At 35.6% G+C, this 68,082-nt stretch overlaps 5 protein-coding genes across 9 annotated transcripts; 4 read left to right on the top strand and 1 right to left on the bottom strand.

Moving 5' to 3' along the window:
• The first annotated feature begins 7,851 nt into the window (after window positions 1–7,851).
• LOC113736048 (valine--tRNA ligase, chloroplastic/mitochondrial 2) lies at window positions 7,852–31,839 on the top strand. 3 transcript variants are annotated; one of them, XM_072082884.1, is made up of 27 exons: window positions 7,854–8,112; window positions 8,510–8,606; window positions 8,806–8,932; window positions 9,619–9,702; window positions 9,956–10,050; window positions 11,557–11,648; window positions 11,922–11,975; window positions 12,350–12,402; window positions 12,494–12,561; window positions 15,119–15,194; window positions 17,805–17,888; window positions 18,418–18,566; window positions 18,705–18,822; window positions 18,908–19,024; window positions 19,422–19,642; window positions 21,095–21,184; window positions 21,862–21,973; window positions 23,525–23,635; window positions 23,773–23,910; window positions 25,276–25,326; window positions 25,402–25,514; window positions 26,792–26,939; window positions 28,260–28,364; window positions 28,484–28,585; window positions 29,915–29,987; window positions 30,139–30,305; window positions 31,131–31,839. In XM_072082884.1, exons 1-27 carry the CDS (start codon window positions 7,929–7,931, stop codon window positions 31,257–31,259), a joined length of 2,958 nt encoding a protein of 985 aa, XP_071938985.1. In that variant the 5' UTR covers window positions 7,854–7,928; the 3' UTR covers window positions 31,260–31,839. The 3 variants fall into 3 exon arrangements, with proteins under 3 accessions (XP_071938986.1, XP_071938985.1, XP_071938987.1); XM_072082886.1 differs by lacking the exons at window positions 7,854–8,112; window positions 8,510–8,606 and having other exon boundaries at window positions 8,862–8,932; window positions 9,619–9,688; XM_072082885.1 differs by lacking the exons at window positions 29,915–29,987; window positions 30,139–30,305; window positions 31,131–31,839 and having other exon boundaries at window positions 7,852–8,112; window positions 28,260–28,398.
• A 227-nt stretch (window positions 31,840–32,066) lies between these two features.
• On the bottom strand, window positions 32,067–33,821 carry LOC113735194 (guanine nucleotide-binding protein subunit gamma 1-like). Its single transcript, XM_027262173.2, has 4 exons — window positions 33,318–33,821; window positions 33,120–33,172; window positions 32,526–32,570; window positions 32,067–32,431 (listed from the first exon to the last, which is right to left on the bottom strand). The coding sequence occupies exons 1-4, from the start codon at window positions 33,597–33,599 to the stop codon at window positions 32,350–32,352; spliced, it is 462 nt and encodes a 153-aa protein (XP_027117974.1). The 5' UTR covers window positions 33,600–33,821; the 3' UTR covers window positions 32,067–32,349.
• Window positions 33,822–35,786: 1,965 nt separating this feature from the next.
• LOC113735193 (pentatricopeptide repeat-containing protein At3g20730) lies at window positions 35,787–39,915 on the top strand. Of its 3 annotated transcripts, none has more exons than XM_027262172.2 (5): window positions 35,787–36,027; window positions 36,742–37,614; window positions 37,728–38,887; window positions 39,371–39,437; window positions 39,600–39,915. In XM_027262172.2, the coding sequence occupies exons 2-3, from the start codon at window positions 36,804–36,806 to the stop codon at window positions 38,816–38,818; spliced, it is 1,902 nt and encodes a 633-aa protein (XP_027117973.1). In that variant the 5' UTR covers window positions 35,787–36,027; window positions 36,742–36,803; the 3' UTR covers window positions 38,819–38,887; window positions 39,371–39,437; window positions 39,600–39,915. The 3 variants fall into 3 exon arrangements, with proteins under 3 accessions (XP_027117973.1, XP_071938984.1, XP_027117971.1); XM_072082883.1 differs by having other exon boundaries at window positions 37,722–38,887; window positions 39,646–39,915; XM_027262170.2 differs by having other exon boundaries at window positions 37,722–38,887.
• A 2,852-nt stretch (window positions 39,916–42,767) lies between these two features.
• Window positions 42,768–45,336, top strand: LOC113735192 (uncharacterized). The gene is made up of 2 exons (XM_027262169.2): window positions 42,768–43,150; window positions 44,727–45,336. The coding sequence occupies exons 1-2, from the start codon at window positions 42,860–42,862 to the stop codon at window positions 44,994–44,996; spliced, it is 561 nt and encodes a 186-aa protein (XP_027117970.1). The 5' UTR covers window positions 42,768–42,859; the 3' UTR covers window positions 44,997–45,336.
• Window positions 45,337–46,459: 1,123 nt separating this feature from the next.
• On the top strand, window positions 46,460–50,013 carry LOC113735191 (reticulon-like protein B11). The gene is made up of 6 exons (XM_027262167.2): window positions 46,460–46,645; window positions 47,084–47,264; window positions 47,555–47,696; window positions 47,792–47,861; window positions 47,957–48,138; window positions 49,898–50,013. The coding sequence occupies exons 1-5, from the start codon at window positions 46,588–46,590 to the stop codon at window positions 48,124–48,126; spliced, it is 621 nt and encodes a 206-aa protein (XP_027117968.1). The 5' UTR covers window positions 46,460–46,587; the 3' UTR covers window positions 48,127–48,138; window positions 49,898–50,013.
• Window positions 50,014–68,082: the final 18,069 nt, after the last annotated feature.

Below are 68,082 nucleotides of genomic sequence, written 5' to 3'. Positions count from 1 at the left end.
GCTTTATAACAGGCAGTCATTAAATAGTGAAAAAGAAGTCAAAGTTGTCCCTGTTACACCAGGTACCATCGGCGAAAAGCATATAGAATACCATAGCACACAGAGGTGCAGATTTTGAAGCTTACAAAGCATTTGATTGCAGTGAATTGCATGGTTTGAGATGACATGCAAAGAATTGCATGGTTTGAGATGGCATGCAAAGTGGAGCCTCCCTATATTTGAGTATTCACTAAATATGTTAAGAAGCAAACAAAAATCCAATCGCAACTCTCATTTTTACATGAAAACAGTAACTAGACAGGCTGCCGCCTGTAATGGAACAATTTGAAGATAAATCCTTCACGGACTCACCAAACTCTTCATATTTCTAATATTTCATGAGACTACCATATGCTTTTCCTAGATGACTCGCCGAATCTTGTTCCCTATAGCAACAAATCCTACAGAGGACCAGGGTCATCATACATTCTCTACGTATCAAAATCCAATTACACTGGTTACTAAAACAATAGTCAGAACCCTAGCTATCTTAGACGATATTTGGAGTGACAATACCACAAGTTCCAGAAGGAGAATTACGTATGTGCCTTACATACATATGGGAAGAAGTTGTAAGCATAGCTTCAATCCGCTGACGGATCTGAATGACTGGTAAATTTCATTCTTGAACTGGTGCCAAATCCTTAAACTGAAGATTGAGAATTGTGGAAGCAATTATAGAGTCTAGGATGGGAGATTGAGATGCTAGTTTCAAGCCCCCAAACAAAAAAGGATAGGGAACCTCTCACCCATCCATCACGCTCTCACTTCGAGGGCAAAACCTCAGAAAAGGAAACAAGACAACCACATGTATTTGTACATATACATAGAATGCAGATGCAACTAAGCTCTGGTAAGAGGTAGAAAGCTGCATTGCGTTTTGTGTTAAATTACATGTACAATCTTTTTAGTGACTGCAGCTTCAGATAACATCACATCTTTGAATGATCAATAACCAAAAAACACTGAACTCCTTAGAGGAAAATGTACTGAATGGTTGAAGAAATGGAGTTCACGAAGTTAGAACACTTAGGTAGACATTTTTCAAGAATAAAAAGAAACTGATCACTACTATTACTATCATTTGTTAGCATAGTATAAATGTGGATACTCCAGATATTTACTGTTGGTCCCTTTTAGCAACCAAGTAATCTTAACAAGCATCATATGACAGGTACAAAATCTCAGTTAGAAGCTTAGGTTAGATTATTGCTCATAAATTTAGCATTTGCAGACGCTAAAAGAACACTTCCCACGAATGAAACAGATTTTCCAAGTATAGCTGGAAAAGGCATGAGAGAATGAAAATTATTGCATTTACATATAATGGAGGAAAAAAGAAGAAAGCACTCACCAAGTTGGCCCTGCTTTGCAGCAACGTGGAACGGATCATAACCGTTATTTGCACGAATGGAGGCAGTTTCAACATCAATGTATTTCAAGAACTCTCCAACAACAAATGCATGCCCATTCTCAGCAGCCACAAACAAAGCAGTCTCACCTTCCTGATTCTGCTTGGACAGCAAATCCTTAATGACGCTACCATCACACTTCTGAAAAATGTCTCTCACCTTAGTCAAATTCCCAGCTCTTGAAGCAAGATGAAGAGGGGTGTCCCCTCGTTTTCCAGGAGAATCTTTGCTCCGTTTCTTCTCACCACCAAAGCTTAGCTGCCTCTCCATAGCCATCCTGAAACTCTTCTGCTTCTCCATTAATCCCTTAAAGCTCTTCTGCTTCTCCATTGCCACCCCACCCTGAAAACTTTGCTGTTTTTCAATCACCCCATGAAAACTTGGATGCTTCTCAATTCTTGCAGGCCTGAAGCTATTCTGCTTCTCCATGATCATACACAAAATCCAGGAAACCTTACTTGAAAAAAAAAAAACTTGAAAAAGGGAACAAAAAAAGTTCCTTCCCAACAGAATTTCAAAAGTTTTTGGCCATCATCAACTGCAAATTGTAAGAAAATTCTCTAAGAAATCTCAGTCCAACACCTTCCTAGCTCAAATCCAAAATCTCAAACAGCCTCAACTTGAAACTTCACCTCAAATTCGGAAGAGATCAAAGCTCCTTAGAAACTGAACGTTTGCATCAAAAGTTTCATAAAACCTCAGTAACTTCTATTGGAGAAGCTCAAAAAACCTATAAATCTCCTTGATTAGTAACTACCAGCCTCAACAGTCATTAGAAACCTATAAAGATGCCATCTTTTCAACGAGCCTCAGTGAACAAGAAGACCCAGAAATCCAAGCTCGATAAACTTATAGTAAACTTTACCCCAAGAACCAAATTTTATCCAAAGATGCTATCAAAAAACTTACTCCTACCCCAACCCAGAAGATCAAATCAAGAACACCTGAGAAACAAATCCAACCCAGATAGATTCTTTCTTCATAAAGCCCCAAGAAGCAATAATGATGGAGAAATTCGCTTTAAGGTTGGATAGCCCCACACAGGACAAAAACAGAGAGACATCCTCCACATGCGTGTTACAGTGATAGATTACCAAAAGCAAAGATAAGATAAGGAGTGAAATGCTTTGGCCCTCCTCAAGATAATTCAGTACGAAACTTATTTTAACAGTCACTGAAACCAAACTCGACCTAACATTTCATTGAAAATCTACACATTTGCTACCATATATACTTCAAAAAGGCAATACTGCCCAAAAATTCCACTTGGATAGTGTAGGTAGTAATAAAGTAGTTTTTTTTTTTCTTCTAGAAACAAAACATTAAAAAAAAGCTCCTAACAGTTAGTGCAAATAATGGCCGCCATTGATGATTCCATCACAAATGCAACACTAAAAGACATTAGAAATGGGGCTAGCCACCACACCGTGCCGTGAAGCACTACCACATATGGCCATTTTAGTGGTCTAATCGGGACCCCCTTGTGGGACCTGACTTTTTCATGGGAACTTCAATTATTATAAGGAAGGAAAACGTACAATTTCAAGTTGGTCTTGGATGGTCTTTCATTTTCCATCAGGGCAAGTCCAATTTTGTTACGCACTTGCCATTTTATATGGTGTCTATTGCAGCAGGTTTTTTTTCTTGTGGGAAATATATACATTTTGCCCACTTTCTTCAATTTTGTGACATTGGTTGCGTCGAGTTGCCGTCCCAATGCTCGATTCCATTTGTACAGTTAATTTAGAATAAAACGTCTCGTTTTAGCTCACGGAAGTGTGGAAATCAAGTTTCTTCTCACTTTCACTGTGAAGAGCACGAAGATGAGAAATTAAAATATCTTTTTTAAAAGAATATGCCAAAGTTGCCGTTGCAATGCTTGATTCCATTATTATGGTTGATTTAGAACGGAAACGTTTAAAGGGCGTATGAATTATACAAGAAAAGTATATAACTCTCAATGCTCTCAATAAAAGTATAATACAAGCAGACGTATATAATTCTCAATCTCTCTTATTCTAACTTACAAAATTAATAAATTCTTCTTGTTTTCGTTTTGAATAACATGAATAGCAGAATAACATGAAAAGGGTGTGAGTTTACACTAGATCAAATCTTTTAGGGGCTAAATGTGATTGATCTTTTGCCCTTTACTTCTTTTTGAAGAAAATTATGTAATAGCTCTCTTTCAATGATAATTCTCTCCTTGATGTCTTAAAAATGTCAAAAAGTACACCAAGACTCTCTCTCTCTCTCTCATGAAGAATGGTGGAAATGTTTTACCATGCTGTGGTCATTAGATCCATGGGACCAACAACATATCCAAAATGCAAAACACATGGTCAATTGCCCCATTGGGATGCTGCTTCCATCCCAGTTCCTAGCCATATGTTTGTTAGTTTTCCTGTATGATTGACACATACCAAACCTTGATAAACACAATAACAAGATGTCATGCATGGACTCTGGGATTATCCAATGTGTCCAAACCATGGGTCAAATATAGCTGCATAATATCCTAGTGGTGGACTTTTAATCTTGTATTAGTTGACAGGAATATTGTGAACAATGATGGGTCAAAACTGTTGCAAGTTTTTTGTAAATAGCTTCAAGATTTACCTGGGATCACCTGTTGAATCTTGAAACCAGGGTCTTGAATAATTTTAAGGTTGGAACCACAAATATAATAATTTAGTCAAATTACTTTGTAGCAAACTTAGAGCAGCTCATGTAACTTGCTTTAGTCATTGGTTTAGTCATGTTTGACTTTTGATCTTTCGGTAAAGAAGAGAAACCTATTATTATTATTCCAATATATATTCCAAACATTCTTTGTTCAAACCTAATCTAACAGTTTCTCCAGTATTCCAAAGAAAAAAAAAAAAAAAAAGGAAAAACCCTTTAGTTTCTCCAATGTTGGAAGAGTATCAGGAAAAGATGAATCAATTTTTAGCTTACATTAGATACTTAAAATTGCCAAGTACCTCAAAATATTTTGACGTACGTGTTCTACGATATTTATGTTATATCGAGTCTTTTATATTTTACTTATGTGTCGTGTTTGTTTGGATAGAGTAGTATTATTTGAAATAATTACTGTAGCACTTTTTGTGATGTAACGTATGTGAGATAAAAAATTATTGAAAATATAAAAAGGTGAGTTGGGAAATGTGTTTATAATGCAAGCGAAATATTATTTGAGATAATTTTACTGTTCAAACACTCCGATTTCACTGTAGGGATAATTTCACTGTAGTGATTTTTTTTATATTAGCAGTTTTGAATGTATGTCACGTATGCATGCATGATTTGAGTTTCAAGTTAGAATTTATGTTATGTAATATGGTCTAATAAACCTATTTGTGTAAAAAAAAAAAAAAATTACACTGACAGTGGTGTATAAAAAAGTTAAATGATATTCACACTCTTATTTTATCCTTTGGAACTCCACCATGTTAAAAACCTGTGTTGTACCATACCCACACCCCATATTTGACTAGAAAAGATCTCAACTGCACAGCTGAAAATTTGTCCAAAATGCTTTAACAAGATTAGTCCAAAAAGATAAATTTAGTAGCATCCAAAACTAAACAAGGATATAATCCATCCAGATTCAATGAGCCTTCTCTGCCTTGACCCTATGGAAAGCAAGTTTCCTCTGGGGAGCCCAAAAACAAAAGAGTTGAGGGCAATTTTGCCATAGAAAGTACAAAAAATTGCTTTGGAGTATCTTAGACTAATTGAAAAGTGCGAATATCATTTGTTTTAGTTTAATATCACAACAACAAGTAGGTAAACATAATCCAATTGACAACTTTGCTGCCAAACTTCTTAGCTCTAAAGTATGAAGTATTCGAAATGAAAATTAAGGGTGTAATTGTGAAATTAAGGGTGCAAAATAGAATTTGTCCAAATTATTATAGTTTGGATAGCGAAATTAATTCAAATATTATTGTTTTCCTTGCATCACAATCACAATTTTCAGTCAATTTTTTTTTTATTTTTTCCAACTACCTTTTTATCTCACATACTCGTATCACAAGATGTGCGACAATAATTATTCCAAATAATCTCCTATCCAAACACAAACGGCTTTCTTTGGCGCAACGTGTCCAAGACGAATGTTTTGAGATGCAATGCAGCCATAATTTCTAACTTTTATGATTGAAGTGGAAGAGAGAAAATTAAGGGTGTAATGTCATAATTAATCATTAACTTATCCATCAATGGTGCAAATTAAAAACAAAATTAATAAAACTTTAGAAGAAATAAAACCCATTTTCTATTGGCTTTGACGGATATTATTTAGTAGTTGATTTTTGTAGTTTTAGACTTTTAGTAATTCCTACTTCTTGAAGCAAAGCTTAATCATCTTGCATTTGTCAACTTCTTAGACCAGTCACCTTTGTGCTAAACTTTCTCTTGGTTTGGAACGTAGAACTGTCTTAAGTGGGATGATTTTCCTTCTTCATCGATCAAAGGTAAAGAAAGCTGCATCCTCCTCTTCCTCCTCATGTAAAGAAAGAATTGGCCTTAAATAATTTAAATTTCAAGTTTCCAAAACTTTATAAGAATAATAGCACAGTCTACAATTGCTTCTTATATGAGCTTGATTAGTACCTCAAAATCTTCCACTGCTCATGCTAAAAAATTGGCATTCTGTTGAGTTTGTATTTTTTGTTATATCAATAAATTATATGCATGATTGTAAAATCTTAGATGCTCTTAGTTAACTGTAATCTTAGTTAATTAAATCAAGCCTAAGCCCATGGCAATCTGATTAAGTTATTGTAGCATAAGTTCCAACATATCCTGGATCAGTGTCATTGAAGCAAAGCATCTAGGCAAACTAAATCTTTTCGTTATACTTCTGTGCCTTGTTAAGCAACCTTTTGAAGAATTAGGTTCTATTTGATAATTCAATTCAGCACTTAAAGTTAATGGATTCAGATTAGATGCGTTTGATAAACAAAAAATTGAACGTCTGAATTAATTAAGTGACGCCGTCTTTTCTAGACAAGACTTGATCCCCCAAAAAATAAGTGATAAATTATTCATTTATTATTTAACATGTATACGCTCAAATGTATCAGATTTAGTATTTAATGATTTAATAACTTAATGGATTTAGATTTCAAACTTTTTAAATTTCAATTTTATCAAACGCACTCTTAGTAGTATTTCTTGTCATCAAAAGTTCTTGTCGCGTACTATGGTTTTCTTCTCTTGTGGGTACTTGTGGGAGGATCAAGGTGGGGTAGGAAGCAAACGAGTCGAGTTTTGACTTAATCGAATCGAGTCTTGATTTAGATTTATCAAATTCGAACTCGAGTTCGATTTCGACGAGCTGTCAATTTAAAGTTCAAGTTCGAAAAAATAAAAAATAATTATTTTATTTTTAAAAAATAAATAAAATGATTTTTTAATAAATAACAAAATATTAGAAATATATATATTATTTTACTATTAAAATAATATATATATATATATATATATATATATATATATATATATATATATATATATATATATACTCGAACTTGCGAGTCGAAGCTAACGAATTAATGGTTTGTTTGGATTGAGCATTATTTTTTCAATTTTATTTGCTTACGTCATCATTACAATTTTCAATACACCTTTTTATCTTCTCGATTACCTTTTTATCTCACATATATCAAATCATAAAAAGTGCTACGGTAAAAATATTCAAAATAACTTACAATCCAAACAAAAAATATTTTTTAACTCGAGTTCGATTTGGCTAGCTCAAATTCGAGCAATATCGAGTTTGAGTCTTGCTTTGACTCGAGCTGCTCGCAAGCGGTTCAATTCGTTTGCAACCCAAGGGCGGAGGATGGCGCATGGTAGGGCTACAAACGAATTGAATCGAATCGAGTTTTAGTCTAATCAAGTTGAGTTTTGACTTAGTTTTATTAATTCCGAATTCAAATTCGAACTGGATGAGCTGCCAATTTAAAACTGGAACTCGAGTTCGAAAAAATAAAAAATAATTATTTTATTTTTTAAAAAATAAATAAAATAATATTTTTCTTAATAAATAATAAAATATTAGAGATATATATATAATTTTATTATTTATATATATACATATATACACACACTTAAACTTGCGAGCCAATGAGTTTAATATTTTTAAACTTGAACTCGAGTTCGAGTTTAATTTGATTAACTCGAACTTGATCTCGAGACGAGATTTGACTCGAACAACTCGTGAGTTGATTCGTTTGCAGCCTAGGGCAGGGGCACTACTATTCTTGCACATTTTCTTTTTTCATGCATCTAAAACAAAAGTTCAAGATGCATAATGTGGTCATTCTTCCATAACTTTATGGTATGAAGTGTTCAAAAATAAAAGTTAAGGGTGTAACCTGATAATTAATATTTAATGCATGCCCAATTTCATTCTTTTAGTTTTTTCCTTTCTGTTTTTTGGTTGATGTTTCTGGGCAAACCAAAATGGCATTCTATCTCTCGTTATCTTCTTCTTCTTCAGCTGCTGCTACTTCTTGTTGCTGCGCTCCACCATCTTCTCTGTACAGCAGGCTTAACCCTTTATTCTTCCCTCAACGACGCCGTAACTTCACTTCCACACTCTCCGGACTGAGAAGAAGAAGAAGAAGCAAGACTAAGTTCTACACTGGCAAGCGCCCCCCTCCCCCTCCCCCTCTCTCCCTTTTCTTCTTTCAATTATTAAGCAAAAAGAAAGAAATCCCATTGAAAAAATTAGGCAAGTTGCGAGAACAGAACAGCGGCAAAGAGTGTTTGAAATTCCCGGAAGTTTTTACTTTCACTTCAATTTTCTGGAGTTGGGACAGCAAGAATTTTAGTTTCAGTTTTTTATAATTTCTATTTATAAAAGAATTGGGCTAAATTTCACTTTTTGGAAATGGGTTCGGAAAAGATTAGCGCAAGGATTAACTGCTTGAGAATTGAAGAAATAACTGTTGGCTAAAGAATTGACGAGATGGCCTTTTGTTTTTCGTTTCTTTGTTATCCTGTTTGTTAGTTGTCTAAATACGGGTTTGTTTGAAATTCAGTTGCAGCAGCGGTATCAGCAGAGAATGCGGGCGTTTTTACTTCACCAGAGACGGCCAAGTCATTTGATTTTGCTAATGAGGAGCGCATATACAAGTGGTAATGTTTACTTCATTTCTTTGTTTTGATGGCAATTGCTCGCGCTTGCTTGTTTACAGAATAGCTGTTATCTTCCAGCACAAATCCTTGTGTTTATCGGCAAATGAATTTAGTCATCGTACTTTATCTAAAGCCACCTTTTACTAAGCCAAAGGGCTTTGTTTAGAATGCATAACTGAGAATGCATGTTCGATATCAGGTGGGAGTCTCAAGGGTACTTCAAGCCGAGTTTTGATAGGGGTAGTGATCCTTTCGTTGTTCCAATGCCGCCTCCTAATGTTACTGGTTCTTTGCACATGGGGCATGCTATGTTTGTCACTCTTGAGGTATGACAAGATAGTTCACTGAAAGTATTTTAGCCTCTTTTCCTCTTTGTGATTTGCTTACAACTTGAGTTCTTGTTGTTATTTATTATTTATTTATTTTTTTATCAATTTTCGTAAAATCAGTTAAAACTTAGAAGTTTTGATTTAGGATTTGATCAGATGCTTGGTGAGATCTTATTGTGACCTTGAATTATGGATTCTAGGTTTTTTGGTCGGATCAATGTTGATCACTTTCGTGCTTATCTTATCTTGTTTACCATAGGCTATTATTTTAAAATTTCCTTTTCTATTACCTTCTTGGGCCTAAAATATATGCATTGTGTGTGGTAGTGGGAACTCAGTTTTAAACGGTTTCATTGCATGCCTTAGGATTTAAGAAGTAGCAAATTTCTGTTGATCTTGTACATGTGCTTAAACGGTGGGGTGGGATTAGTTAGGGGGGAAAAAGAGGGATGATCAATTTGATTGCTTGCTCCTGGTTACTCGCGTCATTAACTGTGGAAAATGTGACTTGTTTACCTACGTTTATTTTATTGAACAAACACAATTTAGTTTTATCTTCCTTGCTCTTATATGTTTACATCATACTGTCTGGGGGTTATCAGCTCTGGTAGATTTATTTGTGCTCTGTTCCCAATCATGCATCATCATATTTTATATTCCTGTTTAAACCTTTAATTTTTCAGGATATTATGGTAAGATACCATCGCATGAAAGGAAGACCTACACTTTGGCTTCCCGGGACTGATCATGCTGGTATTGCAACTCAGGTCTTTCTCTAGATTTGAAACGTATAATTTGGCATCGGATTTTGTACGTCACCATAGTATATAGTAAAACCATTAGAAACATTATTTTCCCAGAATAATCTCTTTTTCCTTAAACTACTTAAATGTTAATCATTCAGTCTCACTGAGATGAGACTATCAAGCATCCTCTTTCTCGCTTACTTCCACCAATGTACGATGTCAGTCTACAAGTAGGATTAGTGCTTCTCTAAATATATTTTTCTCTTGCTTTCAGTTGGTTGTGGAGAGAATGCTGGCATCTGAAGGAATACAGAGGGTTGATTTGGGTAGAGAAGAGTTTGCAAAGCGAATCTGGGATTGGAAAGAGAAGTACATCTTCTTTCTGTTCTTCCTCCAAAATTTCTAACTTGATATCTCCCACTACATAATTGATTTGATCCTTGCATTTATTTGTTTATTTAAAGGCATCAATTATTTAGCATCTCTTTTAAGGATATTTTAAATGCTTGTGACATACTTTTAGGAGAATGCAGTCTTTTTTACCTTTTCTTCATTGGTTCACTGCAAGGGTGTGCATTCTACTTGATATTTTAAATGCTTGTGGCATAATTTTAGCAGAATTCGGCCTTTTTTACCTTTTCTTTATTGGTTCACTGCAGGGGTGTGCATTCTACTTGTCATATGATAATCTGGGACTTTTCTTTTGTTTTTTGCAGTTAATTTAAATTTTTTGGATGTGAATGAGGTAATGAAATTGGGTTTGCATAAGATAAAATAGTATGGAAATAGATAAGTTCACTACAAAAGTAGCCTCGTTCGTTATCAATATTTCTGTTACCTTGAAAAAGGCTTGTGGAGTTGTAGACAAATAAGGTGTCATCATTAATGGTGATCCTAGTTCTCTTCCCATATGGAAAATGTACTTGCCTCTTGATATTTCCTGATGCCTTTGAGTGCCTTCCAAATAAGCACAGTGAAAGTGTTGTTAACATTTGATCTGGTCCATTTTTGTCTACTTCGAGCTTAAATTCAGCAGGGAAAAAAAAAGATTCGAAAATCGCCCACAGAAGAGCTCTTTTCAAAAGTTCAGACATGACCTATCGTATTTGAACATTTTTTTCAAGGACTTCTTTTACAATCTAAATTTAGAAAAGCCAAGTGTTAGCAAGTTATGCAGACGCATTTTGACTTGCTATAAGGTTGGCAAGATTATTGGTTAAAAAATCTTTTCTTTCCCTATACTGTGCAGGATTTCATTCTCTGTTCAGTTTTGCTTTAAATTTCTCCCCTTGATTCCTTTTTTTTGGTTGTAGACTGGCCAAGATATTTGGTGCTTAGTTGGTGCTTCCTTGTTTGACAACATATACTTCTGACGTTTTTTTTTGGTGTAAATCCACTCATTGACAATTTATGTCTCTTGCAAGTTTTGTGGGGGACATCTTCTCATTGGCTAGAGAATTAAACTAGTTTTTTGGTCTCCTTGCTTTGATAATCTCTCCTTTATTAGGTGAACATTAGACTCCTCTTTTCTGAGGTCAATATCTACTTGATAATCATCATGGATCCCTATGCATAAATCATGACATAAATATCAAGCTGACTCAAATTTCATGCACGATCAGATTAAAATATTTGACAACTAAGGTGAGCATTATCTGACACTGCTTACAAACTGAAGTTGAATTTAATAGCCCATGTTTTATATTGGTCTCCTTTTTTCGATGTCCTGCGTTTGCTGTACTACATTATTGTGAACCTGTGTTAATGTATTCATCAAATTCGGTTTTGGAGCTCTTATGGTATTCACGTGCTTGTGGAGTTATTCTCAAATTCAAGGACTATATTATGCTCTGCTTATTGGTATTCTACTTTTAGGTATGGTGGAACCATTACGAATCAGATTAAGAGACTTGGTGCTTCGTGTGATTGGACTAGGGAACGATTTACCCTGGATGCAGAGCTGAGTCGTAAGACATCTTTCATTACGATAAACTCGAATTGGATATTATTTCTGTTAGGTAGCAGAAAAAAGAACACTGACAATTGGATAAGGTAACACGTAAGGTTTATGGTAAAATTTTATTGTGTTGGCCTCTGAAGCCCTGTCTCCATTCTTTCCTGTCATATGGTTTTACTTTTCTGCTAATGTGTTCATTTCTACTGACCACATGGATATTTTCTTGTACTAATTGAAATATGGCAAAAAGTATCCTAAAGCATTGAAACTCCAATTGTTGCAGGAGCTGTTGTGGAGGCTTTTGTTAGGCTGCATGAAAAAGGCCTAATTTATCAAGGTATGGGTTACCTCTTTTGTTGTGCAAAAATTTACACATTTCTGGCAGACTAGGCAAATAAATTTTAATGAGTAAAATAATCTGAATGTCCAGCAACATAAAATAATTGTGGAATTAGGATGGGTTTAGCTCTTTTTCCATTTTCTGGTTGCTGGGGCAATTTTATTATATCAACCAACAAACCGAGAAATAACATGACATCTCATCCAAACAATTGGGGGTGATAAGACATACAAAATTGGATGTTAGGTTCTTTCTCTTAGTTACCACGACATTGGGAAAGAAGAGATTTGGCCCTGATTAAGCTGGTGACAGTGGATGAATTATCATCTATAAGGGTTATTTCTAAGGATCTAGTGGTGGTTTTGATGCAGGTTCATATTTGGTTAATTGGTCTCCTAATTTGCAGACTGCTGTTTCTGACTTGGTATGCTCAGTTATTTGGTAACCTTTTGCTATCACAGCTGTCTTTTCTGCTTTATTTTTGTCTGTTAGTTCATGTTAATCTTTTTTCGTAGGAAGTTGAATATTCTCAAGAACCTGGTGCTTTATATTACATCAAGTACCGTGTAGCTGGAGGTTCGAGGTATAGATGAACCATTTTTCTGATGAATATTTTGCATACTTTTCATTGCCTGTTGTTAGTTGATTAGTAACTTTTTTGCTTCAAGATATTGAGATGCATTCCTTATGTTGAAAATAGAGAGCATCATCTCCTTGAGCCTGACTCATGCATATCCATATGGAGAAAAAACATAGAGTTCATACCCCTTAGCACTTATCTTAGCTAAGCTTTCAACACAATCAACTAAAATCCATGAAAGGCTTTCCACTGAATATGACACTTTGGTGCTAACTTCTAAACGTGCCTTGCCATTGTCTTCTATTTATCAAGCCTATATGTTTGTGTTAAAAATTATATCTTTGCTTCCCTTGAGAGTTTGTGTTGCTAGATTGCCAAATCCTTTTATTTTCAGAGATGTTATTAAGCACAAGCAATGGTAGAAAGGACTAGTTTCTATAGAAATTCTCAAAAAAAATTGATCACTTGAAGTTTTGCCATGAAGCTGTGATATAACACATACACCACTTATACAAATATATGCTGATTTAACATGACTAATTTTAGAACCAGTTGCAGCTAGAAAAAGGCTACCACATGATCCATCAAACACATGGAGACCTCACTACAACACAACTGATTTCAGTTTACTTTCTCCTACGGAGACAACTGTGTAGATGCTCCAGATAGTGATTCATATCAAATTTATTGTTAGTGATGTTACAGGAGATAGTTTGTGTGCATCAGGTATTGGTGAAGAATTTAGGTAAAGTCATGGATTTTTCTTGTTAAGGTGTTCAAAACCAGTTCCTACTTTCTCACTGGACTCCATGAACTGCCCAACGGAAGACGAAAAAAAAAAAAAAAGAGAGTTTGTCTCTTGAAAATGGCTATAAACCAGTCATTTATATTTTGTTTGATGGGTCAGCATCGACGGATAAGAAGGCAACCATCTGGCTAGTGCCTTGGACATCATTTTGGGTGAGGAGTGCAATGTGATTGGGCAGATACTGTGCACCATTAAGCATGGGAATGGGTAGCAATCCTCTCATGAGTTCTTATGTTTCATGGTCAAACATTTGGAAAAAAAATTGTGCCATTTCAGCTGAAATTTTCAGATAGCAAGGGCCTGATGGAATCATCTTACTGCACATAATGCCTAAAGAAGGTTTTGGCATAATGGCCTTCAATTTTTTTCTGATAGTACCATTTAGACAACATTTGCTAACTACTGAGTGTCATTCTTTTGTATTCTGACTCTTTTTTTAACCTCCCACTTTTTTCCTTAGCAGAATTAACTATAAATATCAGAAAATGGGCTTCAGAAATTAGGGTAAATGTGAAATTAATTACAGCATCGATTTCATTGGTACAGAATAAACATTGTAACAGCCATTTGACTCTCAAATCTGATAAAGTTGATGGCTGAATCATGCCAACCATTAAAATGCATGGCTTGTTAGTCACAAGGAAGAGTCGTAACATTCATTTTGTTGACAGAAGTGTAAAAGCATACATCTCCACAAACCAATGCATAATAGATATCTAATAAAAAATTTACATGTGAGTTTTAGGGGAGAAAACTGTTTAAACATCTTTGGCAATTACCAAGATCATGGAGGAATTACTTAACAAATCCCTTCAGTCCTATATCACCAGTATGGAGCCAACTGAGTCTTGATTAGATTTGAACCTGCTGTAGTATGTCTTTTAGCAATTCTAAACCATAGCATTCGTTTTGGCAGTGGGAGTATCAGGACTGAAAAGGATCCTAGGGATCCATTCATTCAAGTGCCTCATCTTGAATGGTAGAATTATAACTGCAGAAATTCCATTGCTTCAAATATTATATGCAGATTCATGACTGCAGCAGAAATTTGCCTTGTAAAAGACCCCTGAAGTTTTTTGAAGTCTACACAGAATGCAGTGAATATGGGCACATTGAAGACTCAATTTACATGGATAATAGTGTATTAGGACCATCTTCATCTTCATATGATACAACCCGTAACACCAGACCTTGAAAAATTGTATTACCTCTCTTTTGCTCAACTTGTTGGAGACAAATGAACATGATTATCTTTAGACTGAAGTAACTTGTTGCGGAGGTTAATTTGAAGGATACATAGATGTGAAAAGGCCTGGAGAAGATGTAAGCAGATGGAGGAAATATCCCAGGAAAAATGCAGTGAGTACTCTTTGCTGGGTGTGTCTGTTTATCCTTGAACATAAGCTCACAGGCCCTTGCTTGATGCTCTGCTGTTATGCTTCTGTATTCTCATAAATATTTGGAATCTGGAGGCACTTATAACTAGAATGGGGCCAGAAATTTGGACAGAATGAACTGGTCTGTCCCATAAACAGGTCCCTCTTCGAGAACTAAGAACATTTTTTACATGTCCACATTCTAGTGTATGGAAACTTATTTTAAGATGTAAACTGATGAGGCCCTTAACATGCAATTTCTGTCTTCTAAAAGCAAGCTGATTTACCATTTGTTTGTTAACATATTTATTTTTCATAGTGGAAATCTAGGACAAAGTTATCGTCTCTTTTACTTATGCTATTTTTTTGGTTGTAGGGATGATTATTTGACAATTGCAACCACACGTCCAGAGACCTTATTTGGTGATACAGCTGTTGCTGTAAATCCTGAGGTATGTTTCTGCCAGAAATGGCACTATTGTCTATTAGATTAATAGTAATGAATTCTCATAAGCATCATTTTATATTTAATATTAACGACAAGATCTATTATCGCTTTTTGCATGTCCTTCGAAATTTAAAGTTGGTGCGAATTCTCCCAATTTGTGGCCTACCATATGATCTGTTTTATAAATAGGTAGATGCTCTTTACCATTATGGATACCAATGGTATGTCCTATCATTGTGGGTATAATGGTGGATGCTCGGGATCAAGTTACTATTATTTCTTTTTCTGCTTTTGTATTAAGTTTATCAATTTTTTTTTAATAAATGATTGTCCACAAAAGGATTTTTTTTAGTGAACGTATCACAGCTTACTCTTTTCTTGTAAAGACGACGAAAAAACTCTAATTTTTCTCCTATTTATGACGGGACGAAGAATGAAATTAACACTATATTTATTCCTTTTTCTACTTTTTGGGCTTAAGCTCTTATTTGCCCCCTGATTTGCTCTTTCTGTTTAAGTTTTTGCTCATAAATTGAAGAATAGTTCGCTCTTGCATTTTTCATGCATATACTTGAGTTAGCAGTTGCAATAGATTTCAAAGAGATGGAGAGAGAAGTTTTATCTTAATGCATATGCTTGTTGGTCTGATTTCATACAGGATTAGAACTGTAACTTGGTTTTGCCTGACTGTCTTTTATCTTTACATTTCAAATTTAACTAGAGGGAAAGCTAACTTGATTCACCCGAGGTTTGCTTGATGCATAGCTTTTGGCTTGTAAGGTTAAGCTTTGTCAGTTGGGTCATCATTTAATGCCAATTTTCCAGTTCTCTTGTTGCTTATCTGCTGTACATACTCCTTAATCCCAGAGCTGAAGATAATGGTTAAACTTTTTGGCTTGGCAAGATTTTCTGTCGTAATGTGAGCCTTTTTCTACTGGATAATGGATTTAGGTTTTCCTTTGCCGTCTGATTGAGACAAAGTTTTACAAATAGAATTCATCACATTATATTTCAGTGACCAATCAATTGCTGTTTAGCCAGGAATTGTCTTCGGATTTTGCTAGTTTCTTGTCTATTGCCTACTTTTTGTGCATTTTTTCTTAGACATAATCAGTCTTAATTTTCTTCTGCAATAAGACCAAATTCTGATTTAATTGCTTGTGGAAATTAACCACCCCTTCAGTTGTCTTATGATATCCTTTATCCTCAGTTATGTAACTGAAAAACAATTAAGAAGATGGTAAAGAAGCTTTGAGTCTTGACTTTTGAGATGTAAGAGAAGTGTGCAGTCAGCAAGAATTTCACAAAAAGTAGCAAGTGAAAACTTGGATATTCCGAGTTTATTGGTAGGGAAAAACAAATAATTATGTAAAACTTGGACAAAAGAAATAGTCAACCACATGCAGACAATGGTTAAATAGGACTATTTGCAGAAATAATTCTGTTTGTAGAGTATTGCAGTTTAGTGGCTAAATAGGACTATTGGACAGAAATCCATCTGATAGAGTCACAACATTTTATCTTGGTGTATAGTTATTTGTGCTACAAAATGTTTGAACTTCTGATAATTTGGTTAATCTGAAAAGGAAATGCTATGTTCTGGCTTTGGATTTCCTTTTTCCACTATTGCAACTTAATCAGTCACTTGCTGTTTGCAAAATTAAGCAGAATGCAAAGATGAAAGAACTGAGCTTTATTGTGTCAAATTGATATTTACAGAATTCTATGCTGTATAAACCAATTTACTTCCGTTCTGCTTAATTTATTTATATCTGACGCCCATGCCTTGTGAATGACGTAAAATATAACTATAGTGTCCACTAATGGGAAGTATTAAGTTGCATGCAAAATTCTGGATATTAATGGATGTTAGTTGGATTTGTATATTTCTCTCCTTTTTGAATTTCCAACTTTTGGAAATTGATTTTATAATACTACAAATGCATTTTCCATTGGTGTTGCCAGTAAGAAAACATAGTTGATCTGTGCATTGGAAATTCTGCACTCCAATCAGATGTTTTATCCACTTGATCACCCCCTTCCAGATGGTGTTGGGGTGAAATGTGAACTTGACTCCATTATTTCATGTTAACTTACAAAGGAGAAGTACATTGAGGCAATATTTGACTTTCACTCTTATAAAGGTACTATAATGTCTTAGGGATATCCAAAGTTTGGATGTGGATGGTGAAGTATTTTTTGTGGGATCTCTGCTGAACAAAATTTGGAAAATAGGTTGATATAAAATGAGATGGAGGGATCAGGGACACTGAAGTTTGAGTGTTGTCTCATTTTAACAGCTTCAAATTGCAGTCAAAAGTTAATTTTCTGCAGAAGGTAAATCTGGAAGCCTACTGCCTGGACCTAGAATTTTTTTTTCATTTTTTTTATTTGAGTGGCCACCCATACCATGTTTTAGGATTAATCAACTTGTGTTCGAGTGAAGTAGAAGACTCTTGTCAGCTACTTCTTGGAGCGCTATTGCATCACCTCTCAGAGGCACCAATGAACTGAATGTATTTTTATTGCAGTTCCCTAGATTGTTGCTAGATGTCTTTTCCTGTGCAAAACAGAGTGCATCATATGTACACTGTTTCTTTTTCATCGTTTGCAGGATGAACGTTATTCTAAGTACATCGGCAAGATGGCTATTGTTCCATTGACGTTTGGACGGCATGTTCCCATCATCTCGGACAAGGTAGGGTGTAATTTCATTTTTTACTATTCTTATTGAATCAAGTTTCCGTGAGATCTAAAGGTGATAGAAAAGCTACTCATATGCTGATTTTGATGGTAAAAGCCTAAATGATGGCTAGAACTGTATCTTTATGGCTGGAATCTCAATAATCTTCACAGCATACTCAGAAAAAATCTGTTTACCTATTTACTTTTCAGCAATCTGAAATTACTTAACATGAGAGATGAGCTTCTTCCCTTATAAGTTGCCTTCTTTTGTCTTTTTTTATAGTCTTGGAATTCCTTTTCTTTCCATTTTGACTCTATTACGTGTTTCTTAACGTGTATGTTGTGTTTTAAATGCTCTATGCCTAGAGAAGTAGATGCATCTGTAAGCTATGTGGCTTTTTGCATATTCTTATTTGGATGAGAACTCTATGAACTTATTTTTCTTTCACGTCTACTTCCAAGGGTTGTCCCTAAAGCCGTTTATGTATGCTTCACATCAATATCATGATCTCTGAATGTAATGGGTTTTTAAAATTCGGCAGTATGTGGATAAAGACTTTGGAACTGGTGTGTTGAAGATAAGCCCTGGGCATGATCACAACGACTACCTTCTTGCTCGAAAACTTGGTCTTCCCATACTTAATGTGATGAACAAGGACGCAACACTGAATGAAGTTGCTGGGCTGTATTGGTGCGTAGCAAGATGCACTTTTGGAACATCAAAGAATTATTTTTTATCTATTATATTCTCTTTTGTTAACATCAGATACTTGTCGTACTGAATAATTTTGTGATTTGTTAATATCTTGGATTGCGCTTCTTCTTTCAGCGGTCTCGATCGGTTTGAGGCACGAAAGAAACTATGGTCAGATCTTGAGGAGACAGGCTTGGCTGTTAAAAAGGAGGCCTACAATCTGCGAGTTCCTAGATCCCAACGTGGTGGAGAAGTATGATTTTTCTTTCTTCACATAAGTTGTGAACTGCTTAAAGGTGATTGCTTATTGGGTTCTGGCGTTATATTGTGATAAGCAGATAGTTGAGCCTCTCATAAGTAAGCAGTGGTTTGTAACAATGGAGCCCTTAGCTGAGAAGGCTCTCAAAGCGGTTGAAAAAGGAGAATTGACTATTATGCCTGAGAGATTTGAGAAGGTGCATATGTTTGTAAAATTCTGTGTCTCTGTTTCTTGCAACATGTTCTTGGTGGCTACTTAGGAACCTTCTTTAAATCTTTGTAACTACTAACTCTCCCATAAGCCACGTATGGTCATTCCAATACATCAGAAAAAAGCTAATGTGTTCCAAGTTTTGAAAAGCTTTTATAGTGGTGGTTGCTCAACTGTCTTTGTTGTCTCTTTTCAAAGGAAAAGATTTCTCTGGCACATGGAACTATTTTTTTGCCTTTTTATATAAAGTGAGATAGAATAGGCATATATTCAGTTCAATTTTACTTTCATGAAGCCTGTTTTGTTATTTATCTCTTGGTTCTGTAGTGTACTATATAACTCTAGATTTTACAGCTTACACGTGTGCTACTTACTGACTCTAGATATACAAGCATTGGCTGTCAAATATCAAGGATTGGTGTATAAGTCGACAACTCTGGTGGGGACACCGAATCCCCGTCTGGTACATAGTTGGTAAGGATTCTGAAGAGGAATATATAGTTGCTAGGAATGGAGCAGAAGCCCTTGAAAAAGCTCAAGAGAAGTATGGAAAACATGTTGAAATATATCAGGATCCCGATGTTCTTGACACTTGGTTTTCGAGGTTAGTAGAATTTTTTTTTTGAGAATACTCTTAAAAGCCTTGCACCTATACCATCCTTGCAATGTGATTTTGTCAAATGGATCCCATTTATGTTGTAATCCCTTTTCCAGTTTCAAACCATACTTTGTTTGAAAAAATATTCAGTACTAGTGTATATATGCTATATTTCTTTTCCATAGGGAACTAAGTAAGTTAATAATTTTAGTCCTGTTTTGGACCAGTATCTGTTTTGAATTGTATTAATCGACACTAGATATAATAGGCTTGTTTTCAACAACTTATATAAGCGATAAGCAAATCATTTCAAATGAAATACAGTTGATTTTGAAAAATTGTAGAGACAACATGCTTTTGTTTTTCATGTTGGAAAAGCTAATCACTGTTTCTAACAGCATCTCACGGGCTTTCAAAAATAGCAATTTTCCATTGTAATTGTGTGCTTATAGATTCTTATGAGCTGTCGAGAGTAAGCCCAATGGCTGGAAAAGTCTGCTTGACCATATAATGTTAAATGGGGTATTCAATTTGAGTTGGACTATTTGATTACTTGCTCATAGATTTTGCAATGCAGTTAGCTCAGTCTGAAAAGTAGTTTGCTTTTCCTGGGAAATCTTCTCTAAGAAGATACTTTTGACTCTGTTAGGATCTGACTTTTTTTGTTGAAATTATTAAATATTATTTTGAATTGTAGATACGTTTCTCTGATAGTTATCTTAGAAGTGTATTACTCAATTTGCTTTTACATGAGAATTCTTTGGATTCTTTTTGGGGGCCTTTTGTTACCTAAAGAAAAGGATCATATTAGGTAATGTAAAGGCTAATACACATTAGGGTTCACATGGTCGTTAAGCATACTTAGTCATTAAACTTCTTTCAGTTCTTTAAACTCTGATTTTAGTTAGTCTAAGGTGCAAATTTTCTGGTTGCATTTTTTTTTCCAAGTTGCTGGTCATCTTCTAAATTCTTGACAAGCATGAAGTACTGATATTCTTCTTGAAAGAAAAGGTGCTTTATGTTGGGATTTAGAGAAATATATTAACAAAGAGTAATAGCAGAGATTGAAACAACCAGGTCAATCTGATGTTTAAATTGAATTGAAACAACCAGGTCAATTCATTTTAAAAACTCTGTTACTTGCCTGGTATATCTGATGCTTGACAAAGTGTCATCCTGTGAAACTCTTGCCAAAAGCTACCCTTGATTCATGAAAATAAATAAAAAAGAAAAATCTAAAAGATGCAAAACTAGACTACTGACTGAGCATTCTTAGTTGTAGATGTTGGTTCTGGTACTTTATTCTCTTCTTTTAATGTCTATCTGCTGAAACAATGAGAGCTAAGTCAATATTGCAGCTTGGATTTGGTTTCTGGAATTCTGAATGGTAATTATAAATCAGACACACTTCTGATGTATGATCTAGTTGAAACTTAACTATTTTATCTTTTCTTCTAGTGGGCTATGGCCATTCAGTACTCTTGGTTGGCCAGATGTGTCGGCGGAAGATTTCAAGCGGTTCTATCCTACATCAATTCTTGAAACTGGGTATGGACATCTTTTATGTCATTGGATTAGTACTATATTTGGGAATAATGAAAATGTTATTAATTGCACAGTTGCTTCTAATTGTACGTCATTTTGCTGAAACAAATTGTTTGTTAAAACATGAAAATTGCTGAAAAGAAAAGGGTTACCATCTCCAAAATACTATTGAACATATGGTAAAGATCATAACATCATGTCATTTTGATTTCAGCAAATAAATTCAGTTGCCAATTTGTTTTGGTTAATGAAAAATGATTTTGGCCTTTTGGAGGTAAAATCTATTCTTCTGTATTTCTTTAGTTATCTTGTTTGTGTTTATATGGTGATGAGGCCAGCAAGGTGCTAAAGGGTCTTTGTCTGTTTTTATTTTTTCCAGCCGGATGTTATTTCTACTATTTCAGTCTAACTGCACCATGGCATGCCAGCACTTGTTTTTATCTTCAGTTAACATGAAATTATAATGGCATACACAATTACTTCACGAAGGAATGTCTTTCTCAGTTGTGTCCTCGACTCCTTAAGTCTTCTCTAATTTGAAAAAGTTTCTTGCCGTGGATGAGCTGTTATTACCCTTTCTAGCCTTGCCCATATACAAATGTATCATACACTGTATGTGTAACACAATTCCTTTTAACTTATGCTCCTTTTGGAACATTGACCCATGTTCTGTTGAACAGGCACGACATATTGTTTTTCTGGGTTGCCAGAATGGTGATGATGGGAATTGAGTTTACTGGGACTGTTCCATTTACAAATGTGTATCTGCATGGACTTATCCGTGACTCTCAAGTTAAGTGTGGTTGTTTTCACTTGCCACATTACCACTTGTTTCTCCAGTTTTCTATGTGTTTTTTTTCCTGGTACAGTACCTGTCTCTCCATTAATTCAGCCACTGAGCATTACTTTTCTTGTCATGTACACTAGAAATGGGTGCTTATTTAATTCTCCTTCAATCTATCAATGCTTCAATTGTTGGTGCGATGAATTGTCATTAACCTTTTGTTTCACAGTTAAATCCTCGTAGTGTAACTATTCTTACTAACCAGAATGAATATTTTCATTGTGTCAACTTGGAGAAGTGTACTTCGTAACTTGATTGTTCGAATTTACATAATTATACGATATTGGCCAACATTTGAGCTTTCAACTTTAAATGTTCTCAGAAGCACTTCACTAGTTTAGTAGACTATGTCTATTTGTCAACTACCTTCCGAAAATGGGCATCTTGTGCGATATGTAATTGAAAGACAAAAGCATAAATATGTTATAGGAGATTAATTGGTGATTGAGTCCAGAAATTTTTGTTCAACTATAAATTAAGTTTTATCTCCTTTACTGGTAAAGTTGTTCAACAAACAATTGAAGGAGGTCTTCAATACTGGATAGAGCGCAATGAGAAGGCATGAATGATGTACTACAGAGAAAAAGTGATTTTTGGACCTATGTAGTGCTTCAAGTTAAAGATTTCATGCCAAAAATTGTAGTATGTGAGAATAGAATGATGGATTTCTTTATTATTAATTCCAGACAAAAAAAGTAGTAGTACAATGCTTTGGCTATGTCGTTCTTTTAGGTTATTCTTCCCCATAGTGTAGATTTTAGAGTTTTAGTTGATCATCAATTCCTCACTGTATCGAAAGGACCTACTTTCTTTACCCTTCCCACTGCTTTTACCCAAAAAGGAATAGTTATTAGTTGTCAGATTGTAATGTTTGTGTTCCATATTTCTGTCGATGAATTTTCTTTTGAAGATATAAAAATTTCCTTTTGCACATCCAAATGTTTCTGTCTGCAAAGGAGGCAATTTTTGTTTTGCTTTTAGTTCTAAATTGCTAACCTTTTGTGCATCTTTGACAAAAATTCTTCTTTAAATAAGAGTACATGCTGCTATAGTTCTCACACTGATCCAGACATCATGTATGCTTTAGAATGTAGGTTAAGATTTATTGTTTACTTGCATTTTTCCTTTAATATTGTAAAATTTGCAAACTGTTGACTAGTTATCTGTGGTTTTCACTTCAATCATTGTGTGATGTGAAGTGGCACATAATTAATCATGCAGGTCACTTGAGGTACATTTGTCAAAATGTATTGACAATCTTAAAAGAAATTGAAGTATATTATCTGCTTGATCTGTTAGGAGAATAGCTTTTCTAGTTGGACCTCTGTAATGATCCTTTAGAGTGACCATTAATTGTTGGCTTGCTGTTTCCTGTGCCGCAGTCTTTTAAATGCACTCTTGGCCTCATCCTTTCTTTCAGAGCTTAAGGTTAACAAATTCCCATGTCCTTTAACTAGTTGCTATTGCTGTAGTAAACCTTTTTAATCAACATGTTTCAGGGTCGAAAAATGTCAAAAACATTGGGGAATGTTATTGATCCACTGGATACAATTCAAGAATATGGGACTGATGCCTTACGCTTCACTCTAGCATTAGGAACTCCTGGTCAGGTTTGTTTCTTTTGAGAAGTTTGTAACTTTAGCAGTTTGTTTATTTATTTGCATGCTTTCTAAGAAAATTGCAAAACTGCTTTCAGGGTTGGCTATTTTGAAAAACTCTTAAAATTTTTGTGCCTGCTTTATTACAGGATCTAAATTTATCAGTTGAGAGGTTGGCCTCTAACAAGGCATTCACTAACAAATTGTGGAATGCTGGCAAGTTTATACTGCAAAATTTGCCAAGCAAAAGCGATTTATCTTCTTGGGAAGCGTTGTCAATTTATAAGGTTTGTATTCACTAATATGGCATGGTTACTATGTTTTTTACTTATGAAAGGTTACCTGCTACAGAATAGGGGAATTAGATGTGAGCCAATGAAAGAGTAACATAGCTATTGGCTTTTAAGTTGATGAATTGAGAATTCATATTTGCGGGTCTGAGTACTTGTTCCTGTATCCTCTTCAATTTTTATTGTAAGCAATTGTAACCCGTATGTTTTTGCTTATACATGTTTTTCTTTGGGGATCAGTACTTCATGGAATAAACATAAAAGTCATTTCAACATTTTTAGAAGCTGAGGTTCCAAGTAGACAAGGATGATTAATTGTTTAATCAGATGGGAGGCTGTGGTTGACTGCATAGGGTGTGTATTGCACAAAAAAGGTTGACAACCTAGCTATGTTTAATCAGACTGTATAGATCAGTTCAACAGGAAAGAGGTGTAAGGTCTTGTCTGGGTTTGTGCACAAAAGGTGTGTGTCAAGTTCCTTAAAGCCAGAGTTGTTAGATTGGTCCCATCATTTTTCACTCTCTGAAACTTACTGTTTGAATCTGAATGGACCTGACTGATTAAATTGGGAACCAAAAAGCAAACCTATTTGTTTGCTGGTGTTGTGCCTGAACGTTCCCAAGCGTAAGGGTAAGGTTCCTTGAGCCAAGTTCTTGATTGTTCACGTGATAGAATGCGTTTTTTGTTTGGGTGAGATTTTTAGGGATTATGAAGTAGATGAAAGATTGGGTAATTATCAATCCTTAAGCTGGAGGTATTTTGAATTATCTTATAATGAAACAGGGACAATTTGCATCTGGATCTTTGAGATACTTGCATTCCGAGTTAAAGTCTTCCCTGCTGCTTGATAATCTATATTGGATGTGGTGAGGCTGGAGATAAAGTAGATAACCCTCTGGAGTTTACTGTTGCATGATCAGTGCTCATTTCGAGGCTTTGATTTGTGAAGTGATTGAAAAAAACTGTTGTTACTTTAAAATATAGGGGATCTCATGCATTAGCCTCGATGATTGTTGGAGAGCTGTTTCCTATTCATCACTGCCATATATTTTCATAGGTGGCATTGTGTGCACTAGTGATACATTAACAAGACACTGCTTAGCACTGTACATTTCTATTCAGGAAATCAGCAAGTTGGGAAGGGCTTTTTTTCCCCCCTTTTTTGGATAATTAATTCAGTAGCATTTACTACGACTCTATAGAAGAGGGCTTTCGTAATATGTGAACATCTCTCTCTCTCTCTTATTTGCTTTTTTTTTTTTAATTTAAAAGGGTTCAACAGTGGCTCTCCACCTAACCCCGGCACTTTGACATCTCTCCTTGTATGTACATATTGCTTAAAAGTGTTCATTCCTTTCTCAGTTTGATATGGTGGAGTCTCTGCTCAAACTACCTTTGGCAGAACGTTGGGTGGTAAGAAACATCTAATACTTGTCATTAAGTCCCAAACCATTACCTCAGTGTCTTAGTGATTTCTTCAATATTCAGGTATCCAAACTTCACATTCTCATTGACACAGTTACATCAAGTTATGACAAATATTTCTTTGGAGATGTTGGAAGAGAACTATATGATTTCTTTTGGGCTGATTTTGCTGATTGGTATGTTTATGTTTTTTCTATTCACAATTTATAGAATCTTTAGAGGGGATATTATTTTAACAAAGAGTACATTCTACATGAAGTTTACTGCAAACTTTTCTTCCTGGTGCCGTTAGAATTTAGAAGTTCTGGACATGCACAGGCTTTTTTGTTCATTAATGAAAAAAATTTAATATTCTTCTTTTTGTTTTCCCTTTGTCAGTGGCATATTAGTGTAAATCAGGAGGTTTGGCAATTAAATGCATATGTTGAATTTGCAGGAAGCATTCTTATGCTCCCATGGGCTAGGATCTGTATGAGTTTAAGCATTTAACAAAGTGATTATTGCATCTTTATATACCTCATATGCGTATGTCTGTGCATATACTATGTTTCAGTGTTCTTTTGCTGTTCTTACTAAACACAACTAATCTTTTCTATTTATAGGTACTTGAATACTTATCCATTCAAGTCTTACATAGATCCTTTTGGTTATCTATTTTTTAGCTGCAAACCCCTATGTAAATATTAAAACTCCAAAAATAACTAAAAAGCTGCACCATAGGTGAATGGCAAATGATTTTTCACATGAGTTGGGGGAGGAGGAAATAGTGTTCTTAGAACATCATCTTGAATGTGAAAATAAAATTTCTTTAAGGAATATATGGCATTGTTTAAGAACATTTTTACTATACAAAGATATTTCCTTATTTGATTCTCCATAAGATTATCATGCCTAGGCTATATAGACTAGTCACTGTAGATCTTGTTGTTTCACAAACTTTTCATCATTTGGGTACAGTTATCTTAGCTATAGTAAGTGTGCTTAATCATTAAGAAGGCAAATAGTTGAAGTTAACTAGAAGGGTGAATGTAAGCTACATGCTTGTGTGGCATAGACGTCATACCTAGGTTTAGAATTGTCCTTTGAAAATTTCAATTTGTTTTTGGCTTCTAATTGGTAGGCTAGATGTTTACCTTGATTAAGATCTGTATTCTACTCCTACTATTTGAGAAAAGAAAAGAAAATATTATAATTTCCTTAGTAAAACTTTGACTTATCTTCTCATAAATAAAAAAATATTAACTTTGTGATATATTCTGAGTGCATTACTTATGATAGAGATGGAAATTGAAGAATTAGATATGGATCTGGTCTTCTGGAAATGATATCTATTTGTTGCTGGCATTTGATTTCTCAAACCTTCAGCCGTTACATTTTTATAAAACTACTCTAGAGGAGCTTATACTAAATCTAATTCAGATGTTTCCTATTTGCTTCTCATGTTCCCTTTCAGGTACATTGAAGCCAGTAAAGCTCGCCTTTATCACTCTGAAAGTCAGTCACGTGCTTCTGTAGCACAGTCTGTTCTCTTATATGTTTTTGGAAACATTTTAAAGATGTTACATCCTTTTATGCCATTTGTCACAGAAGAGCTTTGGCAGGTAAGCAGCTCTCTCTCTCCCTCTCTCTCTCTCTCTCTCTGCGATGTGCTGTTTTCTGGGTGGCTTATCTATGCATATATATACACAACTAGAGAAGTCAATATAATCTTTTTGTCATCAACTGCTTCTTTAAGAAGCCATGCAAATTATTTATACAATATATGGTTGGAAATTATATGGGAATTATTTAAAATATATTGCTTCCTTTTACATGCATGAGAAAGATAATAAATGGAATTCAGGAAAAATTAAGATGCCTATGTTTATTGCTTGTGAATATATTTGGTGACCTTTAGGGCTTCAGAAAACAAATCAAGCATTTTAGAGATTTTCCTGTACATGATTTCCAAGTGAAATAATTTCTAATAATAAATAGACGAGTTGGGTACCTTCTTTTTTGATGTCAAAGACCAGGAGTTAGATTTTGCCATTCCTCGAGGCTCGGGGTACTCCTATGTACTCTTAAACTCCTGAAATTAGGAGTTATAGGATAAATGAGCTTTCCCCTTTGCGTATCAACATGGTTTAGAATTTAGGGGTGTGGTGTGGACTGCCTTGCCACTAAATGAATGTCTGTATTGTCTTTACATTAGAGAAAGAATGGATAGTGGTAATGAACATATCTTCAAATTGGGTAATTGATCCTACTTTTTTGTCCTCCTCTTTTTTTAATAGGTGGAATGTAGTATATAGAAAATCTGATTGTTTATCATCATGAAATTTGATTGACCAATGCACACTGGTTGCTTATTATTCATAATTGTAATTGTGCAAGAGGTTTACCTCAACTAGCATCAAAAGCAGTCACCTTGCCAATGTAGGCACTTGTATTTTTACCTCTTCACTAGTAGGCACTTGTATTACTTATGATACCTCTTCACCTTGCCAAAGTAGGACTCAATGTGATCTGGTTAACTAGGCACTTGTATTTTTACCTCTTCTCCAGTGTAACGTAAATTTAGCTCAAATTCTGTTTAAATGTTTACAGATGCAAAATCAGACAATCTTCGAAGTGGTTTCAGAGTGTGGATGTTAATATTACCTTCATCCAAATAACAATTGAAGATAATTTTGACAGAATCCATAAAAGAAGTAAATCCTAGTCTAACTCTTTAGTAGGTGCTTCAGTAAACGATGCTATTCATCACAAATTGAGTCCCAATTTTTTACGTTGAACTTCTGACCTTATCAGATTCTGTTTCTAGATAGTTTGATAATCAGTCTGACGCCTGTGTAAAATGATATACATATTAATAATTAATTTATGTAAATGCCTACCTTCAAGAGCTTTGACTCTTCCATTTTTTTATTCATTGACAGGCACTACCTTCCCGGGAAGAAGCTCTCATGGCATCTGCTTGGCCATTGACTTCACTTCCAAGGCATGTTGAGTCAATCAAGCAATTTGAAAATTTACAGGCTCTGGTAAGCTTCTTCTGAACTTTACTCCATGTCACAGGTGCATCCATCTCTCCAGCTCCAGACTTGTTGTCTAGAATGTATGGCTTTTCCAGGGTCATTGACCTTTTAAAATTTTCATGCAGACAAGATCAATCAGAAATATTCGGGCTGAATACTCTGTTGAGCCCGCAAAGCGAATATCTGCATCCATTGTTGCAAGTTCAGAAGTAATTGAATATATATCAGTAAGTTTTTATCTCATTTATGTCAGTCTACTTGGTGAAAATTTTCTTATGCCTTGAATTTCACTGTTAATAGGTTTCACTTCATTGCTTAATGAAGATCGTTTTAGGTATGGCTGTGATAATGTGCTCAATCATGTTAACAACCTGAGAATCTCTACAGGTGATATGCATCGGGTGCCGCCATATGACTACCAATATTTTGTAGTTGTATGTTTTTGCAATTAAACGTGGCCTTCTGAAATATGGATGTAAATGTTCATTCATAAGGCACCGGTGTGCATCGGGGCTCCGTATATAGTGCCTGTAGCCAAAAGGAAAGACTGCCACTAGATGAAGATAATTGTATATGCTTTTATGTATGTTTCCTCTGCACGGATAGATGTACAAGAAAGTCTTCCATTGGAAGCAGAAGACTAAGAAAGTCTTCCATTAGATGTTTCCTCTGTATGTTTCCTCAAATTCTATTTAGCCTCCTGCATCAATTATTGTTTCTCTCCTGAGGATAATGTGGAAGACAGAAAGCAGAAGCTAAAACACATCATCTCACTCACTATTACACATCCTTCGACAGTAAAGAAGTTAATTTTTTGAAATTAACTGCATATCTTTGTTTTAGCAACACTGAAACAGATATTGAAGTCTGAATGACTCTAGTTGGTTCCCGCTGATTAATAGTCTTTTGAGTGTGCTATTTGTTTTTTTCAGTTTAATACAAATAATAGGAGCGTGCATATAGGGGGTATGAGTCCTAAGGTTTGACGGTAAAATGAGAGTAAATTGTAGGTATTTGGCCAAGTTTTGAGCACCGAAAACATACAGAAAAATATAAAGAGCAAAGAGAAGAGGGCCCAAGTCTTGTTTTTTAGTCTAAATTCAATGGATTATTGTTTTTTAGTCTTTAAGGAAATTAAAAGGCGCATCTAAAGAACAGATAGATTATCATAGGCTCAGGGTTTTCCATAATCGGCTTTTCTATGACTTGACCTTGTAATGCCTAACGTTGTGCAATAGTATCTCTTTTAGCAACATTGGTGTTATACCCATGCATGGAAATTTGCCATTTACAACCTGTTGTATAGTTACCCAGTAAACTGAGACGTCCTTTGTGGTAAATTGTGCACATCAATATTCGTTTCAATTTGGACCTTTAAGTAGAAGCAACGGTTGCTGAGATTCTTATGACTTTTCAGTCTGGTTTTTAGAAAGCACCGTGGGCAAGTAGTTTTGTGGTGCGGACAGTAATTTTTCTTGTCTAACGGAAGTGTGTCAAAATTCATTTTTCAGAGTTGCTCTGATCATATCTTACTCTTTTCTTTTTGCATGATGCAGAGAGAAAAAGAAGTTCTAGCTCTTCTTTGCAGGTTGGACCTGCAAAACATGATCTTTACGGATTCTGCTCCAGGTACAATTCCCGTGAGATTTATGATTGGTGGAAATTGAGATAAAATAAATTTTCGTGTTGTTAGCTGTACATTTTTTCTTTTGGGTCGTGTTCTTTTTCGTCATATTTGTTGGGATCTGCATGTGGCCTATTTGACGTGGTTGATGTTTAGGGAATGCCAATCAATCTGTACATATAGTTGCCAGTGAGGGTCTGGAGGCAAACCTTCCACTTGCTGACATGGTGGATATATCTTCTGAAGTTGAGCGCCTTTCCAAGCGCCTTGTTAAAATGCAAGCTGAATATGATGGACTAATGGCTCGTCTAAGTTCACCCAGTGTGAGTACTTTGTTTCATATTGACTAGTAACCTATTCCTAGTTCTTAATTTCCAAATGAAACATTTTGACTTCTTTTATCTGATTGTGTCCCAAAAATGTGGAAAAACTAAATGAAGTAAAAAAGAGGATGGAGTTCCAGTTTAATACGAATGGGATGATTTTCTAGCAGTAAGAATTTGGAGCTAAATTGCTCTCTCTTCTTCTGCTTCGTCTTCTTTGTGGTGTCTTTTTTAGTTCAGATTTGTGTTTTTTAAACTAGTAATGCTCGAGTGGGGGCTGACAGCCTAAGCTATATCAGCATCTAATGAAAGTAGATACTAATAAGAATCTTTGACAATGGAGTTTTCATGGAACCCATTGTTCATTACCTTTTAGGTTCCTGTCATATATAGAGATGTTGCTTCATCTGTTTTTCTGATTGCATAATTATGTAACAAGCTGATTCTGGTGACTGTAGTGGCGAAGCTTTAAGTTTTTTATTCAACATAAATACATGACGGTAAAAGCCCATGTTTTTAACCAGTTAAAGCACAACTAAAGATTTTACCGTTTATCCATCTTCTCACTTGTCCCTATTGTGTGGGATGCGTTGAATGTTTGTTGTGATATAGACGGACTTCTGTGCACTGAGCATGAGAAGAGGAAACTTTGTTGCATGATGATTAGTTGACAGTCTTAAACTATGGGTAAATGTTCTCGTGACGTGTATGTCATATTATCAATGCTAAGCTTTGATGATTAAATGCATAACATGGCCAATAGTTAGCTTTAATTTTTAATTTTTGCGTTTCATGCTCTCATGCATTTTTATTTGCTGTATACAGTTCGTAGAGAAAGCTCCAGAGCACATTGTTCGTGGGGTTCAAGAAAAAGCAAGGGAAGCTGAAGAGAAGTTAATGCTAACTAGAAATCAGCTAGCTTTTCTTGAATCCTCGGTCTTGGTTTCAAAATGATTCTTTTGCATTTAGAGGATGATACGTTTAGATACAGTCGGAAGATCCAATCATGTTCTCTTCTCTCTAGCAGTGCTGGATGCATGCATTTTGATCCCATGTCCTACATTTTGAAGGCGTTTGAGTTCCCTACTTGGCTTCAAGACTTGCTATAGTCTGACAGTTTTTCCCATGGGATTTCCAATTACTGCAAGACTCTGTTTGGGCAGGAGAGTCAAGCATCTTGTCAGAAAAAACATCTAGTGTTGGTTGCGATTCTGCGCTGCATGGCCACCAAGAGGAAAGAAACCGCAGAGCCATGACTGTATAGCCATTTTTTCTCTGGAAGTGCTACGCAGATAGAACTTTACCTCTAGGTTTTGTAGCTAGATGGATCTCCATATGTTATAGCATTCACAGAGTTTCCTTCCCCCAGCAACCACTACCTAGAGATAAAAGCAGAGACAGACCACTTTTTTCCCCCCTTTTTCCTTTATAATTTGTGGGGGCAAGGACTTTCTCAAGATATTCTGTTCATTTTTCTTATCAGGAAATATTTGAGTTAGGCAATAGCAAATCTTTCTTTTGTTGTGGCTGCTTATCATTTTTGTCCTTTTTAAGTATCTGCTTGTGCTTGTACATTTTCCAGCAGGGGACAAAATTGCCTGTGAATTGGGGTAAAACTATTCTTCACTGCACTCATTCTAAGTCTTAGTTAGGCAGTTTATTGCTCCTCCTGTTCCTCAATCACTGCAATCTGAACGCAGAAGACAAATTATCTGAATTTCCTTTTCTTTCAAAATTTCATGTAAAAAAAAAAAAAAAAAGTCAGGAAGCAAATGACTTGCAACTGTATTAATGTGTCCATATCTTCATGAACAGTTTTCATTATCTAAAATTGCTTCATTTCACGCTCAATCAAAACTAAACAATGCAGTGCCAGTCAACATAGGCTAGATAGCATATGCCTTCACATTAGTATTACAACATATGAAAATTTCTAGCACCAAAAAATTGCCCAAATGGCAGCACTAGAGCTGTAGAAGCTCTTTTCCTTCCACACCCCCACCCCTGTACTGTATATTTCGTCAAGAAGTTATAGAGCCTGCTCTCAAATCCACTTTTTGCGATTTCTCGAGCCATGGCCTCCTTGAAACCATCTATCCCAGCCAGTCTCCACAGGGCCTTTAGTCCTGTAAAATTGCAGATCAATGCAAAATTCACTCTTGGCGACTGATAAGTAAACACTACTGAAATCTGAAATGTAACAGTGATGAAAGCCCTTACTGAGGAAGTAGAGCATCTGGAACAGACTCAATGCTGGTGATAAGCCTGCAAAAGGATATAACAATGGACTAATGAAAAGTTTTCTTTCGCATTTTCATTTTATGCTTGAAACAAAAGTAGTGATTTGTAAGCTTCAAGACAAAAACAGTTTGATAAAATGATCGTTCAGAAAAATTAGTTTTGAAGACAATAGCCAAATTTGGCTGGCTGCAGTGATCAGCTTTTGGTTACTTTTAATTACAGCATTTTAAGATCAATCCCAATCGTGAAAGTTACATCATACGTGCAAGATGGAGTTGTATTAACAAAAGATAGACTGCTAATATGGTCAGCCATTTTGCCAAATAGGTGAAAAATCCAAAGCAAAATTTTTTTGTCCAAATGTCAAATCCTGGAAACAAGCAAGAGCCCATCTTGGAAAAAGTTACAGTACTAGTACTACACTAGATAATGCAAGTCCTTTTAAACACTAGATAGGTATATTAGTACATCCCCAAACAGGCATAGGCAATCAAGTGGTGAAGGCAACTGAAGGATAATCAAGAAAAACAGGTAAAAGAAAGCCCCTTTTGACTTCTGATTTCTAAAACTTACTCTTTGCAAACGACAGAGGATTGACCTAGTGTATCGAGCTGGTCTAGTTCTTCCTGGATGAAAAAGTGAAAGCTTATTCAGAATTTAGGTAAACAGACACAAACAAATTCAAGAAATCTGCAATTAAAAAAAAAATGGTTATTTGGATAAATGGATCCAAAAATCTGTCAACAAAAAATGCAAAAACAGAAGAGGGACCTGGATGATTTGGATTTGCTGATCAAGATAGCCTATGGCAGCTGTCATTCTGTGCTTTCCCATGAAACCCGGATGAGTGCCTCCCACTCCTCCTATCCCAGAAAGAGGTCTTGGCTCATGCCTAGTTTCTCCTCCTCGTAGTGATGATGATGATGATGATGAGACTACTACCGCCGGCAATGGTGATGATGAGGAGGAGGAGGAGGATGTTGTTGTGGGGTTCCGTGCGTTTTGCTCATTATTATTATTATTTGCTTCTGAAGCTGAGACCATGTCCATCATGAGCAAGCAGATGCAGACGGCAGAGAGACGGAGGAGGAGGAAAATGGGAAAAGGAATGATGAAAGTTGGAAGGAGGACAAGAAATGGCAGCAGTCAAGGGACCGGATAGAATGGGTCAGAGGAGGATGCCTCCCTGCAGTCAGAGTGGACCAAGATGGACATGACAAATGATTAAAGTGACTGGTGACTGGTCACGTCAGGCCCTATCTATCTTCTATATCTTCTACTGTATCTAAAGCAGATCAGATATCAGAAGGAAGGAAGGATGGTATCCGCAGGTTGCAGTGGCATTCACCTGTTCATTCATCATTACCACTACTAGTAATACACTTATTTTTAAGTGTGGTGGTAATGTGAATACTGAAAAAACGTGAATGGAGTACAACAACTTTTTCGATACTGAATCAGCTTTGTTTGTTTGGATTGCAGTTTTTTGTAAAAAAATTATGTTATTTTTCGTGGTCAGATTTTTCTATTATCTTTTTTTTTTACATACATCAAATCGTTACAGTATTTTTTTCATGAAAAATAAAAAAAAATACAATTCAAACACAAAAATTTTTTGGAGTTTTTCCGTAAAAAATGTATTGTAGTGATTTGATATAATATGTAAAATAAAAATATAATTAAAAACGTGTTCATATAAAAAGGGCATTGTAGAGATTTTTTGATTAAAAAATATCCCTTTTCAAATAAGACGATTTTATGACGTGAGATATTAATAAAAATATGTTAACGGTCTAAACAACAAAATGTCTGCATTTTCATTTTCTTACAGCCTTGAAAGCCATAACCATTTACTATTACCTGATTCCTGTTCTTTCTTTCTTTCTTTATTGCTGTATTAGTTTGTAAAATCTACTTAAGAGTTACAAGTTTTGTTCATCTTAGGAAGGGAGAAGGTAAATAAGAGAGAATGTTTCAAAAATGGTTTTTTTTTTTATCTTTTCTTGTACATGTCTTAATTATTAATTATCAAATGTGTAAGCAATTTAGAAGGTCAAAGTTTGTAGCCCCCAATTGGTAAGGTAAGATAAGGTAATTGGGTGGTGGATGGGCAGTTGGAGAATGAAGATTGGGCTAAAGGTCAAAGACAGCTAGCCTTGTCTCTCCTTGTCCATCCCATCATACCGTACTATTACTAATTGACAATAATAGCATATATTAATTTGTCGCCTCTCATTCTCATGTCCAAGATGATGAAAACAAAATGGAATGGGATAATTTTAAAAACCTTTTCACTTGACTCTTTCAAAGTTTTAAAAATTACACATATACTTATTACCTTTCTCGTTACTTAAAAGAACAATTAATACTACTCTTAAGCATTTTAATGAAATTTTCTTGTTTGGTATATATGTGAATACTAAAAATGAAATTTTTCGCTGACAAAACTGTAGAACTGTTACTGTTGCCCTGTAATTTCAATTTGTAATCAGATGATGAGTTAGTGATTTTATATTTTTTGATGAATTGACTTCATCTGTGGTCCAATGTTTTTTTTGCTGATCTTTGTTTTCTATTTTCTTTTGGTATCAAAATGAACAATAAATAAAAAAAGAAATGGCCCAAATTCACTATCAAAACTATATTAGAAAAATTTTACAAACTCTAAAAGGATTATTTCAACACTTTCTTCTCCATCGTATAAACCCAAATCTATAATAAAACATTATCAAAAGTATTCTATCATAGTGTCAAAATTATTATTATTATAGTTGTTTTCTAAATAATAAATATAGACATGAAAATTTTGACACATTTGCCTTACAATTGTTCTAGATAGTCTTACAATTGTGTAGAGAAGTAAATTAAAACAGTTTGTCGACTGTTTTGACTGCGCACTTTTATCTCCAATATTTTGATTTTGAATTATTATATTTTCTTAATTTTTAAATAGTGATATTAAGGATTTTAGCATGAATCGAGATACAAATTAGAATGAAAATAGTAGTAGTATTAAATAGACAATAATAATTCTAATTAAAACTTTTTACTTTTAACTATTTAAGTACATGTTCTCAATATAACTACCTCTAAATATTATAATTACCAATATAAAATTATTTTATGAAAAACATTTAGAAGATTAAAGTTTGTTTTAGTAATAAAAATTTTATTTAAAACATATGACTATAAATATTTATGTATTTTTTGATTGCATGCACAACTCAAATTTGTAAATCGGGCGAAGCCCGTGAATTGAGAGCCCAATACCATATCGAAAAAGGGTCCGGTCGTGGATCACAAATTTTAGAGTCCCCATATCTGCCCGTGTCAGAGGAAGTTTTGTTTTGTAGAAGCCAGCCATTGATGCAATTTCAGTTACAGAACACAAGCCAAAAAAAAAAAAAACTCCAGTAAATTTCACTTCACTAGAATACTACTATCTTGCTGCAGTTTGCAATCTGCAATCTGCTGTTGAAAGGTACCCAAAAATTCTTCGTGTATTTAGTTAGACTCTACTGATATCATTTTTGCTACATTTTTTTGTTAGTATGTCATTCCGTTTCTAAGTGGGATTCATGGTTTGTGCTTTGTTATCTTGTTGGATTGAAAAAGATAGACGCTTTCTTTTTTTGGGGGTTCTTTTTTGGTTAGTTTTTTTTTTAGTTAGTGTATTGCACAAATCAGGGTTGTTTCCTAGGGGGTTTCATGGTTTTTGCTTCGTTATCTTGTTGGGTTGGATTTAAAAAAGATGGAAGCTTTTAATTTTTTTTTTGCTAGTTTCTTTTTTTTTTTTAATTAGTGTATTGCATAAATCATGGTTCGTTAATTAATTTTCTAAGAAAATATGAAAATGGTTCTTATCCATCTGTTGGCTGTCCCATTCTGCTAAATTGAATTGTTCAAGGTTTGCTGTTTTGTCGAGGGTCATTGCTGCAATCTCAATATAACTCATGTATTTTTCTTTTTTCTGTCTTTATTAAGTCCGTGCTAAAGAGAGTATTGTTTTTCTGTAAGAATAGACCTATAAAGAGTTCCCTGGGCACAGATCTTTTTGGTTGAAGATGTCTGCAAATTTTTTGAAATGTTGTTGGGCAAATGAGGCTGCTCATGTTTTATTCAAATCTGATTAGTTTTTTGTTCCGTGGATTATTTCTGGAAATGGGTCTGACCTGCATTTGTTTGTAATTAACAGCTATCAAGTTCTGTGTGATGGTACAATCCCAAGTTCCTAGAAGGCTAGAATGATGCCATTTCATGAACTCTTTCCAGTTTTTGATCATTGGTACCAATCTGAAGGAAGGAACAAGATTTCTTTTGCGGTTCCTAACTGGTCATGCCAACACATTCCCAATCTACCAATCAAGGTTGATGCCTCAATATGCATCTCTACGTTCAACTGCGACGTCACCATGCGACGCAGGAAAGTTACGAGAAGCTTTGGCATTCTTTTCTTCTGGACCAGGGCCTCCAGATTATTCTTTTTACTTAAAACTTCTGCAACTGTGCATTGGCACGAATGCCGAAAGACAAGGTCATTCAACTCATGGACACCTAATAATAAATGGCTTTCGTTCCAACGTCCATTTAAATACAAAGTTGATCATATTTTATTCGAAATTAGGTGACATGATAAATGCTCGTAAGGTATCTGATAACATGCTTGAAAGGAGTGTGGTTTCTTGGACTGCCTTGATCTCGGGTTTCTCTCAAAATGGAGAATTAGAAGAAGCTCTCAAGGTGTTCTCTGAAATGCACAAGGATGGTGTTAGATCCAATCAGTACACTTATGGGAGTGCCCTACGGGCTTGCACCGGTCTAGTGTGTTTGGACAGAGGAAAGCAGATTCAAGCGTGTGCCCAGAAGAGTAGGTTTGTGGAGAATTTGTTTGTTCAAAGTGCACTGGTTGACTTGTATTCAAAATGTGGGAGAATGGAGGATGCTTTTTCGGTTTTCAGTTCGATGATGGAGAGGGATTTGGTATCTTGGAATGCGATTATTGGTGGTTTTGTTATTCAAGGATTCCATGACAATGCATTCTATATGTTTCATCTAATGCTAAGGGAAGGTATGCCCAAAGAGATGAACTTTGTGCTAATATTCAAGTTTTGGTCCTCTCCTTTTTATTTTTTTTTTGGTTGAATTATTTCTTTCTATCATACTTACACTAAACAGCAATAGGTTTGCTGCCGGATTACTTCACCTTTGGAAATGTTTTGAGAGCCTGTGTTGGCAGTGTTGGACTTGGAAAAGTTGGTCTAGTACATGGTTTCATCGTTAAACTAGGTTTTGCATCACATAGTAGTTTGACTGGTTCTTTGATTGATGCCTATGTAAAATGTGGTAGTGTCGACAATGCAAGACATCTGTACAAAAATATGCAGAATAAGGACATTATATCATGCACCGCATTGATCACAGGATATGCCCACAATGGTAAAAATATCAATGAGGCTGTGCAACTCTTCAATGAAGTACGTCTGATGCATGTAGCAGTTGATAATATCGTGCTCTGTTCTTTGCTCAGTACATGTGCAAATACAGCTTCTTTGCTCGTGGGGAAACAAATACATTGTCTTGCATTAAAGTATCCAACTCATAAGGATGTGGCCATGGGTAATGCTTTGATTGACATGTACTCTAAATCAGGAGAGATAGGAGATGCAAAGCATATTTTTGATGAAATGGAGGAGAAAAATATTATTACTTGGACAACTCTCATTACTGGCTTTGGAAGGAATGGCTATGGAAATGAGGCTGTTTCACTTTACAAGAAGTTGGAAGATGAAGGATTGAAGCCCAATTATGTGACATTACTGTCTCTTCTTTCAGCGTGTAGCCATTCTGGTTTGACCGGTGAAGGATGGACGTGTTTCAACAAAATGGTGAGCAACTATAATATTTCTCCAACAGCTGCGCACTATTCTTGTCTTGTAGACCTCTTTGCACGCAGAGGATATTTGGAGGAAGCCTATACTCTGATGCAAAACATGAATATTGAGCAGAATGCGACTCTATGGAGTACGATTCTTGGTGGATGTTACATTCATGGAAATACTTATCTTGGTGAAGTAGCTGCCAAACATTTAGTGAAAGTTGAACCCGAGAACTCGGCCAACTATGTGGTTATTGCAGGAATGTATGCTGCTGCAGGCTTATGGGACAGTTCAAGGATGAGCTGGAAATCCATGGAACAAAGAAGCTTATTAAAAGCTCCAGGTTGCAGTTGTTTTGAGTCCGCTAGCAATACAGTTGCGCTTCCTTCACCATGATGACATAACAGTGGCTGTTCCTATTGTGATCTGAGAGTAATATCCCTTGGTTCCTAACTTGAGTAGCAGGTAGCAGGCCCATTTTGCTTTCAGATTCGCTGTTCTTGGACTTAGCTGTTTTGTTCATTTTTGGCTGTTGTTATTGCTTTTGAAATGAATTACTATTGGATTGTTGATTGAGGTGAATAGTCATGCTCACTTCCAGTTATGCCTAATGTTATGGTGGGGGTTAATTTTGTTTACGCTCTTCCTGGCCTTGTTGATTTCTCCCCGTTAAGTTTACCATCTCATTAATACTGTTCTTTCTGGTTTCTTAATGGCTGTAAACTATCAGTATCATCTTCTTCTGCATCCTGATAAACCTTTCCATGGAAATAGAGCTGAAGTTTTACTTGAAGGAGTCCTAGAGCAGCTCAGACGAAAAGCATAAATGGGATTTGGCTTTTGTTTTTAAATTGATTTTTTTTTTCAATTTTTTTTAGCTCTCAGGTGAACTGGACATAACCATGCAAAGCTTGTTAATTTAGTTTACTCCTAATTATTCAATTGCAGGTGCTCAAATCATATTCAAGCTGATGCCATTAAAGAAACTGTTCGTTCACACTCAGTTGGGAGTTTGGTAAGCATCCTACAATCCTTGCTTTCGTGGTATATGCACATCTTTAGGTCTTACTTGTGTCAGCATGAAAGCATTTTGCCGGTGTTTAGAAAGTACTACCATATACTGCATGCATGTTTGGACGTAAGAGCCTTCACATATAGTAAATCAAACGTTTTACAGGAAAGTTACTTCATTCAAAGCTGTTTCTGATTGATGCTTCATTCAGAGCTGTATCCCCAAGGGTTGGACTGCTGATGACTGTTGCTGCTCAAGACTGCAGTCTTATCTTCTTAAGAGCTCTTCAATAGTTCTCATGCATAAGTTTTACATTTCTAGTTCCTCAGAATAGTAGCAACACGAGCTATACTATGAGAAATGTAGTAATTATTCTGTGGTTCAAAATGCAGCAAATTGTCACCATGCCAAATGAGTCTGATATAGGAGAGTTTACTCAGTTGCATCAAAGTTATCCTGAATAAGAGAACTATTGCACGAATTGTGTCGACTGTCATATTGGATATGAAGTTTTTAATATGCAGGGAAACAAACTCTATGGAGTACCTAGGGTGGCTTCTGAATCAACTACCAATATGCTTTTCTTTTTTTTTTGGGTTTTCTGGGTTTTTTTTTAAAAAAAATGGAAATTATATTTCATTTTCAGTTTAATTGTAAAACGCAAACTTATAAATATTAGACTTAATTTTGTTCAAGACTTATCCTCTAAAAAAGATTTAGACTTATAAAGGTCATTTCGAACTTTAGAAAAATTAACAATTAATTTGAGGATTAATTTTTGTGTTTTACATGAGATTCTTTTTTAAGTATTTAACCATGATTTGTCATTTGTTAACTTTGGAATTTAGTTAATTTTTGTGTTTTACATGAGATTCTTTTTTAAGTATTTAACAATGATTTGTCATTTGTTAACTTTGGAATTTGGTTATCTTTTCTTAATTTGTTGGGCAAAGTGAAATAACTAGTACATTTATGGTCATTTTTCTATATAAAAAATTAATATATATATTTATGATGTCACCTGATTTTTAACATGGATCCAATCCAGTTGAACTCATTGGCCTTTGACTTTTGAGTTTTATCGAATCATTCCTCGATTTGAATTTTAAAACATAACTTTCTCAAATCTTAGGTTTTGATTAAGATTTCATCCGATTATGTCGCAAAAAAAGGTTGGTTTTGGATATAATTGCTGTTCTAAAATCAATTTATAAAAATAAGAAAGTAAATTTAGAACCAGAAAAAAATAAAGGCAAGGAATTTAGATTAGAAGCACGGCTGATAATATGTTAAAATTAGGGTTGCAAATGAATTGACTCGCTCGCAAGCAGCTCGAGTTCGAGCTCAAAAAGAGAAATTGAATTATTTAATCTAGAAGAGTATTCTATTAGAAGAATTTTGTTAAAGTTAAATTCATTTTTGATTGTGAATTTCATTTTGTGTATGCGTGCCCTCTCCCAAAAAAAAAAAATACTCTATCCACGGATCGGGAGCAATGAAAAAAGTAGACTCAGTATTTCTTGGAATACTTATTATAGTGTTACTACTAATTGTAATAATCCATTCACATACGCTTTTATCCGACTAAAAGTAAAGAAACATAATTGAGGCAAGGATACAATTGCTGCTCTAAAATCAATTTATAAAAATAAGAAAAAAATTTAGAACTAGGGAAAATAGAGGCAAGGAATTTAGATTAGAAGCACGGCTAATAATATGTTAAAAGTAGGATTGCAAACGAATTGAGTTGCTTGTAAGCAGCTCGAGTTCGAGCTCAGAAAGAGTAATTAAATTATTTAATTTAGAAGAGTATCCTATCAGAAGAATTTTGTTGAAGTTAAATTCATTTTTGATTGTGAATTTCATTTTGTGTATGCGTGCCTTCCCCCCAAAAAAAATATAGTATTCTATCCACGGATCGGGAATAATAAAAAAAGCAGACTCAGTATTTCTTGGAATACTTATTGTAATGTTACTACTAATTGTAATAATCCACCCACATATGTTTTTATCCTACCAAAAGTAAAGAAATAGAACTTAACCCCCTTTTGATTTGGGAATGAACTAATGCCTCGCCCCCTTTCATAGTTTATAGAAAGGAGGAGATGGATTTATTGCTGTATTTATTGGATCCGTCGGGACTGGCCGGGCTCGAACTTGTAGCTTCCGTCTTGACAGGGCGGTGCTCTAACCAATTGAATTACAATGCCAGTGAAAGGGATCTTGCAGAGATTTTTATTCTTTTTATCTCCACATCGAATCTTTATGAAAGATAGGGGGTTATACCCTCTCGTGATAAATTGAATTGGTGAATTGGGCGAATTATTGGGTCGAGATGGATTTGAATCAGCGTAGACATATTGCCAACGAATTTACAGTCTGTCCGCATTAACCGCTCGAGCATCGACCTATGAAGAATCACTTTTAGATTTATTGATAATCCATAATTAAATTTCTTTCAGTACTCTACCTTCAGGGGAAGTCGAATCCCCGCTGCCTCATTGAAAGAGAGATGTCCTGAACCACTAGATGATGGGGGTCTACTTATCCAACCGCCATCATACTATGATCATAGAATGAACAGTTTTTTGAAATTGTCAATATAATGTAATGATTTCATTGGATCTTTCTGCTTTTTTTAGGTGTAGAGAATTTTGCGATTTGTCATTCATGAATAGTTCATTTTAATCGCCATTCTCCACTCTATATATATAAATAAATATAGTTATAGAAATCTATATTATTTAGTCTAATATAAAAAGAAAATCAAAAAGTAGAAAATACATTCAAAAAATTTTCTAATGCATTCAAAACAAAAACATAAAAATGAAATGAATAGAGGCAGATCAAAATACAAGAAATCCTCAGAAAAAATTTGATTAAAACAAAAAATAGATAAATATCAAAATTTAGAGACTGACCCCCTTAATTTACTTTTTCAATCAATCAGGAATGATCAACATCGAACTCGAGTCGAATTTGAGCAGATCAAATCGAATTCGAATTTGAATTCAAAGATACTCAACTTATTAGCTCGCGAGTCGCTTGTTTATATATATATATATATCCTTAACATTTTATTATTTGTTAAACAATTATTATTATATTTATTTTTAAAAAATAAATAATTTTTTTTTTATGTTTTTAAAGTCAAGCTTGATCTTTACATTTTGAACTCGTCGAGATCAAGTTTGAATTCGAGTTTTATAAAACTATATAAATTGAGATTCGATTCGATTCGATTCGTTTGTACCTCTAATTAAAACTATACTTTTTAAGGGTTCGACCGGTTCCGGTTCCAAAATTTAAGAAACCGGAAGCGTGGGCCGAGGAATAGATTGATCAATCGAAATCAGACCGAACCGGAAACCCCCCAATTTTGCTGGGCTTTGAGCTTTTGCAGAGAACAAGAGATTGGAGACGTAATGTCGTCAGGAGGAGGAAGAGGAAGTAGGGCGATGGTGCCAGTTGCCGCTGGCGACTTGCAAGTGGTAGCGACGTCCGAGAAGCCGCCTCGTCCTCCGTCTTCGTCGTCACTTTCTTCGTCGTCACTTTCTTCGTCATCCAATGCACTGGTAGAGTACACTCCGCCAGCTCCTAACCCCGAGGAGGAGGATCTCGAGGTCAAGCTCCGCCGTATCATCGACTGCGTCCCCGTTCGTGTTAGTAACACCTCCGGTAGCTCTGCCGGTTCTGGCTCCGGTGACTTCCACCAGGTAATTATTAGTTCTTTCTTCTGCCTGAAGTCCTAAACCCTAGATTCTATCAATTTTCCGTTATACAGTCCTAACCTGACCCTATCACTAATCCAACTTAGGTTCTTTGTCATTGGAGTTTGGCTCGGCTGTGTAATTAGATGTTTGCAGATTGTACTAAGTCCAGCCAAAGTATAGTAACTAAGAATGGTTCCGCAATGCTGATGTAAAATTGACGATGATATGTTTTCGAAAAAATGTAGCTTTTAATAATCTGTGAATTGAGAAGATATCAGAAGATTTTGAGGGGCACTTCGACAGAAGTCCTAAATTTCGTAGAATCCAGCAAATTATTTCATGATTAGCTCACATCAGCTGACAAACTAACTGTGTCTTAATGGCTGACAACAGCTTTTATTACATGATTGAGAACAGCTGAGTCGATGCTAACAGATTATGATTTCCTCTATGGTGCCTTTTCACTGAACTGATGCTGGAGTCCCTTGTTTGAATGAATATTTACAGTGGGTATTACATTTACTGATTATTGTTGTGCTAATTGTGTTTACTGGGTCAGTACTCAATATAGTGGCGTAGTGAAGAAATTGTTTGATTGGCTTAATCACCTGTAAGTAAAGGAATTTCTTTTGCCACTGCAATGAAAGCCTTCAGACGTTGAGAATCTATAGCTTCAGTACTGGTGATTTGGTTTCCAGCTGCTGGGCACAAGAATGAGACAAAAATTAAAAAAAAAAAAGAAAAAGAGACTACATAGGCTGTTGGTGCACCCGATGTACATGTTGACATCTAAAATATGGAATATTAGCCTTTTCTCTTTGTATATTCACCAAGTTTTAAACTCTACTGAACCTCAATTCCAAGCACCTCTCAATCTAAACAATCCGAGCCCTGTTGAGCGTCTACCAGAAAACCTGAATGCATGGAATTACCCATTTCAAGATTTTGAGGAATTCAAGGAAGACTATTGAGAAGCCAGAGCTATTAGTGACCGGAAAACTATTGACTTTTTCGGTTCGAGTATAAAGTACTGACAAGTGAGAAACAAATGGCATTAGTTTAGTTCATTTTTCTATGATCTGAATCCTTATCTTTTATTGGTTTCAGTAATTGTTAAACTAGTGAACTTCTAGTGTGTTCCAGTTCAAGAACTGATCATCATTTTATCGCTTTGGGGCAACGGGTGGCTTGGGCTGGAGCTGGGTGCTGGGTTTTGCGATTTTTATCTGGGGAACAAGCAGTTAGTTGGACCAACCGAACTTGATAACAAGAGACCTGTGTTTAGCCTCCTTTGTGGGTGAAGGGGAACTTTGCTTGACATAAGCACCTACTGAAGGCATAAGGTGGCCATAGGTAGTTACTGTATTTTACCAGATTTATTTTTTGGGTAAGATGGGCACTTGCGAGTCTTTTCCCTTTTCATGGGCAGTAGTGTTGCGTGTGTTTTGTCTTTTCAATGTTTATCTGTCTAGTCCAGAAAGTTGCCTAACATTTGATGGTATGGTATTTGTTTAACTCAATTACCATCTGTTAATTGTGATGAAGATCTTAACTCTTCCATGCATTTTCTGGGAGACAGTATCGGCAAATGAGACGCAAAGAGCAAGATCGACTTGCGAGGATGGATGTGGACTACCAAAAAAGAAAAGAAATAGCAGAATTTAATATGAGGAGGGAAGAAAGATTAAAAGCTGCGGAGGAGCGCACAGCAAAGAAGCGAATGAAACGCCAGAAGAAAAAACTGAGAAAGAAAGAGAAGAAGACCAAAGTAAGTGATGGGGGAGAAGAACATAAGAAGGACGAATCCTCAGATGATGATGCAGATTCAAACGATGAAGTTGACATGTAATTAACATTTGATTCACAGCGGTGCTTCCATATTTTTTGGGGGCGGGGGGGTGTTGTTTGGGCCTGCGGAGGCATGGGTGAAAAATGAGCTCTTTAGCCTGGAGAAAGCAAGGGACGCTTCATTATTGGGGGTTATGACATGTGTGATGCTAGAAAAATTTTGTGAACTAACCCTTGAGAAAGAGCACTGTCCACAGAGAATTTCTAACTACAGTAGAAACTTCTGTCACCAGGTGAAGTTCTGCGGAATGAAAGAAACCAGGAGTGAACTGCGTTGTAGCGAAGTGTATCTTGAAAATATGACTTACATCCTGTGCATAACCAAATTAATTTGTGTGCTACGGCTGAGATCTTGACTTGCCTTTTAATTTTGTTTTTTTTTTCATCCCAAGTTTTTGGTACCTCTTGCCATGCATTCCAATTGTCTGGTTCTTTCACTGGTTTTTTGAAGAAACCTGTATGCTAGTGGTAGTGCTGGTTTGGCAAGTAGTAGTATTCTTTAAGGAGCCTATTCACAGCTGCTCATTGCCTGAAAGCCAAAATGATACTGCTGAACTTTTTGGCAAAAAGTCCCCTTGGTCTACAGTCCACTTAACGTAAAAGAGAAGGGTTCCACTCATCATTTTTTCTTGTTGAGAACGATTTCATGCTTTGTACTCTTTCCATCTGTGATTTTCTTGTTCCAAGAGAACCAAGCAGCCATAACCATAAGGCTAAAGATTTGCGTTCAAGTGTAGCTCTCAAATTAAGCCGTTACTACTATGTTGTCCAAAATCGAATTACATTATGATATTTGTTTTTTGGGTCCATCTTTTAATTATGTGCATCACTACATATTTGCTTTTAAAATTTACTTCATGTATAAAGAAAATAAAACAACGTAGCTGAATTATATCACAATTTGATGATTATTAGTATATTACATCAGAAACTAAGAAAAGTATATAATGGGAGTATCAGTCGGAACTAGTCGCTAGCTTTTACTGCAAGGTGAGGTAACTCGCTGGCATCCTTGTTAGTTTTTACTGCAAGGTTTCAGATTCGACTCTCGTGAGGTAACTCGTTGACATCCTTGGACGGGGCTTTGTTAGTCTTAAGGAATTAGTCTGGTCAAATAAAGGTTGGGATACTCTTAAGTGAAAAAATATATATATAATCGAAGTGGAAATATATAATTCTTTTGAGTAATGCATTTTTTTTTTTTTTTTTGCTTGCAGAGAACCATAATTTCATTACTCGTTAATCATTCCAACATTCAGTTAGGAAAATATATTGAAAGTTGAATATGTATAATAAATCCTCAATGCATATATATATATATATATATATATATATATATATATATAGATTAAAGAAAAATTTGTACTTAATTAATCCAATCAATTGGAAAAGTAGTTATAAACAAAGCAAAAAAAGGTTAAAAAGTGGCATTGCATGGTAGGTACAAAGTTACAGCTCACCAGCCTCCACCAATTGTGCAGAATTACTACCCCTTCGCCCAATTCCGACCCCACCTTCAAAAATTCATCCTCCCAATCCAAATAATAATTTTTCCAAAAATTAATCATCGGAAAACCCTAAACCGGCCCGCCATGGGAGACTCTCATCGGCATTCTTCTTCAGTCCATCAAGCTCTCGGCGGTGGTTCTGGTACTATACATTTCCTTCCTCTCTTTCTTTCCTGTTATTCATATAAACATGCACCAATGCAATTTTCCCGTACGCTATGTTATTCATATTTATCAAGACTATAGGAATCCGGTGCGATTCATTTGGTTAAATGGTGTTCAGATTGGAATATATGTATTGGTGGGGAAGACTTGTTTTTACTGCGTAGTATGCTGACTTTTTTTAAAATCTTTTTTTTTTTAATCGGCTGTGCCAGTTTCTAATTGATTCTCATTTTCATTGACTTAGATGGTGAAATTTTTGCTGTTTGGTTGAGTATTTTTTAAATGGTGAAATGTTTGTTTTGCTTTTTTCATTTGCTATTAGTTTCGTATAGGCTGTGTAGTTGTTTGGAGTTGGTTTCAATATATTTTGATTGTTTTCTTTTTTGGCCTTTGGTTTCTGCTATTGTGGGTACAGTTGCTGATGTGTTGTTGTGGAGAAGATGGGGTACAAGTGTTGCCGTGCTTGTGGGTTCAACCACTCTTTGGTTCCTTTTCGAACGGGCGGGTTATAATCTTTTAACCTTCATTTCCAATGTCATCTTGCTTCTCGTTGTAATACTCTTCTTCTGGGCTAAATCTGCATCGCTTCTTAATAGGTAACTCATGCGTATTTCGATTCATAATTGTTGGTCTCGATTTTCAGTCATGCTTCGAAGCATTTGTTTGGTAAAGTGTTGAACTAGTGGTATTAATAATTACTTAGCGTAATCACTGAAAACTGCATAATGTCCAGCTGGGTATATAGGGGAAAGAAATGGTTGAATGGAGTAGGAGGCATTTCAGTAGCCTGGAGTCTGAAAATGGTTGATCTTTTACTTTAAGAGTTATAAAATGATGTGCTTTTCCTTTTCGATGTGTTTGAATGACGAAATTGATGCAATTTTAGACCTCTACCTCCTCTTCCTGATCTGGTGGTTTCGGAGGAAACTGTGACCAAGGCTGCTGATGTTACGAGAGGGTGGATTAACAATGTGCTGTTGATTGCATGTGACATTGCTATTGGTGGGAACTTGAAGCTCTTTGTTCAGGTGTGTTTTATTGTTCTTGTGATGCTTTTTGCATATTTCAAATCTAATTGGTAAAACGAATTGTGTGATGTTTAAGTTTGGGTGGCTTTGGTCAGGTTGCTGCAGGATTGTGGCTGGTGTCATACATCGGCAGCTTTTTCAACTTTCTCTCTTTGCTATACATTGGTGAGATATTTTGCTGCTTGATTCTTTGGAGTCAGATTTTACAAACCTTTCTGACATATGATTAACTTGGACTTCCTTCTTTTCTTTTGAATCAGGGGTTCTTCTTAGTCTCTCGCTACCTTTTCTGTATGACAAGTACCAAGATCAAATCGATATCAAGTTGGTGGTGGCTTATGATTCTGTTCAGGTGCAGTACAGAAAGCTTGATCATAAATTGTTGAGAAAGATTCCAGGCATGCTGAACAAGGAAAAGAAGACACAATAGAATAGACTTGGTGTAAGTTCTTATATTTCTCACATAATATAGAGCAAAAGTTGGTGTCTTGTGTAACTTCCTTTTTAAATTTCTTCAGAATTCAAATAAATAGCAGTGTACTCTTGATTTTCACTTATAGAGTCATGCCTATTTGTTTGCAATTTTGGGTATTTGTGGCTACTTTTAATATTCTGTGCCTTCTTTTCTATCTGACTCACACTCAAAATCTGATGGTCAGTCTTATGTGCTGCAGAATCTCCTACATCTTTACCACATATATTGTACGCCGGGTTTTGTAGATGCATGTGGACATTTGTACAAGCATATGCAGTTTTATGTTTTGTTCAAGGAATATATATTTATGTGCTTAAAGGTGCTATCATAGTTGAGGGCTTTTTGAAGCCAAAGGTTTTTAATTGCTTATGATATCTTGAGAAATAAGTTTTCACCCTTTTTTGAAGCCATTGTAGGTTGGCTAATGGTAGTGCTTATTTTGACAGAACTTTTATAATTTGCTATATTTGGAAAAAGGACACACACACGCACACACATATATATATTTAGCAAAACCCATACATGGGGACTTTTTACATCTATTGACATGTTGCCTGTAACATTTAATAGGCATCATGTCTTGAGAAGCCAACTATTCATTTAACCAGTTTTTCCTCATTCTAGCAGATGAAGTTGGTGGCTATTCTGGGATAATGATTTCCTAGATGCAAATGTTGTTTTACTCTTACTTGGTTAGTCTTTTTTTTTTTTCTCCAATTTTTTTTATTTTTCTTAGTCTAAAACCTAAGTAAGCAAAGTATGGGCATTGCATTTCAACTAGGAAACTGATGATTTAACCAACTCTGTTAAGCTTGGTTTTTGTCTTATCCCTGAGCTGCCAATTTCATCTAGAGTGTTGAAGAAGTCAATTACTTAATTTGGTTCTTATTCAGAGGATGCAAGATTCTTACTCTGCACAGAATCTTTTTGTCTTTCAACAATTTTAGTTTCAAGGGTCTTTTCATTAGTTTTGCTGCTGTCTTGATCATCATGTAAGGACTTAGACATGGAGAATGGTATGCACCTGGTGCTAAACAAGTTTTTTGAATTTGCTTGTGCTTGATGTATTTGTAGATATACTAGTCATAGGGTTTGGAAGGGGCATCTTTGTCCAATTGGTGGCAAAAAGTTGATCGAAGTCATGCATTTTATACTCGAGTATTTCTTTTGATATCAATGTAGATCACAAATCATGTCCTGACTGGTTCAACATGCTGTTTGTTTGTCTAGAGTGTTTTCTTTTTCTGTCCTCTCTTTCTCTAGATTAGGAACTCTATGGGAAATATGACCTTGTTTATATGATCTTGCAACTGAATATACCTCTAAGAGGCTCACTTCAAGTTCAAAACCAGGAAGTTGAAGGTTCTTTTTACTGGAACAATGTGAGTCAGTAAGATAATGGTGTGATTTGTCAACTTTAGTTCGTGATTTCCAGTTATTGACAGGGTTCAGTTTACGCAATGGTTTATGTAGCTTTATTTATGCTTATGTAGCTTCGCTTCATTGATGCATAAATAGAGCTTATATGGAGACTTTTTTTGCATTCTAAACTGAGGATTAGAGTTGTTGAGGTAGTTACTGCACAACATTCCTGTTCTTCCGATTGTTATTTGGTGCCTTTGTTGACAATGTGCAAAAGCTTGTGATTTTGATGCAAAGTTTCACGCTGAAAGTGTTTGGAGTTGTTCCCGCAGAGGCACTTCTGATTATTTCAAATTAATTGCAGGGCCATTTTGCTGGGCACTTATAGCGTGGGTGTTTACTTGCCGTTAGGGGTATTAACATGAAGACTGGATAGACCAATATTGTCTTAAGCGGCTCCTGATAAAGCTAATCTTGTATCGGACGTCCGACACTGCCAACGGCTAGTTGACTGTTCAGCTACTTTCTATCCGTTGGAAGCATTAATGAGGCACTTTCTTGGTCCTATATAAATAGTGGTTGGTCAGACACTTCAAACAACTTTGGCACACTGAAGATACAAAAGATCTAGAGAGATTTTAGTGAGAAAATACTCCAAAAAGAATATTTGTAGTCTTAGTGGTGTGAGGTTCATTGTAAGCGTTTCATTTGTGAGTGAATCTTTCATGAGTGTAGCTCTGTGAGGGTTGTCCTGAGGGATAGTAAAACGTCCTGGCTTGACCGAGTGCTGCTTGGGCCAAGGAGGAGGTGAACCTTCCTTTGTACACAAGAGTGATTGTAATTCATCAACTTGAAGTAGCTTGTTTCAATTAATCTACAAGCTCAAGAGGAGTTGGGTAGTTAATTGATTTGCAATCCTTTCCTTTTATTTACTTACTGTTACATTTGTGATCTTTCCATTGTTTATGTTTGTCTCATTGGTTGTTTTCGGGCCTAACAATTGGTATCAGAGCTTGGTCTCCTAGAGATTAAACTCAAGCGGCTTGGAGTAAAGATGACAACCAGTCATGCTATGTTTGTTGAGGGGCAATCTGTTATTAGGCCTCCCATGTTTAGTGGCTCCAATTATGTTAGCTGGAAAGAAAGGATGATTATTTTTTGGCAATCTATTGATATTGAGTTATGGTTTATTGTGAGTGAAGGACCGCATGAACCTAACTTTCTTGATGCAGATACAGGTTTGCTTCGGCCAAAAACGAGAGCTGAAATGAATGCTCAAGATAGGACTAATCTCACATTGAATGCCAAAGCCATGAATGTTCTTTATAGTGCCTTAGATTCAAATGAATCAATTAGAGTAAAAGGCTGTAAATCGGCCAAAGAAATGTGGGATAAGTTAAGAGAAATCCATGAGGGTGGTGACAACGTGAGAGAACAGAAAAAGGCTATCTTGGTCACAAAGTATGAATTATTTAAAATTGAACCTCTTGAGAATATTGACAAAATGTATTGCAGGTTCAATGACTTGATCAAAGATCTCGAGGTGTTGGGCAAAGAGTACACCTTGGGAGAGAAGAACAGGAAAATTCTCAATGCATTGGGCAAAGAATGGGAAAATAAAGTGACTGCAATAGAGGAGGCTAAGGATTTAAATTCTGTGCCTATTGAATCTCTCATTAACTCACTAACTTCTTATGAGTTGAAGTTGAAAACTAAAGTGCAGGAGGAAGAGGACGCTAGAGCAAAGAGAAACATAGCTCTAAAGGCAGCTCAAAGTGAAGATGATCCAGCTCTGTTGGATGATGAAGACTCGGATTGTGATGACAACGATCTTGCTCTCATCACAAAAAGGTTCAAGAGAATCTTGAATAAAAGGAAGTTTAGAAGGGGAGGACCTAGCAATCAATTCCAGAATCAGTCTTCAAACGCAAGGCACAAAGGAAAACAAGAATTCAACAAGAAACAATTGGACAAATGCTACGAATGTGGACAGCCTGGACACTATGCAAGTGACTGTCCAGTGATGAAGAAGAAAGAAGGAAGAAAACCAAGATTAAACAAATTTCAATTCACTTGGAATGAATGCAACTCCGATGGTGAAATTGAAGAGAAAGAAGAGCCTGCTCAATTGGCTTTTATGGCCATTGGAGATGATGAGGTAACATCTTCTAGCTCTCAATTTGAAAGTGATGATGAAAATGATGATGATCTTGAATCTTTCATTATAAAATTGCATGATAGTTTGAAAGAATCTTATGTTAGAAACAAGGAGTTAAAACAGAAAATTAGTTTTTTGCTTCGAGATAATGCAAATCTTTTTCAACAAAACAAAAAGTTGAAAACTGAAAATGATTACTTCAGAAAAAATGAGACTGCTTTACACTTGGATCTTGATAGAAAAACAAGTTTTTGTGAAATGTTCAAAAGGGAACAAGATGATTTGAAAAGAAGAATGGATGATTTAAATGAATTGCTTCAACATAAAAAACAGGACTGTTTTCAAAGTAATAAATCAAAACCTCATTTTAAGATAAATTCTGCTGCAAATGAGTTTGTTATCCATAGGAGAAGACAAGTAAGATTTATTAAACCTGTTCATATAAATAATTCCCTAATTATGTGTAATTTTTGTTGTCAAAAAGGTCACATGAAAAGTGATTGCTATGTGAGAAATAATATAAAAAAAGGCATGAAATACATGTGGATAGTTAGACATGATGCTAACTTTAACAAGTAGGAGATTTTGTTAATCATTGCAGTGATTCTTGTTCACAATATTCTTCTTTTGATATTTCTGATATTTTGATTTGAGTTTTCGCTGATATTTTTGAATACTACTGAATCTATATGATGTCAAAAAGGGAGAGAAAAGAACTATTCTGATCTAACGATGATTTGCTAATTTCTCTGTGATAAGTTGGTATGTTGGTATTGCTGAATTCTGCTATCATTTCTCTGTTTTTGTTTGAAATATTGGATTTTCTGTTATTGTTGTTGGATTATGGTGCTGGTTATTACTCTCATCTTATGATGACAAAAAGGGGGAGAGATGGATGCAATGTGTAAGGGGGAGTTATTATGAGATTATGAGTTTGGCTCTTAAAAGTTTTGGTTGCAATGATTGAGGGGGAGCTTATACTTATTTTTGTTTCTTTCCATCCATTGTTTTGTCATCATCAAAAAGGGGAAGATTGTTGATCTTGATCCCTATCTTTTGATGTTTACAAAACAAATGGATGATACTAATATTTCTTCAAGATATATTTTCAGTTATGAAATTATTTGATTCCATGAACAAGTGCAATTGGAAGAAGACAAAGTATGCTGAAGCTGTCGGACGCTCAAAAAGACTGCATCGGACGTCCGACAACCATTGAGTATCTTCGGACGCAGAAAACCAGCCTATCGGACGTCCTAAGGAATTGAAGAAAAATTTCCAGTTCTACATCATACCTTCGGACGCAGAAAACCAGCCTATCGGACGTCCGAAAGAATTGAAGAAAAAGTCTTAAACTCTCTGCCTGCTGTCGGACGCATAAAACAGAGCTATCGGACGTCCGACACTGCCAACGGCTAGTTGACTGTTCAGCTACTTTCTATCCGTTGGAAGCATTAATGAGGCACTTTCTTGGTCCTATATAAATAGTGGTTGGTCAGACACTTCAAACAACTTTGGCACACTGAAGATACAAAAGATCTAGAGAGATTTTAGTGAGAAAATACTCCAAAAAGAATATTTGTAGTCTTAGTGGTGTGAGGTTCATTGTAAGCGTTTCATTTGTGAGTGAATCTTTCATGAGTGTAGCTCTGTGAGGGTTGTCCTGAGGGATAGTAAAACGTCCTGGCTTGACCGAGTGCTGCTTGGGCCAAGGAGGAGGTGAACCTTCCTTTGTACACAAGAGTGATTGTAATTCATCAACTTGAAGTAGCTTGTTTCAATTAATCTACAAGCTCAAGAGGAGTTGGGTAGTTAATTGATTTGCAATCCTTTCCTTTTATTTACTTACTGTTACATTTGTGATCTTTCCATTGTTTATGTTTGTCTCATTGGTTGTTTTCGGGCCTAACAATTGGTATCAGAGCTTGGTCTCCTAGAGATTAAGCTCAAGCGGCTTGGAGTAAAGATGACAACCAGTCATGCTATGTTTGTTGAGGGGCAATCTGTTATTAGGCCTCCCATGTTTAGTGGCTCCAATTATGTTAGCTGGAAAGAAAGGATGATTATTTTTTTGCAATCTATTGATATTGAGTTATGGTTTATTGTGAGTGAAGGACCGCATGAAGCTAACTTTCTTGATGCAGATACAGGTTTGCTTCGGCCAAAAACGAGAGCTGAAATGAATGCTCAAGATAGGACTAATCTCACATTGAATGCCAAAGCCATGAATGTTCTTTATAGTGCCTTAGATTCAAATGAATCAATTAGAGTAAAAGGCTGTAAATCGGCCAAAGAAATGTGGGATAAGTTAAGAGAAATCCATGAGGGTGGTGACAACGTGAGAGAACAGAAAAAGGCTATCTTGGTCACAAAGTATGAATTATTTAAAATTGAACCTCTTGAGAATATTGACAAAATGTATTGCAGGTTCAATGACTTGATCAAAGATCTCGAGGTGTTGGGCAAAGAGTACACCTTGGGAGAGAAGAACAGGAAAATTCTCAATGCATTGGGCAAAGAATGGGAAAATAAAGTGACTGCAATAGAGGAGGCTAAGGATTTAAATTCTGTGCCTATTGAATCTCTCATTAACTCACTAACTTCTTATGAGTTGAAGTTGAAAACTAAAGTGCAGGAGGAAGAGGACGCTAGAGCAAAGAGAAACATAGCTCTAAAGGCAGCTCAAAGTGAAGATGATCCAGCTCTGTTGGATGATGAAGACTCGGATTGTGATGACAACGATCTTGCTCTCATCACAAAAAGGTTCAAGAGAATCTTGAATAAAAGGAAGTTTAGAAGGGGAGGACCTAGCAATCAATTCCAGAATCAGTCTTCAAACGCAAGGCACAAAGGAAAACAAGAATTCAACAAGAAACAATTGGACAAATGCTACGAATGTGGACAGCCTGGACACTATGCAAGTGACTGTCCAGTGATGAAGAAGAAAGAAGGAAGAAAACCAAGATTAAACAAATTTCAATTCACTTGGAATGAATGCAACTCCGATGGTGAAATTGAAGAGAAAGAAGAGCCTGCTCAATTGGCTTTTATGGCCATTGGAGATGATGAGGTAACATCTTCTAGCTCTCAATTTGAAAGTGATGATGAAAATGATGATGATCTTGAATCTTTCATTATAAAATTGCATGATAGTTTGAAAGAATCTTATGTTAGAAACAAGGAGTTAAAACAGAAAATTAGTTTTTTGCTTCGAGATAATGCAAATCTTTTTCAACAAAACAAAAAGTTGAAAACTGAAAATGATTACTTCAGAAAAAATGAGACTGCTTTACACTTGGATCTTGATAGAAAAACAAGTTTTTGTGAAATGTTCAAAAGGGAACAAGATGATTTGAAAAGAAGAATGGATGATTTAAATGAATTGCTTCAACATAAAAAACAGGACTGTTTTCAAAGTAATAAATCAAAACCTCATTTTAAGATAAATTCTGCTGCAAATGAGTTTGTTATCCATAGGAGAAGACAAGTAAGATTTATTAAACCTGTTCATATAAATAATTCCCTAATTATGTGTAATTTTTGTTGTCAAAAAGGTCACATGAAAAGTGATTGCTATGTGAGAAATAATATAAAAAAAGGCATGAAATACATGTGGATAGTTAGACATGATGCTAATTTTAACAAGTAGGAGATTTTGTTAATCATTGCAGTGATTCTTGTTCACAATATTCTTCTTTTGATATTTCTGATATTTTGATTTGAGTTTTCGCTGATATTTTTGAATACTACTGAATCTATATGATGTCAAAAAGGGAGAGAAAAGAACTATTCTGATCTAACGATGATTTGCTAATTTCTCTGTGATAAGTTGGTATGTTGGTATTGCTGAATTCTGCTATCATTTCTCTGTTTTTGTTTGAAATATTGGATTTTCTGTTATTGTTGTTGGATTATGGTTGCTGGTTATTACTCTCATCTTATGATGACAAAAAGGGGGAGAGATGGATGCAATGTGTAAGGGGGAGTTATTATGAGATTATGAGTTTGGCTCTTAAAAGTTTTGGTTGCAATGATTGAGGGGGAGCTTATACTTATTTTTGTTTCTTTCCATCCATTGTTTTGTCATCATCAAAAAGGGGAAGATTGTTGATCTTGATCCCTATCTTTTGATGTTTACAAAACAAATGGATGATACTAATATTTCTTCAAGATATATTTTCAGTTATGAAATTATTTGATTCCATGAACAAGTGCAATTGGAAGAAGACAAAGTATGCTGAAGCTGTCGGACGCTCAAAAAGACTGCATCGGACGTCCGACAACCATTGAGTATCTTCGGACGCAGAAAACCAGCCTATCGGACGTCCTAAGGAATTGAAGAAAAATTTCCAGTTCTACATCATACCTTCGGACGCAGAAAACCAGCCTATCGGACGTCCGAAAGAATTGAAGAAAAAGTCTTAAACTCTCTGCCTGCTGTCGGACGCATAAAACAGAGCTATCGGACGTCCGACACTGCCAACGGCTAGTTGACTGTTCAGCTACTTTCTATCCGTTGGAAGCATTAATGAGGCACTTTCTTGGTCCTATATAAATAGTGGTTGGTCAGACACTTCAAACAACTTTGGCACACTGAAGATACAAAAGATCTAGAGAGATTTTAGTGAGAAAATACTCCAAAAAGAATATTTGTAGTCTTAGTGGTGTGAGGTTCATTGTAAGCGTTTCATTTGTGAGTGAATCTTTCATGAGTGTAGCTCTGTGAGGGTTGTCCTGAGGGATAGTAAAACGTCCTGGCTTGACCGAGTGCTGCTTGGGCCAAGGAGGAGGTGAACCTTCCTTTGTACACAAGAGTGATTGTAATTCATCAACTTGAAGTAGCTTGTTTCAATTAATCTACAAGCTCAAGAGGAGTTGGGTAGTTAATTGATTTGCAATCCTTTCCTTTTATTTACTTACTGTTACATTTGTGATCTTTCCATTGTTTATGTTTGTCTCATTGGTTGTTTTCGGGCCTAACAATTGGTATCAGAGCTTGGTCTCCTAGAGATTAAACTCAAGCGGCTTGGAGTAAAGATGACAACCAGTCATGCTATGTTTGTTGAGGGGCAATCTGTTATTAGGCCTCCCATGTTTAGTGGCTCCAATTATGTTAGCTGGAAAGAAAGGATGATTATTTTTTGGCAATCTATTGATATTGAGTTATGGTTTATTGTGAGTGAAGGACCGCATGAACCTAACTTTCTTGATGCAGATACAGGTTTGCTTCGGCCAAAAACGAGAGCTGAAATGAATGCTCAAGATAGGACTAATCTCACATTGAATGCCAAAGCCATGAATGTTCTTTATAGTGCCTTAGATTCAAATGAATCAATTAGAGTAAAAGGCTGTAAATCGGCCAAAGAAATGTGGGATAAGTTAAGAGAAATCCATGAGGGTGGTGACAACGTGAGAGAACAGAAAAAGGCTATCTTGGTCACAAAGTATGAATTATTTAAAATTGAACCTCTTGAGAATATTGACAAAATGTATTGCAGGTTCAATGACTTGATCAAAGATCTCGAGGTGTTGGGCAAAGAGTACACCTTGGGAGAGAAGAACAGGAAAATTCTCAATGCATTGGGCAAAGAATGGGAAAATAAAGTGACTGCAATAGAGGAGGCTAAGGATTTAAATTCTGTGCCTATTGAATCTCTCATTAACTCACTAACTTCTTATGAGTTGAAGTTGAAAACTAAAGTGCAGGAGGAAGAGGACGCTAGAGCAAAGAGAAACATAGCTCTAAAGGCAGCTCAAAGTGAAGATGATCCAGCTCTGTTGGATGATGAAGACTCGGATTGTGATGACAACGATCTTGCTCTCATCACAAAAAGGTTCAAGAGAATCTTGAATAAAAGGAAGTTTAGAAGGGGAGGACCTAGCAATCAATTCCAGAATCAGTCTTCAAACGCAAGGCACAAAGGAAAACAAGAATTCAACAAGAAACAATTGGACAAATGCTACGAATGTGGACAGCCTGGACACTATGCAAGTGACTGTCCAGTGATGAAGAAGAAAGAAGGAAGAAAACCAAGATTAAACAAATTTCAATTCACTTGGAATGAATGCAACTCCGATGGTGAAATTGAAGAGAAAGAAGAGCCTGCTCAATTGGCTTTTATGGCCATTGGAGATGATGAGGTAACATCTTCTAGCTCTCAATTTGAAAGTGATGATGAAAATGATGATGATCTTGAATCTTTCATTATAAAATTGCATGATAGTTTGAAAGAATCTTATGTTAGAAACAAGGAGTTAAAACAGAAAATTAGTTTTTTGCTTCGAGATAATGCAAATCTTTTTCAACAAAACAAAAAGTTGAAAACTGAAAATGATTACTTCAGAAAAAATGAGACTGCTTTACACTTGGATCTTGATAGAAAAACAAGTTTTTGTGAAATGTTCAAAAGGGAACAAGATGATTTGAAAAGAAGAATGGATGATTTAAATGAATTGCTTCAACATAAAAAACAGGACTGTTTTCAAAGTAATAAATCAAAACCTCATTTTAAGATAAATTCTGCTGCAAATGAGTTTGTTATCCATAGGACAAGACAAGTAAGATTTATTAAACCTGTTCATATAAATAATTCCCTAATTATGTGTAATTTTTGTTGTCAAAAAGGTCACATGAAAAGTGATTGCTATGTGAGAAATAATATAAAAAAAGGCATGAAATACATGTGGATAGTTAGACATGATGCTAACTTTAACAAGTAGGAGATTTTGTTAATCATTGCAGTGATTCTTGTTCACAATATTCTTCTTTTGATATTTCTGATATTTTGATTTGAGTTTTCGCTGATATTTTTGAATACTACTGAATCTATATGATGTCAAAAAGGGAGAGAAAAGAACTATTCTGATCTAACGATGATTTGCTAATTTCTCTGTGATAAGTTGGTATGTTGGTATTGCTGAATTCTGCTATCATTTCTCTGTTTTTGTTTGAAATATTGGATTTTCTGTTATTGTTGTTGGATTATGGTGCTGGTTATTACTCTCATCTTATGATGACAAAAAGGGGGAGAGATGGATGCAATGTGTAAGGGGGAGTTATTATGAGATTATGAGTTTGGCTCTTAAAAGTTTTGGTTGCAATGATTGAGGGGGAGCTTATACTTATTTTTGTTTCTTTCCATCCATTGTTTTGTCATCATCAAAAAGGGGAAGATTGTTGATCTTGATCCCTATCTTTTGATGTTTACAAAACAAATGGATGATACTAATATTTCTTCAAGATATATTTTCAGTTATGAAATTATTTGATTCCATGAACAAGTGCAATTGGAAGAAGACAAAGTATGCTGAAGCTGTCGGACGCTCAAAAAGACTGCATCGGACGTCCGACAACCATTGAGTATCTTCGGACGCAGAAAACCAGCCTATCGGACGTCCTAAGGAATTGAAGAAAAATTTCCAGTTCTACATCATACCTTCGGACGCAGAAAACCAGCCTATCGGACGTCCGAAAGAATTGAAGAAAAAGTCTTAAACTCTCTGCCTGCTGTCGGACGCATAAAACAGAGCTATCGGACGTCCGACACTGCCAACGGCTAGTTGACTGTTCAGCTACTTTCAATCCGTTGGAAGCATTAATGAGGCAATTTCTTGGTCCTATATAAATAGTGGTTGGTCAGACACTTCAAACAATTTTGGCACACTGAAGATACAAAAGATCTAGAGAGATTTTAGTGATAAAATACTCCAAAAAGAATATTTGTAGTCTTAGTGGTGTGAGGTTCATTGTAAGCGTTTCATTTGTGAGTGAATCTTTCATGAGTGTAGCTCTGTGAGGGTTGTCCTGAGGGATAGTAAAACGTCCTGGCTTGACCGAGTGCTGCTTGGGCCAAGGAGGAGGTGAACCTTCCTCTGTACACAAGAGTGATTGTAATTCATCAACTTGAAGTAGCTTGTTTCAATTAATCTACAAGCTCAAGAGGAGTTGGGTAGTTAATTGATTTGCAATCCTTTCCTTTTATTTACTTACTGTTACATTTGTGATCTTTCCATTGTTTATGTTTGTCTCATTGGTTGTTTTCGGGCCTAACAATTGGTATCAGGGCTTGGTCTCCTAGAGATTAAGCTCAAGCGGCTTGGAGTAAAGATGACAACCAGTCATGCTATGTTTGTTGAGGGGCAATCTGTTATTAGGCCTCCCATGTTTAGTGGCTCCAATTATGTTAGCTGGAAAGAAAGGATGATTATTTTTTGGCAATCTATTGATATTGAGTTATGGTTTATTGTGAGTGAAGGACCGCATGAACCTAACTTTCTTGATGCAGATACAGGTTTGCTTCGGCCAAAAACGAGAGCTGAAATGAATGCTCAAGATAGGACTAATCTCACATTGAATGCCAAAGCCATGAATGTTCTTTATAGTGCCTTAGATTCAAATGAATCAATTAGAGTAAAAGGCTGTAAATCGGCCAAAGAAATGTGGGATAAGTTAAGAGAAATCCATGAGGGTGGTGACAACGTGAGAGAACAGAAAAAGGCTATCTTGGTCACAAAGTATGAATTATTTAAAATTGAACCTCTTGAGAATATTGACAAAATGTATTGCAGGTTCAATGACTTGATCAAAGATCTCGAGGTGTTGGGCAAAGAGTACACCTTGGGAGAGAAGAACAGGAAAATTCTCAATGCATTGGGCAAAGAATGGGAAAATAAAGTGACTGCAATAGAGGAGGCTAAGGATTTAAATTCTGTGCCTATTGAATCTCTCATTAACTCACTAACTTCTTATGAGTTGAAGTTGAAAACTAAAGTGCAGGAGGAAGAGGACGCTAGAGCAAAGAGAAACATAGCTCTAAAGGCAGCTCAAAGTGAAGATGATCCAGCTCTGTTGGATGATGAAGACTCGGATTGTGATGACAACGATCTTGCTCTCATCACAAAAAGGTTCAAGAGAATCTTGAATAAAAGGAAGTTTAGAAGGGGAGGACCTAGCAATCAATTCCAGAATCAGTCTTCAAACGCAAGGCACAAAGGAAAACAAGAATTCAACAAGAAACAATTGGACAAATGCTACGAATGTGGACAGCCTGGACACTATGCAAGTGACTGTCCAGTGATGAAGAAGAAAGAAGGAAGAAAACCAAGATTAAACAAATTTCAATTCACTTGGAATGAATGCAACTCCGATGGTGAAATTGAAGAGAAAGAAGAGCCTGCTCAATTGGCTTTTATGGCCATTGGAGATGATGAGGTAACATCTTCTAGCTCTCAATTTGAAAGTGATGATGAAAATGATGATGATCTTGAATCTTTCATTATAAAATTGCATGATAGTTTGAAAGAATCTTATGTTAGAAACAAGGAGTTAAAACAGAAAATTAGTTTTTTGCTTCGAGATAATGCAAATCTTTTTCAACAAAACAAAAAGTTGAAAACTGAAAATGATTACTTCAGAAAAAATGAGACTGCTTTACACTTGGATCTTGATAGAAAAACAAGTTTTTGTGAAATGTTCAAAAGGGAACAAGATGATTTGAAAAGAAGAATGGATGATTTAAATGAATTGCTTCAACATAAAAAACAGGACTGTTTTCAAAGTAATAAATCAAAACCTCATTTTAAGATAAATTCTGCTGCAAATGAGTTTGTTATCCATAGGAGAAGACAAGTAAGATTTATTAAACCTGTTCATATAAATAATTCCCTAATTATGTGTAATTTTTGTTGTCAAAAAGGTCACATGAAAAGTGATTGCTATGTGAGAAATAATATAAAAAAAGGCATGAAATACATGTGGATAGTTAGACATGATGCTAACTTTAACAAGTAGGAGATTTTGTTAATCATTGCAGTGATTCTTGTTCACAATATTCTTCTTTTGATATTTCTGATATTTTGATTTGAGTTTTCGCTGATATTTTTGAATACTACTGAATCTATATGATGTCAAAAAGGGAGAGAAAAGAACTATTCTGATCTAACGATGATTTGCTAATTTCTCTGTGATAAGTTGGTATGTTGGTATTGCTGAATTCTGCTATCATTTCTCTGTTTTTGTTTGAAATATTGGATTTTCTGTTATTGTTGTTGGATTATGGTGCTGGTTATTACTCTCATCTTATGATGACAAAAAGGGGGAGAGATGGATGCAATGTGTAAGGGGGAGTTATTATGAGATTATGAGTTTGGCTCTTAAAAGTTTTGGTTGCAATGATTGAGGGGGAGCTTATACTTATTTTTGTTTCTTTCCATCCATTGTTTTGTCATCATCAAAAAGGGGAAGATTGTTGATCTTGATCCCTATCTTTTGATGTTTACAAAACAAATGGATGATACTAATATTTCTTCAAGATATATTTTCAGTTATGAAATTATTTGATTCCATGAACAAGTGCAATTGGAAGAAGACAAAGTATGCTGAAGCTGTCGGACGCTCAAAAAGACTGCATCGGACGTCCGACAACCATTGAGTATCTTCGGACGCAGAAAACCAGCCTATCGGACGTCCTAAGGAATTGAAGAAAAATTTCCAGTTCTACATCATACCTTCGGACGCAGAAAACCAGCCTATCGGACGTCCGAAAGAATTGAAGAAAAAGTCTTAAACTCTCTGCCTGCTGTCGGACGCATAAAACAGAGCTATCGGACGTCCGACACTGCCAACGGCTAGTTGACTGTTCAGCTACTTTCTATCCGTTGGAAGCATTAATGAGGCACTTTCTTGGTCCTATATAAATAGTGGTTGGTCAGACACTTCAAACAACTTTGGCACACTGAAGATACAAAAGATCTAGAGAGATTTTAGTGAGAAAATACTCCAAAAAGAATATTTGTAGTCTTAGTGGTGTGAGGTTCATTGTAAGCGTTTCATTTGTGAGTGAATCTTTCATGAGTGTAGCTCTGTGAGGGTTGTCCTGAGGGATAGTAAAACGTCCTGGCTTGACCGAGTGCTGCTTGGGCCAAGGAGGAGGTGAACCTTCCTTTGTACACAAGAGTGATTGTAATTCATCAACTTGAAGTAGCTTGTTTCAATTAATCTACAAGCTCAAGAGGAGTTGGGTAGTTAATTGATTTGCAATCCTTTCCTTTTATTTACTTACTGTTACATTTGTGATCTTTCCATTGTTTATGTTTGTCTCATTGGTTGTTTTCGGGCCTAACAATTGGTATCAGAGCTTGGTCTCCTAGAGATTAAACTCAAGCGGCTTGGAGTAAAGATGACAACCAGTCATGCTATGTTTGTTGAGGGGCAATCTGTTATTAGGCCTCCCATGTTTAGTGGCTCCAATTATGTTAGTTGGAAAGAAAGGATGATTATTTTTTTGCAATCTATTGATATTGAGTTATGGTTTATTGTGAGTGAAGGACCGCATGAAGCTAACTTTCTTGATGCAGATACAGGTTTGCTTCGGCCAAAAACGAGAGCTGAAATGAATGCTCAAGATAGGACTAATCTCACATTGAATGCCAAAGCCATGAATGTTCTTTATGGTGCCTTAGATTCAAATGAATCAATTAGAGTAAAATGCTGTAAATCGGCCAAAAAAATGTGGGATAAGTTAAGAGAAATCCATGAGGGTGGTGACAACGTGAGAGAACAGAAAAAGGCTATCTTGGTCACAAAGTATGAATTATTTAAAATTGAACCTCTTGAGAATATTGACAAAATGTATTGCAGGTTCAATGACTTGATCAAAGATCTCGAGGTGTTGGGCAAAGAGTACACCTTGGGAGAGAAGAACAGGAAAATTCTCAATGCATTGGGCAAAGAATGGGAAAATAAAGTGACTGCAATAGAGGAGGCTAAGGATTTAAATTCTGTGCCTATTGAATCTCTCATTAACTCACTAACTTCTTATGAGTTGAAGTTGAAAACTAAAGTGCAGGAGGAAGAGGACGCTAGAGCAAAGAGAAACATAGCTCTAAAGGCAGCTCAAAGTGAAGATGATCCAGCTCTGTTGGATGATGAAGACTCGGATTGTGATGACAACGATCTTGCTCTCATCACAAAAAGGTTCAAGAGAATCTTGAATAAAAGGAAGTTTAGAAGGGGAGGACCTAGCAATCAATTCCAGAATCAGTCTTCAAACGCAAGGCACAAAGGAAAACAAGAATTCAACAAGAAACAATTGGACAAATGGATAGTTTGAAAGAATCTTATGTTAGAAACAAGGAGTTAAAACAGAAAATTAGTTTTTTGATTCGAGATAATGCAAATCTTTTTCAACAAAACAAAAAGTTGAAAACTGAAAATGATTACTTCAGAAAAAATGAGACTGCTTTACACTTGGATCTTGATAGAAAAACAAGTTTTTGTGAAATGTTCAAAAGGGAACAAGATGATTTGAAAAGAAGAATGGATGATTTAAATGAATTGCTTCAACATAAAAAACAGGACTGTTTTCAAAGTAATAAATCAAAACCTCATTTTAAGATAAATTCTGCTGCAAATGAGTTTGTTATCCATAGGAGAAGACAAGTAAGATTTATTAAACCTGTTCATATAAATAATTCCCTAATTATGTGTAATTTTTGTTGTCAAAAAGGTCACATGAAAAGTGATTGCTATGTGAGAAATAATATAAAAAAAAAGGCATGAAATACATGTGGATAGTTAGACATGATGCTAACTTTAACAAGTAGGAGATTTTGTTAATCATTGCAGTGATTCTTGTTCACAATATTCTTCTTTTGATATTTCTGATATTTTGATTTGAGTTTTCGCTGATATTTTTGAATACTACTGAATCTATATGATGTCAAAAAGGGAGAGAAAAGAACTATTCTGATCTAACGATGATTTGCTAATTTCTCTGTGATAAGTTGGTATGTTGGTATTGCTGAATTCTGCTATCATTTCTCTATTTTTGTTTGAAATATTGAATTTTCTGTTATTGTTGTTGGATTATGGTTGCTGGTTATTACTCTCATCTTATGATGACAAAAAGGGGGAGAGATGGATGCAATGTGTAAGGGGGAGTTATTATGAGATTATGAGTTTGGCTCTTAAAAGTTTTGATTGCTATGATTGAGGGGGAGCTTATACTTATTTTTGTTTCTTTCCATCCATTGTTTTGTCATCATCAAAAAGGGGAAGATTGTTGATCTTGATCCCTATCTTTTGATGTTTACAAAACAAATGGATGATACTAATATTTCTTCAAGATATATTTTCAGTTATAAAATTATTTGATTCCATGAACAAGTGCAATTGGAAGAAAACAAAGTTTACTGAAGCTGTCGGACGCTTAAAAAGACTGCATCGGACGTCCGACAACCATTGAGTATCTTCGGACGCAGAAAACCAGCCTATCGGACGTCCTAAGGAATTGAAGAAAAATTTCCAGTTCTACATCATACCTTCGGACGCAGAAAATCTGCCTATCGGACGTCCGAAAGAATTGAAGAAAAAGTTTTAAACTCTCTGCCTGCTGTCGGACGCATAAAACAGAGCTATCGGACGTCCGACACTGCCAACGGCTAGTTGACTGTTCAGCTACTTTCTATCCGTTGGAAGCATTAATGAGGCACTTTCTTGGTCCTATATAAATAGTGGTTGGTCAGACACTTCAAACAACTTTGGCACACTGAAGATACAAAAGATCTAGAGAGATTTTAGTGATAAAATACTCCAAAAAGAATATTTGTAGTCTTAGTGGTGTGAGGTTCATTGTAAGCGTTTCATTTGTGAGTGAATCTTTCATGAGTGTAGCTCTGTGAGGGTTGTCCTGAGGGATAGTAAAACGTCCTGGCTTGACCGAGTGCTGCTTGGGCCAAGGAGGAGGTGAACCTTCCTTTGTACACAAGAGTGATTATAATTCATCAACTTGAAGTAGCTTGTTTCAATTAATCTACAAGCTCAAGAGGAGTTGGGTAGTTAATTGATTTGCAATCCTTTCCTTTTATTTACTTACTGTTACATTTGTGATCTTTCCATTGTTTATGTTTGACTCATTGGTTGTTTTCGGGCCTAACAATTGGTATCAGAGCTTGGTCTCCTAGAGATTAAACTGAAGCGGCTTGGAGTAAAGATGACAACCAGTCATGCTATGTTTGTTGAGGGGCAATCTGTTATTAGGCCTCCCATGTTTAGTGGCTCCAATTATGTTAGCTGGAAAGAAAGGATGATTACTTTTTGGCAATCTATTGATATTGAGTTATGGTTTATTGTGAGTGAAGGACCGCATGAAACTAACTTTCTTGATGCAGATACAGGTTTGCTTCGGCCAAAAACGAGAGCTGAAATGAATGCTCAAGATAGGACTAATCTCACATTGAATGCCAAAGCCATGAATGTTCTTTATAGTGCCTTAGATTCAAATGAATCAATTAGAGTAAAAGGCTGTAAATCGGCCAAAGAAATGTGGGATAAGTTAAGAGAAATCCATGAGGGTGGTGACAACGTGAGAGAACAGAAAAAGGCTATCTTGGTCACAAAGTATGAATTATTTAAAATTGAACCTCTTGAGAATATTGACAAAATGTATTGCAGGTTCAATGACTTGATCAAAGATCTCGAGGTGTTGGGCAAAGAGTACACCTTGGGAGAGAAGAACAGGAAAATTCTCAATGCATTGGGCAAAGAATGGGAAAATAAAGTGACTGCAATAGAGGAGTCTAAGGATTTAAATTCTGTGCCTATTGAATCTCTCATTAACTCACTAACTTCTTATGAGTTGAAGTTGAAAACTAAAGTGCAGGAGGAAGAGGACGCTAGAGCAAAGAGAAACATAGCTCTAAAGGCAGCTCAAAGTGAAGATGATCCAGCTCTGTTGGATGATGAAGACTCGGATTGTGATGACAACGATCTTGCTCTCATCACAAAAAGGTTCAAGAGAATCTTGAATAAAAGGAAGTTTAGAAGGGGAGGACCTAGCAATCAATTCCAGAATCAGTCTTCAAACGCAAGGCACAAAGGAAAACAAGAATTCAACAAGAAACAATTGGACAAATGCTACGAATGTGGACAGCCTGGACACTATGCAAGTGACTGTCCAGTGATGAAGAAGAAAGAAGGAAGAAAACCAAGATTAAACAAATTTCAATTCACTTGGAATGAATGCAACTCCGATGGTGAAATTGAAGAGAAAGAAGAGCCTGCTCAATTGGCTTTTATGGCCATTGGAGATGATGAGGTAACATCTTCTAGCTCTCAATTTGAAAGTGATGATGAAAATGATGATGATCTTGAATCTTTCATTATAAAATTGCATGATAGTTTGAAAGAATCTTATGTTAGAAACAAGGAGTTAAAACAGAAAATTAGTTTTTTGCTTCGAGATAATGCAAATCTTTTTCAACAAAACAAAAAGTTGAAAACTGAAAATGATTACTTCAGAAAAAATGAGACTGCTTTACACTTGGATCTTGATAGAAAAACAAGTTTTTGTGAAATGTTCAAAAGGGAACAAGATGATTTGAAAAGAAGAATGGATGATTTAAATGAATTGCTTCAACATAAAAAACAGGACTGTTTTCAAAGTAATAAATCAAAACCTCATTTTAAGATAAATTCTGCTGCAAATGAGTGTGTTATCCATAGGAGAAGACATGTAAGATTTATTAAACCTGTTCATATAAATAATTCCCTAATTATGTGTAATTTTTGTTGTCAAAAAGGTCACATGAAAAGTGATTGCTATGTGAGAAATAATATAAAAAAAGGCATGAAATACATGTGGATAGTTAGACATGATGCTAACTTTAACAAGTAGGAGATTTTGTTAATCATTGCAGTGATTCTTGTTCACAATATTCTTCTTTTGATATTTCTGATATTTTGATTTGAGTTTTCGCTGATATTTTTGAATACTACTGAATCTATATGATGTCAAAAAGGGAGAGAAAAGAACTATTCTGATCTAACGATGATTTGCTAATTTCTCTGTGATAAGTTGGTATGTTGGTATTGCTGAATTCTGCTATCATTTCTCTGTTTTGTTTGAAATATTAGATTTTCTGTTATTGTTGTTGGATTATGGTGCTGGTTATTACTCTCATCTTATGATGACAAAAAGGGGGAGAGATGGATGCAATGTGTAAGGGGGAGTTATTATGAGATTATGAGTTTGGCTCTTAAAAGTTTTGGTTGCAATGATTGAGGGGGAGCTTATACTTATTTTTGTTTCTTTCCATCCATTGTTTTGTCATCATCAAAAAGGGGAAGATTGTTGATCTTGATCCCTATCTTTTGATGTTTACAAAACAAATGGATGATACTAATATTTCTTCAAGATATATTTTCAGTTATGAAATTATTGGATTCCATGAACAAGTGCAATTGGAAGAAGACAAAGTATGCTGAAGCTGTCGGACGCTCAAAAAGACTGCATCGGACGTCCGACAACCATTGAGTATCTTCGGACGCAGAAAACCAGCCTATCGGACGTCCTAAGGAATTGAAGAAAAATTTCCAGTTCTACATCATACCT

This window comes from Coffea arabica, chromosome 3c, assembly GCF_036785885.1.
Source record: "Coffea arabica cultivar ET-39 chromosome 3c, Coffea Arabica ET-39 HiFi, whole genome shotgun sequence".
Taxonomy (NCBI): Eukaryota; Viridiplantae; Streptophyta; class Magnoliopsida; order Gentianales; family Rubiaceae; genus Coffea; species Coffea arabica.
This window is presented reverse-complemented; position numbering and strand designations above follow the sequence as displayed.

Bases quoted from the DNA above. Each gene is read 5' to 3' on its own strand.
- LOC113736048 (XM_072082884.1), top strand. From the start codon at position 7,929: ATGGCATTCTATCTCTCGTTATCTTCTTCTTCTTCAGCTGCTGCTACT. The intron at 17,889-18,417 runs GTAGGGTGTAAT...AAAATTCGGCAG, and splicing joins TTCCCATCATCTCGGACAAG to TATGTGGATAAAGACTTTGG. The intron at 23,911-25,275 runs GTTTGTATTCAC...TTCCTTTCTCAG, and splicing joins AAGCGTTGTCAATTTATAAG to TTTGATATGGTGGAGTCTCT.
- LOC113735194 (XM_027262173.2), bottom strand. From the start codon at position 33,599: ATGATGGACATGGTCTCAGCTTCAGAAGCAAATAATAATAATAATGAG. The intron at 32,571-33,119 runs GTAAGTTTTAGA...ATCCTTTTGCAG, and splicing joins TCCTCTGTCGTTTGCAAAGA to GCTTATCACCAGCATTGAGT. The intron at 32,432-32,525 runs GTAAGGGCTTTC...GCAATTTTACAG, and splicing joins CCAGATGCTCTACTTCCTCA to GACTAAAGGCCCTGTGGAGA.
- LOC113735193 (XM_072082883.1), top strand. From the start codon at position 36,804: ATGAACTCTTTCCAGTTTTTGATCATTGGTACCAATCTGAAGGAAGGA. The intron at 37,615-37,721 runs GTATGCCCAAAG...TACACTAAACAG, and splicing joins TCATCTAATGCTAAGGGAAG to CAATAGGTTTGCTGCCGGAT.
- LOC113735192 (XM_027262169.2), top strand. From the start codon at position 42,860: ATGTCGTCAGGAGGAGGAAGAGGAAGTAGGGCGATGGTGCCAGTTGCC. The intron at 43,151-44,726 runs GTAATTATTAGT...TCTGGGAGACAG, and splicing joins GCTCCGGTGACTTCCACCAG to TATCGGCAAATGAGACGCAA.
- LOC113735191 (XM_027262167.2), top strand. From the start codon at position 46,588: ATGGGAGACTCTCATCGGCATTCTTCTTCAGTCCATCAAGCTCTCGGC. The intron at 46,646-47,083 runs GTACTATACATT...TTGTGGGTACAG, and splicing joins AGCTCTCGGCGGTGGTTCTG to TTGCTGATGTGTTGTTGTGG. The intron at 47,697-47,791 runs GTGTGTTTTATT...GGCTTTGGTCAG, and splicing joins ACTTGAAGCTCTTTGTTCAG to GTTGCTGCAGGATTGTGGCT.